This window comes from Coptis chinensis, chromosome 9 (assembly GCF_015680905.1).
Source record: "Coptis chinensis isolate HL-2020 chromosome 9, ASM1568090v1, whole genome shotgun sequence".
In the NCBI taxonomy this organism is placed as follows: Eukaryota; Viridiplantae; Streptophyta; class Magnoliopsida; order Ranunculales; family Ranunculaceae; genus Coptis; species Coptis chinensis.
In genome coordinates, this window is record NC_141464.1 from 28,839,883 (window position 1) to 28,890,707 (window position 50,825).

Genomic DNA, 50,825 nt, shown 5'->3' on the forward strand with positions numbered 1-50,825 from the left:
ACTCTTCTTTCCACTTTCACTCATTCCCTTCTCTCACTCTTCACACATTCTTCTTCACAAATTTTCAATTTCTTGAACATAATGAATAAAATAGGCGATGGGAAAAGGAGCAACTGAATGGGCTATCACATTAATTGTGATAACGGTGTTTATCATTATTCTCTTGTCACTCATGCACAACATGATCCGAACATCTAGATCTATGTACTTTTTTTTTTTTTTGATTTTCATTTTGTATATTAGTATGGTGTGTTAAATAATTCTCACACATTTTATGCGGGTTACGCATTATTAAATGGAGAAGTTCCATATTAAATATTTGTGTATATTAGTTGTCTTTTCCTCTCTAAAAAAAAAAAAAAAAATATATATATATATATATATATATATATATATATATATATATATAATAAAAAATAATAATAATAATAATAAGTAAATAAATAAACAAACCATAACAAAGAAAGGCCATCCAAAACTCACCAAAATAATTAATGGATACACATAGTGTTCAGAGAAAATCGCGCACGCTACAAGGTACACATAACACTTGTCACACATGCAGCTCGATTATTCTATCCATATTCTATTACTGAGTTATGATCATCATTTCTGAAATTACGTGTAAGTTTAACTACCCTGTGAAACTTTCCTCCGTATTTTCTAAACATTAAACCATCTCATTAATTGTATTTGGATATCGACATGACAAAGACTTATTTGTGGATCCCCTATGATCTTTGTTCATAATCACATGGGTCATTAAATACACTTGGACTCAGATTGGTATAGCCTCATAGATTGCCTATAAATCTCTTCTTTTTAAGCCATTCTTATTCATACAATTTTCACTATCCTCCCCAAGAATGTCTCACCAAGAAAAATAACGACAGAGAGAAAGACTACCTAAAACTTTTCGAAGAAGGCCGGTTTTCTCTTTATTTTTGACACCGAAATCATCGTCGCAGATGGGCGCCTCTTCTATATCATTAAAGACTAGTTATTCCGAGAATTGGTTTTGATGTTCTACCAATTTAGCGGATATGAAGATGGAAAATTCTACTTCAATGCCTATGGACAACGATTGGAATTGAATAAGGAAATGATCTCCGACATACTTCAAATCCCAATAAAAACCCAGGAGTCCCTTGTTCAAGAGTCATCATTCGATTCCGCAAAAACTTTACTGCGAGCTACCGTATCTCATGGCGACGTCGAAAATACACATCACATGGTTCTTCAACGCTCTTTGAAACAGAATCAACGTGTTGTGCTCCACTGGTTAGGACATAATGTGGTAGGTACATCACACCAATCTGAAGTCACAAAGCCTCAACTTCATCTACTTTGGATTTTGCAAACTCAAAGAGATGACTTTTGTCTGATCCAACACCTCTGGAACGTAATCACCAAGAAAACAAGAAGGTCAGCAGCTCTACCCACTTTGGTTACGCAGATTATGATGCGTTTGGGTTATTCAATAATTTCTCCAGAGACACCCCTTCAAAGAGCATATATAAAGGTACTTCAAACAGACTACTCCGTTGGGTTTTGGACCCCTGATACTCTGATAGATTAGTAGAACACCCCAAGCTCAAATTCTAACCATTTATTTGATGAAAATGCCATGCTGAATATTATTAATCCCATGGAAGGCATTAAACTTCTTCATCGGGGTTTGAGGGAACTACACGCTTCGTCCGAATATCATCATCACAACTCTTGGGATTTCCAAGATCGTCAAGCAACGATGATGTTGAACAGGAGGAGATCTTGGAAAATCATTCTCAATTCTTGCAAAATCATGCTCTCCTAATGGAAAATCAAACTATACTCTCTGCCCGACCCAAGGGGACATTGAGATCGCATTTCGGCCAACAAATAGAAGACCTAAAGCGGTTTGGTGCAAAATATGCATCTCCAAGAGCAATATAAGAATCCATGATATTACTAAGTCAATAAGTATATAATCATCTATGTTATTACGTTTTTTCGTCTTACTATGTATTTTGTCTTATCTTTTTGTCTTCTTTTGTATGCAATGCTTAATAGGATTGTCATCATTTCCATTGTGACTAATATAATTTTAACATGTGCTTTCTGGGGAGGGTCTATTTTCTTACATACTCATTTTTCCATCCAGTTTGCCTGTATCGTTACCCATTTCTTTACTTCATCCACCATGGCATCTTCATCAAACATTGCATCTTCATCATCCATGGGACCTCCCAAACTCATTCCTGAGCAATCCTTTCAGTCTATAATGGATTCCAATGCCTATGGCCATCTCTTCCATGATTACATCACAAACATTGGGTGGTCTTCCCTAATTCTTCAACCCGACCAAACTTATTCTCCGAGTTTGGCTACATACTTTTATGCTAATATGGATGACACACCAAAGATTCAACCATGCGCATGGTTTCTACTTTAGACGGGTTCACAATCCGAAGTTGGTGACACACCTCATATCTTTTCGAACAACAACTTGCCCTTCTATCTTTGGACCTTCCATACCACTAACCCCATTTGCATCTTGGCGGTACATCTATCATAATTCTTACCGTTCCTTTCAGTGGCAAGCGTTTCGCGATTCTTATGGTGATGGTCTTGAGATCAAACAAAAAGGAGATGGCCATGTGCCATGGCGCAACATCACCATTCCATTAGCAAGCATGACAATGAACATGGGGACTGCAATGTTATTTGTACTCCTAAACATTATGGGAGATTGGCATTTTTTCTACCGCCAATGAGGTCGCTTGCGTTGTATTGATTGCACTAGCTTCGGGGTCATGCATTATTTAACATTTTAGGTTGTGTTATCTCCGGCCTGAAACGAGCTCTCGCACTTTTCGGGATCAAGATATACTTTTACCGATCACGCTTGCGGATCATGAAGACACATTTCCCACGGTTTGCGCCACTTTTCATGGGGTCAAGGTAGATTCCATGTGCCCAAAGAAAGCGAGAATCATTAAGCTCATTGAGGTTTTCGTCAATGGGCGGCCCCCTTCGATACACGAGGCATGTTCGATGTTACCCAAAGGGCTAAAAAGATGAAGACCAATTTGAGGGAATCGGAGATAAAGAATGGGCAGAAATTTGGCGGACTATTATCTATTGGCGATGCTAAGGAAATGCATTTCCTTAAAGAGGGCCCTTGAACCTTCATCTTTTTGTATGGTAAACTTAAGTTTGCCATTGTACATATATCTAGCTAAACCTTATGTTTGGTGTGCTATTGTTTTTCATGTTTCGTATGCTATTGTTTTTTATTTCGTGTGCTATGTTTAGTGTGATATTGAACATTTTCTTGTTCTTTCTGAATAATATATTATGATCTTCAACCTCTCTGTTCCAGCAATCTAGCCCTAATTTTGCTCACGGTTCTCAGGTACTTTCTCACTTTCATTATTGATCCTTCGAGGACTAAGCATCATTCTGTTTGGGGGTGCTTTAAACCTGTAGCAAAAATTAGGCATCTTGTAGACTATATATAGTTTTTATTTTCATATTAATAATTGTACTTAGTGAAAAAGTCTTGTTTCCTTTTCAATGATGAAAATTGTTTAGAAATCTCACATTAGTATCCGAATTAGGAATTGTTTTTAAGAAACTTTAGATAATATGTATGCAATAGTTTATACATCTTTTCATGAATATTCATGTACTGAGTATCATCGATTGTACATAACAGTAAGTTTCTGGAACCAATGGTTAGCTACTTAAACTATAAATCCTGTGAGAATCTAACCAAAAGCCTTGATATGAGTGATTTGTGTGTGATGACACAGAGGAGTAGTTTTTCCGATTAGAGGAAATTACGCATATACTTACTTGATCACCACCCAAACCCTAGGCGAGAATTTAGGCCTTCTTTGGATCGACATAGCTAAAAATTCTTACCTGTTACAAATTTTACCGCTAGTCACTCCACTGAACCGTTCATCAAACCTTTCACTTTCACCAAAAATTCCTTACCCATTTATTAAACCAAATAAAAGAACCTACCTAAGTGATGAGTATGAGAAATAGGATGAAATGTGAAAAGAATAAAGAAAAAGACTTGTCCCAAATAAAAGTCAGTTACTTGCTTCAGGAAAGGAAAATAGAATCATGTTCTTAAGCCATATATATATATATATATATATATATATATATATATATATATTAAAAAAAATCCTTAGTATCCAGAGGCTTAAGAACAAGGTTGGAAAAACTCAGTTAGAAGAAGGAAAGGAAACAAGGATTTCTCTAGTGTAAATATATGAAGAACCTATTCTCTCATACTCGTAAATTTTGATTATCCATTTCCATTTTCTTGTACACTATCACCTAAGCCCCACAATACCTAATAAAGACCTCTAGCTCAATTAGGAGTTGGGTGGTGTGATAATAAGTAGTAGACGTGATTGATCGACATCGGCTCCTCTGACTGTCATTGAGATGTAAGGAAACGTGTGCCCACTGCACACTGGAGTTAACAAAACCTGAGTGGTAAAATTTTGAGTGGAATTGTGTTTCGACACATACCTGTGAGAACCCATTTAGGTACGCTCTCCAAGGGATCCTGAAACAACCCTGCTAGTATATTTCAATGAAAAGTTCACTGCATGAATAATCATATGTAGATGTTTTAATTATTGAATACATATTAACTTGAGTTTCAAAGAAATCAATCCTCGTTCCCTGCTAAGGAGATGTATGGATATCTTAGATTAATTTAGGAAATGAGTTTCTGTCACTGAGTAGTTGTAGTATAAATGAAGTTTGTGAGTATCTTTTCTGGAAAACTCTCACAAGGCTATAACTCGTCCACTAGGGAATTCCTAGTGATTTAAGGCCTTGTTGCATATGGTCAATGCAACCGCACTCTGCAAAACGAGAATTAGTTTAGGACTACACATTTTTTGGCCACTTATCTATTTTAGTGTCTCTTCTTTGCTTGAGGACAAGCAAAGTGCTGTTTGGGGGTAATGTGATAAGCACCCAAAAGTGTATTATGAAACCCTATTGAGACATATAAATTTGGTTAATTATGTGTTTAATAATCATGAAATAAATATGTTTTCATACTTTTGCAGGTATTTGCAGTAAACATGGAAATATCGGTTAAACCTGAAATAAAGCACGAGGAACGGTATATATCTAATTCTCCCAAATCCACACGAAGCATCAAACTTCCAAAGCTCCTACCTCTCGAACCGGGACTCGAATGCATTACGAGAGATGCTCGGATAATCAGGCGATGAACTCTACGATAGGCGGAAATTGTAAACTTGCCCAAAAATACCGGACCGCCACTGGACTGCACATGGACCCACTATGCGGGGCCACAAGATTGGATGAGTCATCAATCATGGAGCATGTTAAGACAAAGATAACAAATTATTGGTGCAAAGTTGACACCTTGCATGTAATAAATTATATTAGGTGTTAATAGTGAAAAAAAAAAAGGCAAGGTGTCACTTTGTTTTAATGTGGTGGATAAAAATTCATTAATGTGGTTTGATAATTCACGTGGGAGGAAATGAGATTTCTCTCAAATGGAGAAGAAATTAGACAAGGGTGGGAGACACTCCATTTACTCCCTTGACTTATTTTCCTCACATGGCATTATTTTAGTTCCTTAGTGAAAGAAATGTAAAGTTAGTTTTAGTTTTTATTAAAAAGCTTGTAATAGTTTTAATGGAGGAACACTTGTTTCTTCTAGAAAATAAATAGAAGTGAGTTTGATTGTTCATCTTTCTCCTCTCTCTCTCTCTCTCTTTTGTATTTTTCTTAGTTTATAAATCCTTGTCCCAAGGATCATGAGCTAACTTTCCTTTTGGGGAGGTAATCCAACTCATGTGAGGGTAAACCAATTGTTGTTGGTTTGGTAGGTTTAGGAAGAACAACTAACTCTACATCCTATCCCAAAATGGTAGTTGGTGTAGAGTTTAGTTAGGAATCAAGCAATGAGCTTAAAGATAAGTCATTGTTTGGTTTCACTTGCTAGCATGTATGAGCTCTTTAGTGAGCCATGCATGCTAAGGATCAAATCTATTTTTCCGTTAGGGACTTGTCTATGAGTCTAGGAAGAATCAAAACCTTTTTCAAATCAACACTAATGATAATTTCACATGAGGAGGATTAACTCTCCACCTTCTCTTTCAAATCTCTATTTCGGTATTAAGTGAATGTTTTCAACGTTAATGTTTTCTTAATGTTTATGTAGGAAGGAAAAATCTAGCATTTATATTATGACCTTACTCCTTTGTTTCCCTTAATTGTAAATTCCAATTTGTAGTTGTTCTAAGCTTTAGTTTAGTTCGAATCTTTATTCCAACTCTACGAAACGAAGATCGTGAGTAAGGAACCTTGAGTGCTTTTGCATCAATTCTTAGAGATCAAAACTCTAAGTAGTAGTCAAGAGCATATATCAGGTGCTTATCAAGTACCACCAAAAGGACTAACTTGGTTGCATAAACCTCGATTGTGTATTCTGATATGGCTATAGTAGTAGTAAGGTAGTAGTATTCAAATACCTTTTACTAGATATTCTCTTATTTGACATTCAATCAAGGATCTGAAGATGCAAAAAACTGTTGGTGATAATCTTAATTTTCACTCATATTTTGAATTCTGTAGAGAGGGAGGCAAGAATGCAGTACACCTGCATCCTTTAAACGGGATTTTTTAAGCTTTCTAACGGCTGCTCAAGCTTGTGGTTGTACAGTAGTTATCAAGCCCTCTGAACTTACCCCCCTGACAGCTTTAGTAGCGGCTGAGCTTTCTCTTCAAGCTGGCATACCACCGGTAAACTTTACTTCCTATATTTTACAACGACGGCCACATTGTCGTCCTTTTAGTTCCATGCTTTCTTTTTCACATGACGATTTATTTTTTTTATTTTTTTCTTTCCACTGGCCATTTATTTCTTGTAGACTTTTAGTCAATTATAAACTTGAAACTGAACCAATTGAACTTTTCGTGTATTAGAATCCTTTAATTTTACTTGATTTCATGAGTTTTGCAATTGGCATCAACTGAAGTAAACTGTTTTGGTGGCTTCAAAGAAATGCTAAGTTTGATTCTCATTACTTATGTTTTGACCAAGTTTTAGACTACTACTAGTTTTAGCTATGAAATTGGCTGACTTTTTCCAGGGTGCCTTCTTTCGACAGTTTTGTTTTTCAAATCTATACGAAGTTCGACTACCTGGCTATGCGACATGGATTCATTAGTGTGAGTTTTTGTCTACAACAAATCGTCAGATCCCTTCATTTTTGTTTTGTATTATGCTAATTTTTTATTCTTATAGGTTCATTTATCCCCTGGAAGTAAGTTCAACTTTCAAAAATATATCAAAAGGTCATTAGAAGACGATTTCAAGATAGTTGTTGGAATTAGGTATGATATTACTGGTTGTGGTTCTATCAGAAACTTTTCTAGTTGTGTTGGTTTTTGATAATGGATTTATAATTATGCATTTTAATTTCAGAATCGCTCCATGGTGTCAACAAATCCTTAGCTATGGCCTTCGGTTGTGGTATTTTTGCTCGAATGTGTTTCTTTGGTGAGCTCACGCCTTTAATCAAACATTTTTCTGGTTATTTATATTCTCAATTCAAATTCAATTTAAGATGCAGTCTTTTCATTGGATCATATTGTTATTTCCAGGATGGCAGGCGTTGTTGTGGATAGCCGTGTTTCCTCTACTTTTAAGCAATTTTATGTATTATGGTAGTAGCTTTCCTAACTAGTGCTAAAGTTCAATCTCACCCCTGAACTGCTTGCAGGCAATCTTAGGAGTGGGAACAAAGCTACAAGCTATTATAACACAGATGGCTCTTGAAATCCAAGATAGGCATGCAGTTGTTCAAGGACGCAGAGAGGGCACACAAATAGAACTTAAGGCTTTTGATTCTGTTTTGGTTAGTGTACAAACTTCGAACATTCTTCCAACACGTGTTTTTTATTCTGTTTTGATTAGCAAGTTTCTTACATTCAAACTTAAGGCTTTTAAGGCTTTTGATTCTGTTTTGATTAGCAAGTTTCTTACATTCTTCCAGCACGTGTTTTTGTTTGGGTATTTTTAGGTACTTATAGCTAGAATAGAACAGCTAGAATTATTTCTAGTTCCTAAGAGAGTACTTCATGATCTTCTTCTTCTTCTTTTTTTTGTCAGCAAAACTCATTTCAAGATCTTGGCAAATGGATTACCAACTTGGTGAGACGCTTTGGACCTTAGTGATTTTGTTGAAGGGTTGAATCAAGGTTGCAATATGAGTAATCTATTGTGTGGGATATGCAAATTTCATCTATTTTGGTTTTTTGAGTATGTTTGTTGTAAGTAATGGTACTAGAGATTACTAGGACTGGTTGCTAGACAGATGGTGTACGTGGTGCTGATTTTTGGTTTCTGAAGGAAGTAATATGTATGTCTTATTCTTGTTTTTTTTATGAACACATTGTTTCTTTTTGAATACATTGGCGTTTGTAGCATTTGAGTGGGAACTTGCAAGAATGTAATGTTGGGATACCTGAAACAATGATTATAAAAATATATTTTTTTAAATAAAGAACTAATACCCGACGGATAAAAACTGTCTAGTAGCAAACTACCCGATGGCTAGCAGCTGGCATATCCGACGGTGGTGGATTTTGGTCTAACCGATGGTTCATAACATGAGAACTATCCAACGGTTTTAAAGCCAGGAATATCCGGCCGGTTTTAGCGGCAGGAATATCCGGCCGGTTTTTACAAAGAAGAACTATCCGACATTTTTGGCGGTAGGCATATCCGACGGTTATTAAATAGGAATGTCCGTCGACAAAGATCTTCAACCCCGACGGCCTGTTTTGACCAATAAAACCGCCGGAAGCCTATGCCGACCGAAAGCATTTTCCGACGGTCATGGCGTTTTGGTCTGTCGGGTAATACCTTTCGCGACAGCCATAGTCAGTCGGGTAAAGTCGTTCTTTTAGTAGTGTAAATGCACCTCCAAACATAATGAAGTTGTATAATTGGAAGCAATCATGTAGAAAAATGGAAGAAAACTTATGCAACCCATCAAAGAACATATGCAAACCATCATGTTGTAGCTGCGTTAAAAAGTTGGAATGACCCAAAAGATGAATTAGCGATACTTTAGGTGAGAAAGGAATAAAGTATGGATCCTGATGTCTTTCATAAGGCTCAGATGAGGAAAAATAAGACAAACTTGGTGTCTCACTACACTCGGTCAAAGCTTGGTTCTCAACTGCAAGAATGGTGTACTCATGGGATTGTGTGCTAGGCAAACACTCTTCACCTTGAGGGTTGAAAAAATTATAGAGGGTCTCTGAGGTAATTTGCTCAAAGGCAAAATTGAGGTTCCTTTGAAATGGTGGGTGAATGGATGGCTTAGTTGTGGTAGATGGTTGGATTATAGGAGATGATAATTCAGGTGGATGGTGGTTGGTTGGTAGTTCATCAGTTGGTGGATCCTCACACGCTTTTAAGAAATCATAGAAGTCTTCATCTAGCTTAGTTGAATCCATAAAGTTGTGGTTCGTGGCTTTATCTTTAAGAAATTCATCTATTTCTTCCATTGTTATTTCCTCAGCTGCCAAACTAAATTGAGATTCACATTACTATAAAGAAGTTACTTCCTTTAATTCCTGCACATAACCTTGTTTATGCCTTATATTAGAATTGTTAATCTCTATTTCCTCACCCTCTTCCTCTAAAACACTATAAGTATCCTCGATGGCATCATTCGAATGTGTCAAGGAATTATCCAGCCGAGTGCGGTTAGCAAATACAAAGGCCTGGACATGCTCAACCGGAGGGTCCATATTAAGAGAATGTCAGTAGTTATCAAATTCTTCCTCCGTCACATCTTTATAAATATCTTCTAATGTGTCATCATTATATTCATCTTCAGATGGATCAGTAGGAGGTTCCTCGGAGGCATCTATCAAATTTGAGTGGTCATCCAAAACATGTCCTAAAGAGTCGTCTTCAAGAATTTCCTCATCCAAGTGGGGTGTGGAGTCAACATAATGGTTAATAGAAGGGCCATGGAAAGGTAGTGATTCATGAAATTCAGGGTAGGTCTTAACTAGGTCGAATGGTGTGGTTATGGGAATAGGTTGTTCTAGTTGTGTGTCGATCTCTGGCAAGGTTGAAAGTTCTTTGTTAGGCGAGGAGATCATGGAAATCATCTGGGCTATGTTTGGTCTTGAAAGGGTGGCGAACTAGATGGGTGGGTGATTTCTGGCATGGTGGAAATGTCTTGTTGGTATGGTGTTTGATAGTCATAGTTATTGGCATTTGAGTAACTCTAGTTGATCTCGTATTGTGATGGGATAGGTTGAGGTTGAATAAATATGGGACATGAATGGGCAGTGTGGTCTGGATCTGAACAAATTGTGCACGGAAAAGTGTTTGGCTCGTTATACACACTCATTACGGAACTAGAATTATACGACACTGGTTGACTCTCTGTATAGTTTGGATGACTAGAAAACTCTTGATTGCATGGGTCACTATAAAAATTTGAAAATTGAGGCTCATAATTATTATTATATCATATAGTAGGCTCAAACTTTTGATATGATGGGAAATGAGAAGCCCAATGGTAAGGACTACCACAGCATGAACATGGTGAAGGGTTTGCATAATAATCATATGATTGTTGGTCTACATATTGATATGCCATATTGGTTTTACAAATATATTATAGGACAATTAATATGCAACCAAAACTCTAACTATAAATTTCTAGATAGGCATGTACGTTGATATTTACAATAAACAAGCCTGATTATACTAGAATTGAAACTCCTCTGACAGAAGAGGCGAGGAGTGGAAGAAGGAGTACCTGAATGCCTCCTTGCTACGCCTATGAATAGCGTCTTGTATACGCAATCTCAGTGTATTGAAGAAGTTAGAAACACCGAATAACTTGAAGAAATGGAAGTTTGAACTGACCTGTGAAAATCGGGTTGTTTAAAAGAAGGCGCGGGGTGCGCTCAGAATTTGTCTGTGAAGGGCGCAGGTAACGCTCATTCCTAAGGAAATTTTTAGTGAGTTGAGCTTGGGGGGCGCTCAGAATTTGCCTGTGAAGGGCGCGGGTCGCGCTCAGGTGGAACTCGAGTTACAGTGTTTTGAGCGCAGGTCGCGCTCAAACTTTGCCTTGTATGGGCATGGGTCGCGCTTTCCAAAAAATTTGAAATTTTTATAGTAGGTTGTTAAGAGGTCCAGTAAGTATTCTGTAAAATTTCAGAACAATCGGAGCTATAAAATTCCTTCTACTACCCTGCAAAGTTTGCGAAACAGTTTTCGGACACAATACAAACAACCGAATGGTTAACCAATCAAAACAGAGACAAAAATCGCCAAAAGTTTACTGGAGACTTCTAACAGATCATGCGTGTTTCTTTAAAAAGTTTAGAGAAATTAGAGTTCTACAAATCCTTCTTATCGACTATTGTTCCAGAAATTAAGTGCTGCAAAACTCCAGAAACACAATGGAAACACTCCACTAGTTAGGAGGTCAAAACAAATCAAAAACTCGTCAAATTTTTACTTCAAACTCCTGACTTAGGATAGATACTCCTGTAAAAAGTTTAGAATTTTTGGAACTGCCTAAGTAACCTTACTAGTCTGTTTTTCAAAAACTTACGGTTTGAAAACTGAAATACAGCACTGTAAAGATCGTATTTGTTCACAAGGTAAAACAATTAGAAAAATTCTGAAAATAATCCAATAAATCAAAAACACCTTAGATATTATGCCTGAAATTTTTTAGAATTTTCAAAAATTTAGAAATACCTTAACCGCAATATTCGTCACTGTGATTCCGCAATCTTAAGGGAGCGCGGGCGCGCTTTGTGCAAGGCAAAAGGGAGGGTGGATTAAAACAGTGAATTTCAAGCATGAACAGTAACAAAAATATGAGAAACAAGAAAGAAAAATTAAAAGGGTGGGTGGGTAGAGAATAGGGGATTGCCCCTTGGATTCAAGCAATTGAATTCTTGTCCTGAAAGAGTTTAAGATGGCAGCGGCGCCATTTGATAACCCGTAAAAACTCAATTAGATTTACTCTAATCTTATTCTTACGGTATCAATTATTTATTTCCTACTCTCACATATAGATTTATGCAATATATAGAGTACGGAATCGTTCCACTCCTAAACTACCAAGACATAAAGAAATCAATTAATCAACACAAGGGAACAATGGTGAGAGTAATATTTATATAGGTGAATTTATACTATGAAACTAAATATATGAATTTAACTTATGCTAATTTAACTAAGCAATTGAATATGAATTGAATAAATATAGGGAAGAATATGGAGAAGAGATTAGGGGGATTTGATTTCACTTAAATAAATTCCTAATATGCTAGTGTAGATTATTGCAATCATAACCAATTAAGATTAATTGTGATCCCTAATTATTAGTTGGCAGTCTCTGCCAACTAATAATTAGCATGTGAGGAAGTTCAACCCATTCTCATGGCGAATCAACTAACCTACTAGAGTGAACTCTTAAATGCAATAATTCTAACTAACATATCAAGTCTTCATCCAAGCTTCATCAAACCCCTATAATGGAGGTTTAGCTAGAATTCATTAGACTATCATTTCTAACACAAGAATAGTAAAAACAAGTCATTATTGAATAACTAATTAAACTTTCTTAATCTAAATTAACAATAGTCTAAGATTCAAACATGTATAATTGAAATTTAAACTAATTTAGAACTAAGATTATGAATACTAATTATCAATTTAAAACAACTAAATCTTTGAATGAAAGATTGAATTCGAATTTAAATATTGAAATATAACTAAGTAATTTATTCTAAAATTCAAAATTTGTTCTTACAACTAATAAAATTGACAACTAACTAGATTAATCTATATAAACTAATTTAATCAATTAAAACTAATTCTATATTACAAAACTATATTTTATGAACTAGAACTAGGTTTAGATCTAGATAGCTTAAGAGCTAAGCTTTTGTCTCTTGATATAGAAGAGCTAGATCCCCAAATTCGTGCATGGGCTGAGGAGTCATGTTTTGGGCCGAAAAATCGAGCCCAAAACTCAATTTGTTGAATCCAAGACTTCCCATTCTGGTCGTGTTACTGTAGTGAGAGTTTTCACCAACTTATACTACTCTAATCGAGTCAAGGTCTAAACTATTGTAAAGAGCTTTCTGAGCCGGTCATTTTAATATAAAATGGGCCCAAATCTGAGGTCTGAGTCCAAAGATATGGCCTTTTGAAGTTCTGTTGACTCTTCTTCAGTTTTTTAATCCGGTTTGACTTTCACTTAACAGCTTTGACTTGGGCTTTCTGAGGGCTTTTTCTCCATGAAACTTGGGCTTTCTTCATAGAACTTTCATAGCAATCCTTTTAGCTCATTTTAGTGCCTAATTAGTAACGAATTTACATTTATTCAACTCCAAAGCCTGAAATACTCAAAAGCACGTAATTAGTGATAAACCTATATTATTAATTACATAATTGGTCTAACAGCAATATTGTTAAAGGGTTAAAACTACAGTTTTGGGCTCTTATCATATAACAATCAGAATAGAGTATTAGTTCCATTCCAATTTAACTAGAACTACAAAAACCCACTAATCAATAACCAAAGAGATCTAGTTCCAGTTACACCACTCACTAGTGTCTAATCATATAAACCATCTGAGATAATGCTAGCCGTGATGCAACAACAAACTCAAATCCTAACATCCATATATATGCAACAATATTTAATTTAAACGTACTAGTTCAAGACAAAACCAAGAAAGGTGTGTTCCAAGTCCAAGCAATCCTAAATCCTAAACAAGTAAACACAATCTGTGGAGCAACAAGTGATGAAGATGAAGTGCCTAAAACACTTTCATGAGTTACTGTCTACGGATGTAGAAAAAACCCTTCTCCAAGATCCTGTTTACGAGGATTAAGTCCTCTTTTCCATGATGTATTCCTTTCCCTTTCCCTTTCCACTCCATTTTTTTCTTAAAAAGAGTACATCATTAAAGTAATCGGACCCTCCAATTGGAGTGTGTGGTTGTAAGTGCTGGAGCCTTAATCCATGTATATCTCACATATTTTTTTACTCATCGTTTGAGTAAGTGTGACTCTATGGAGAGAGTATACATTTTTTTTTTCTTTGTTTTACATTTCTTTTTCAAAATAGTTTTTCCCCATTCTCTTAATACAAGATTCTCGATACATCCATAGTTATGTGATTTTTTCAAAAACAAAACGGGCAATAGATTCTACACAGACCAACCCCCTAAAAAAAAATGCAATCTAGGGGCGGTTTGATATCAGTTTTGTTTAGTACAAATTGCCTATATCACCGCGCTATTCACACGGGTCAGGACATTTTATGTCTTGCGCAGTAAATCCCCAAAATCACGTAGCTGAAGCTCCATCTGTCTAGATTGGGTTCGCCTCAGAGCCAACACGAAAGTTGCCTGTGATTACCTGTTATGGTTTATTTCAAAATTAGAGTTAAGAATCATTGCTTTTGAGTACGAGTATCTTATAACATCTCTACATAGTTTTCAAAAGTTAAGGATATAAAAATGAAAATTATATGCCCCAGAGTAACCAAAATGATACCGGACCAACATATAATTTTATCTTCTTGTCAAAACCTCTATATGGTTAGAGATATCTTTTGCTTGGGAAAACCAATTAAAAAAAAAAAAAAAAAAAAAAAAAACAAGGTGCTCTCAAACGCGAATTAAACAAATAGTGTAACCTAAAGTGATATTATTCTCTGTTTAATTCTATCTTTTGCCTCCACCTCTCTATATTTGTCTCCAGAATCTGACATTAAAAGACTCAAACTTGTACAAATTTTCAAAAAAAATCCCTTTCTTTCTTAAATCTTTAAAATTTTCTCTATCTCAAACTCTGTTACAAATTCTCCCAATTTCTAAAAATGTCTTCTGTTCAGAACAAGACCCCTCCACCTAGAAAGACTAGGTGGATCAATGATCATGTACAAACGCTTCCTAGAGAGCTCCAAGTGAAAATATGAACCCATATACCAAAAATTATTCATGGTTTTGGTACGAGTTCATATGCACATAAGAGACGAGCTATGAGAGAAAGCTAATGCTTGAACTATCAAACACCAACCTGCCCCAGTCTTCAACCTCATAGCAATAATTATATTTTTAAAGTCTACATGCGTCTTCCTCTAGCACATTGCACTTAGTCTCATCTAGTTATTCCACTCTCGGGTTGGGAATAACTCCAGTCTTTGAAAAGCCTTGGAGATCTTACTTAAAACGACCCACAGCCTTTTAAAATTTTAGTTCAAAATTATCCATAATACAAAAAAATTAATTAAAATTTCTTTTATGTTGTTTGTATATATTTCCCTTCAGTTCTTTTCGTTTCTTTCCTTTACCTGTTTTTCATCCACCATTAGATGTGAGTGTACCATAAATTCTTGCATAGCATTTTCGATGTTGATCGTTTTGGCACCTCACGGGTCAGAATTGGACGAGTAACGAAGCACGGATCTGATTTTGAAGTTATTGAGGCACTAAAGACATGATCAGAATTATCTGATTTTATTTGGACTTGGGCCAAAATTCTAAACAACTTAAAAAGGCACGTACCTCCAAACCCTTTATAACCCATCCGACTGCCCGACCGACCCATCTTCCCCAAATAATTTTTCTAACCCTAGCTGCACCACACTAGTACGCGCCCGCCCTATATTAACCCGTGACCACCTATCCAAGTTCACCCCCCACCACTCCAAATTTTTACAAAAATCTCCACTTTCAACCCTTATTACAACTATCCACCCCAATTTCATCAACTCCTAACCAAAATGGCACGAGTCTTAAAAATCGCGCATGAGCAAAATTTCAAAAACCTCTTCAATTCTGATCTATATAAAGTGCACTTCAAGGCTGAGATTAGGAGAAGAGGATGGGAGTCTCTTGTGTTGTTGGGGGATGTGAGTTATTCTCCCTATCTCACTCTTTCGTTTCACAACAACATTCAATGAGGGGAGGATGACCGCGTCATGGTTGTTATTGAGGGCAATTCTTTCGAGCTCACTAAGGAAGTGGTGAGTGAGGCCCTGGGGAATTCCTTTGAAGGTCTATACACAGATGGATTAATCCCCAGACAACAAGACTATCGACGTTATGATGGTAGAGACGCTTCTCGAGCCGCGTCACACTGCGTGTTTCAGAGTTCACTTCAAAGGAATCAGTTGGCAGCTAGTATCTCAATGGACAACCTACAACTTCATAGTATAGGCTCAATCAAGCCTTCTAAAATCAGTAAGGCGATGATCCACATCCTATGGATTCTTCAAGAGCAAAAGAACAGCTTCTACATCGCCACCTTCATCTAGGAGCAACTCGATCTGTAAACCCAGGAAGTCCACCGCTTCTTTACCAGTGATAGTCACTAGGATCATGCAGCACTAGGGTTTCATTGTTCTAGACATTCTAGTGGAGGTCAAGGACGCTACTAAAGGTTCTATCTATTCCCACTACGTCCATCTTTTCTGGCTTCCACCTGCTACCAAGCACGCACGCGCCATTCTTACACCTACGCCAGTGGACTACTTCGCTGAAGGTGCAACTCACCAGTTCACTCAACCCATGGACGGAATTCATTTCATCCATGAGGGCCAGAGGATTCCGCACCATCTCGTCCACCAACTCAGGCAAGGGCAGCGAGTCCTTATAGTTGCACAACAAACCCTCAGAGAGGAGCAGTAGTCTTTCCAATAGGAGCAGAGACATTTTCAGCACAGTGTCACCAAGAGACTGCACAACATTAGAGATGCGCTACCTTGTAGTGATAGACACTCTAGGACCCAACATCAGCGAGGAGAAGGATTTTCTTAACGTCGTGATGAGTCACACACAAATTCTGACTAGGCAGCTCCCTAGTATCCGTATAAATAGATGTTTATTTTCTTTTGCACTTATGTATATTTATAACTATTAGTATAACTTTAATATTATCTGCCTTTATAATTTTTATCTATTGAATTTGGTATATGAGTAGAAGGTAATACACATACATTATGCCAAAATTTTCCATTTTTCTTTCTGCATTACATATGTTTTCAAAAATAACAAAAACCCAAAAATTTCATAGTAGAATAATTACGTAACTTACTAGTTAAATAACCCATGTATTTCTCATTATGTATCCGACAACCCACACTCCAAACTTGTTTGGGGGTGGTATATTTTCAACACGAAGAACATAGTACATGTGTACTGCCATTTTTGCTCATGTTCCTATGGCAATCTTTTTTCTTATCTCTTCATACTTTGAGGACAAAACATATTTCTGTTTGGGGGTGGTATAGTAACATTTTGAAAAAACTATGTGATATAATAAAAAACAATGTTTTACTACGTACTACTATTCTTATGCTATCAATACTTAATTCTAATCTACTCTCATTAACACAATCTATAGCATAGATGAGTCACGAGGTCGTTCCACTCTTGCTTCTTAAACACTTAATGAATAAACATGGAAAATACATTAACTTATATGAGAGTAATGATGTGATGATTAAACTACTAATACTTGCTAAACTACTTGAAATAATGATTGAATTGATGAATGAGAGATTATAGAGAGGGGTTAATCCACCTATATGATTTAAACAACTATTTAACAGTGTTATCAGACCCGGCTTGGCCCGGCAGGTTGACTCGGTGAACCAGTGACCCGCTCCCTAAACCGGGTTGGGTTGATGAATAGATCGCTTAAGCAGTTGACCCAGTGCTAATCCGTCAACCCGTCTGGGTTTTTGTGAAAACCGGCAACCCGAACGGTTGTTATAAACCCGGGTGGGTTACTAAAGTCTTGAATAAGAAGTTAAGAACGTGGGCTGGTCAGTTGGACTAAAAATAAGAAGTTAATGAAGTTCTTCTGTTCTTGGCTACTTCTTGCCACTCATGGCATAAAATAATCATTCATGGAGATTTCATCAGCTATCATCACACTTCACTAGTAGATATTAATCAATGTCTTCCATTTAATTTTTTAAAACATGTAGTCATGCACTATTAAATATTTAAATATTAGCTTTAAATATTAGTTACTATTGTTCTCTTTCGTTTACGTTCTCTTTTGTTCATTTAATTTTGTTCTTGAACCATATTAATTGTATTAGTAGGGTGCTTTTGAACTTGAGTTTTGAAATCAAGCCTTCATGCTAAAACTGTTTGACAAAATTCCTATGAGAAATGTTTATTCTATTTTATTTTCCAAATTATTATTCGGAGTTTCGACATAGAGTTATAATGTCTTCTCCTGGTTCAACGCCTATTTATTCAACTTCGACCCCAAATCCAACCTCAACCCAAAGTGGAGGCCGAGGCAAGACTAATCTTGCATGGGCATATTGTCGAGAGGATTCTACCTCTTCAAAAAAGGGAAAGAATTTGATATGTATATATTGTCAGAAAATTGTTAGGGGTGGTGGTATCAATAGAATCAAATAGCACTTGGCAGGGGTTAAAGGCGAAATTGAAGCATGTTGTAAATGTCCTTCACATGTTGCATTCCAAATGAATTCACACTTGGAAGAACCTGCCAAGAAGAACCAAAAAAAGAGAAAAGTTCAGGAAGAGTATTATGGATCGGGGCTAAGGGATCATGAAGAGCAAGAGTACATGCAAGTAGATGATGATGTTCAAGAAACTCCACCATCACCTGTGCCACATATTTCTAAAGGAGGAGGCATTTCTACTAAAGGAAGTCAAAGTAAACAAATACCCATGACTGATAGGGGAAGGAAAGTTAAACCAATTGGCTCTTACTTTCCTCCGAGGACTACTCCAGGTTCCCAGCCAACCATTAGAAGTGTACTACAAAGTAAGGAGGTGAAAAAGAGATGTGACCTTGCAGTGGCAAGGTGGATGCTTGACACTTCTATTCCCTTCAATGCTGCTAATTCAATGTTTTATCAACCTATGTTCGACGCGGTTACATCTTATGGCAGTGGCTATAAGGGACCTGGTTTCCATGACCTTCGTGGCCCTTTGTTTAATGAAAATGTTAAAGAGGTTAGAGAATTTGTCGATAGTTTTCGCAGCACATGGAAGGAAACTGGTTGTACAATCATGGCTAATGGGTGGATAGATCAGCGTAGGAGAACCCTCATCAATTTTTTGGTGTATTGTCCTCGTGGTACTGTATTTTCGAAATCCGTTGATACTTATGATGCTTCTAAGACAGCACCTATGCTATACAAATTATTTCGGGAAGTGGTGTTATTTGTTGGTGCAGAAAATGTGATGCACATTGTAACTGACAATGCTGCAAATTATGTTGCTGCTGGGAGGTTGTTAGAACGAGAGTTTCGCACGCTATATTGGTCACCTTGTGCAACTCATTGCTTGAATTTGATGATGCAGGATATTGGAAAGCTAGTTGACGTATGTGAAGTGGTGTCCCACGCTTCCAAAATCAACAAGTATGTATATAATCATTGTTATCCTTTACACTTAATGAGGACACACACCGGTGGAAAGGAAATACTCCATCCCGCTCCTACATGTTTTGCAACCAATTTCATTGCTTTGCAAAGCATTTTGGCACAAAACGATGCTCTTCAGGCCATGGTGACGTCTAGAGAGTGGAGTAGCTCAGCATATGCCAAGGAGAAACAAGCAAAAGAGTTTGTGAAAAATGTATTGGCTCTAAATTTTTGGAAAGAATGTGCGATTATTGTCCAACTCACTGAGCCCCTTGTTAGAATGTTGCGGATTGTTGATAGTGATGATAGGCCAGCAATGGGCTATTTGTATGAGGCTATGCGTAAAGCTAAGGAAGAGTTGCTTAAAAGATTTAGAAGAAAGAAGAGAAGGGTAGATCCTTACATAACGATCATTGATTCTCGTTGGGACTACCAACTTCACAAAGGTCTGCATGCTACTGGTTATTGGTTGAACCCAAGTATACAATATAGTGATGGGATGGATAAAACCACTATTTTAGGGCTTTTGGATGTCATTGAGAGGTATTTCTATGGAAATTCTAATTTGAGAAGTAAATTAACAAAGGAATTGAAGACATTCAGAAATGCAGAAGGAAACTTTGGGCGGATAAGTGCTATTTGTGCTCACAATAAAGAGATACCTGGTAAGAGATTTCTTTTCAAATCTTCTAAAATACATTCTACATACTTGTAGTTTATTTGATATTAATGTTTCAATTGTGCTTGTTTATTACTTTGTTATAGATGAATGGTGGCTTTCTTATGGAACTAGTGCTCCTAATTTACAGAAATTAGTAATTCGTGTTCTAAGCCAAACTTGTAGTTCTTCGGGTTGTGAACAAAATTGGAGTGTGTTCGAGCACATCCACACCAAAAAAAAGGAATCAATTGGAGCATCAAAGGCTTAATGACCTTGTTTATGTTCGTTACAACCTAAGATTGCAGGAAAGGTACACATGAGTTTTACTTCTTTACTGCTGTTTTATTATTTTGCTGAACTTTGGTTCATTAGTTGACCTCTAAGGCTCTAATGGTGTATTGCAGAAATTACATGAAGGGTAGGAATTATGATTCAATAGAATTTGAGGATTTTGCTAAAAATTGGGTTTTAGAAAATGACCCCCCACTTTTAACTGTTGATGAATTGGAAAGTTTTCGGCAAGATTTACAGGCATGTGATATTCACCTTTGGTATATTAGAGATTTGAATCTCTTCCTTGGCCAAAATGCGAAAACAAAGTATTTCCTTACTCACGATCTTCGTGTTTGTATATTTTTGAGTAGGGATTCGAACCAACCAAAATTCTAGGACCACTTACAACTTGGGTTTACTCTTTTAGGAAACTAGAGAGTAAGTTTAGCTATGATTGTGTAAATACTAAATATTTGGTTTCTTTACTACACAAAAATTGAAAACATTAAGTTACATAAACATGCAACTAAGACACGATAAAATTTTACTTAAAACGAAAGTGGAGAGTTAATTCTCCTCATGTGAAAATAACTTTTGTTATTTGATTTTAGTAAGTGCATCTTAATCTTCCTAGAACTCTTAGACAAATCCTAATAAAAGAAAACTTGATCCCTAACATATATGACTCATCTCTAAGCTTCATACATGCTAGCATGTAGAACCAAAGCAATGACTTATCTCTAAGCTCATCACTTTGATCCCTAACTAGACTCTACACCAACTATCATTTTGGGATAGGATGTAGGTCTAGTTATTCTTCCTAAACAACTTACTAAACCAAATAACAAAGATTTTCCCTCACATGAGTATTATTAACTCCCCACAAATGGAAGGTTAGCTCATGATCCTTGGGATAAAGGATGACAAGTGTAGAATGTAAAAAGAGAGAGAGAGAACAAAAAGAAGAAACTATCTATATAAACTCACTTGCATTTAGATTTATTTTTTTAACTAGAAGAACACAAGGTTTCCTCCATTAAAACTATTACAAACTTTTTACAAAAACTAAAAACTAAATAAAAACTAAGACTAAGGAACTAAAATAATACATGGTAAAGGAAAAGAAGTCAAGGGAGTAAATGGAGTGTCTCCCCCCCTTATTTGTTTTCTTCCTTCCTTTTTCAATTCTTCCCCCTCATCCCACATGAAACACCAAACCTCATTTATTTCATTTTTATCCATTACATTAAAACAAAGTGACACCTTGCTTTTTTTTCACTATTAACACCTAATCCAATTAATTACATGCAAGGTGTCAACTTTGCACCAATAATTTGGCATTTTTGTCTTGACATGCTCCATGATTGATGACTCATCAAATTTTGCAGGCCCGCATAGTGGGTCCACGTGCAGTCCAGTGGCAGTCCGGTCTTTTGGCAATTTTACAACTTTTCGCCTATACGTAGAGTTCATCGCCCTAATTGTCTCGAGCAGCTCACTTATTGCATTCAGAGTCCTGGTTCAAGAGGTAGGAGCTCCAGAAGTTTGATGCTTCTGTGTGGATTTATTGGGCTTCACATGGCTGATTTGGAAGAATTCATATATACATCATTCCCCCGTACTTTAACGTAGGTTTAACCAATATTTTCATGTTTACTGCGAATACCGCAAAAGTAATGAAAAAATATACTTATTTCATGATTATTAAATACATAATTAACCAAATTTATATGTCTCAATGGGGTTTCATATTACAGTTTTGGGTGCTTATCACACTACCCCCAAACAGCACTTTGCTTGTCCTCAAGCAAAGAAGAGACATTAAAACAGATAAGTGGCCAAAAATGTGTAGTCCTAACTAATTCTCGTTTCGCAGAGTGCGGTTGCATTGACCATATTTTCCAGAGAAGATACTCACAAACTTCATTTATACTACAACGACTCAGTGACAAAAACTCGTTTCCTAAATTAATCTCAGATATCCATACATCTCCTTAGCAGGGAACGAGCTGAGGATTGATTTCTTTGAAACTCAAGTTAATATGTATTCAATAATTAAAACATCTACATATGATCATGCATGCAGCGAACTTTTCATTGAAATGTACTAGCAGGGTCGTTTCTGGATCCTTTGGAGAACGTACCTAAATGGGTTCTCACAGGTCTGTGTCGAAACACAAATTCACTCAAAAATTTTCCACTCAGGTTTTAGTTAACTCCGATTAATGCGGTGGGCACACGTCTCCTCACATCTCAATGACAGACAGAGGAGCTGAGGTCGATCAATCACGTCTACTACTTATTATCACACCTTCCTACTCCTAAATGAGCTAGAGGTCTTTATTAGGTATTGTGGGGCTTTAGGTGATGGTGTAGAAGAAAATGGAAATGGATAATCAAAATTTACGAGTATGAGAGAAATCCTTGTTTTCTTTCCTTCTTCAAGATATTTATACTAGAGAAATTCTTGTTTTCTTTCCTTCTTCTAACTGCGTTTTCCAACCTTGTTCTTAAGCCTCTGGATACTGATGATTTTTTTTTTTTAACTTAAGAACATGATTCTATTTTTCTTTCCTGAAGCAAGTAACTGACTTTTATTTGGGACAAGTCTTTCTCTTTATTTTTCCACATTTCATCATATTTCTCATACTCATCACTTAGGTAGGTTCTTTTATTTGGTTTAATAGATGGGTAAGGAATTTTTGGTGAAAGTGAAAGGTTTGATGAAAGGTTCAGTGGAGTGACTAGCGGTAAAATTTGTAACAGATAAGAATTTTTTTAGCTATGTCGATCCAAAGAAGGCCTAAATTCTCGCCTAGGGTTCGGGTGGTGATCAAGTAAGTAGACGCGTGATTTTCTCTAATTGGAAAAACTACTCCTCTATGTCATTACTCACATATCACACATATCGAGGCTTTTTGGTTAGATTCTCATAGAATTGATCGTTTAAGTAACTAACCGTTAGTTCCATAAACTTACTGCTATGTACACTCGATGATACTCAATTCATGAACGTTCACTAAGTACAATTATTAACAAGAAAATAAAAACTATATACAGGCTACAATTTGCCTAATTTTTGCTACAGGTTAAAAGCACCCCCAAACAGAATGATGTTTAGTCCTCGAAGTATCAATAAATTAAGAGAGAAATTACCTGAGAATCGTGAGCAAAATTAGGGCTAGATTGTTGGAATAGAAAGGTTGGAGAACATAATATATTATACAGAAAAGAACAATGAAATGTATAATAGCACACGAAATAATGAAAGACAATAGCACACGAAACATAATTTTTAGCTAGATATATGTACAATGGCAAGCTCAAATTTACCATCCAGCAGGATGTGTAGGTCTGGCGTCCTTAGCATCGCGCCAAAAGATAATAATCTGCCAAATTTCTGCCCATTCTTTGTCTCCGGATTTGTTCAAATGTTTCTTCATATTTTCATCCTTCGGGTAACAACGAACATGCCTCAGGTACCGAGCGAGACATTTCCATTGCCTAAACCTTAATGAACAAATGATTTTGTTTACTGGGCACATAGAATCTACCTTAACCCAGTCATGAAAAGTAGCTGCAAACTGTGGGAAATGTGTCTTCATGATTCGGCAAGCGGTTACAGGTAAAAGAATATCTCGATCCCGAAAAGTGCGAGCTCGTTTCAGGTTGGAAATAACACAACCTAAGATGTTAAATAATGTATGACCTTGAGCGATTGCAATGAATACTCGTGAGGCAGCCTCATTGGCGATGAGAAAAATGCCAATCTCCCATGATGTTGGGAGTATAAACAACATCGCGATCCCATGTTCATGGTCATGCTTGCTAAGGGAATGGTGATGTCGCGCCATGGTACATGGCCATCTCCTTCTCGTTTAATCTCAAGGCCATCACCGTAAGTTTTGCAAAAAACTTGCCACTAAAAGGAACCGTAAGAATTATGATAGATGTAATGCCATGATGCGGCCGGTTCGTGATATGGAAGATCCAAAGTTAGGGCAAGTTGTTGTTCAGAAAAAATTTGATGTGTGTCACCAACTAAGATTGTGAACCCGTCTAAGTAGAAGCCATGCGCATGATTGAATGCTGGTGTGTCCTCCATATTAGCATAAAAGTATGCGGCCAAACTTGGAAAATAAGTTTGGTCAGGTTGAAGAACTAGGGAAGACCACCCAATGTTAGTGATGTATTCATGGAAGAGATGGCCATAACTATTGGAATCCATCATAGACTGAAAGGATTGCTCAGGAATGAGTTTTGGAGGTGTCATGTTTTATGAAGATGCAATGTTTGATGAAGATGCCATGGTGGATGAAGTAAAGAAATGGGTACTGATAAAGGCAAACTGGATGGATAAATGAGTATGGAAGAAAATAGACCCTCTTGTAATGACATTGAAAAATCACATGTTAAAATTATTTTAGTCACAACGTAAATGATGACAATTATAGTAAGCATTTCAAAAGAATACATAAAGATAGCAACAAAATTCATAATACGACGAAAAACATAATAATATATACAATTATTTATTTATTGACTTAGTATTATTATTCTATTTTTATTTAATAAGAAAATCATAGATCATTATGATGATTCTGGAGACACAAATCGTGCACCACACTGTTTAGTTCTTCTATTTGTTGGCGGAGCTGCATCTGAATGTCCCCTTGGCTGGCAGAGAATGTAGTTTGATTCTCCATTAGGAGAGCGTGATTTTGCAAAGACTGGGAATGATTTTCCAAGATTTCCTCCTTTTCAACATCATGCATTGCTTGACGTTCTTGGAAATCCTTAAGAGTTGTAATGATGATATTCTGATGAGCATATAGTTCCCACATGCCGTGATGAAGAAATTGAATGCCTTCCATGGGATTAAAAATGTTTAGCATGGCATTTTCATCAAAGAAAAGTTCAGAGTTTGAGCTTGGGTCGTTCTGTTCATCTGTCAGAGTGTCAGGAGTCCAAAAACCAACGGAGTAGTCTGTTTGGAGTACACTAATATTTGCTCTTTGAAGGGGTGTCTCTGGAGAAATTATTGGATAACCCCAACGCATCATAATTTGCGTGACTAAAGTAGGTAGAGGTGCTTTTTGTTTTCCTAGTGATCGCGTTCCAGAGGTGTTGGATTAGACAAAAATCATCCCTTTGAGTCTGTAAAACCCAAAGTAGGTGAAGTTGAGACTTTGTGACTTCTGATTGGTGTGATGTACCTACCACATTGTGTCCCAACCAATGGAGCACAACTCGTTGATTCTGTTTCAAAAAGCGTTGAAGAACAACGTGATGTCTATTTCCGACTTCACCATGAGATACGGTAGCTCGTAGTAAAGTTTTGACGGAATCAAATGATGACTCTGGAAAAAGGAACTTCTGGGTATTCATTGGGATTTGAAGTATGTCGGAGATAATTTCCCTAGTCAATTCCAATCGTCGTCCATAGGCATTGAAATAGGATTTTCCATTTTCATTTCCGTGAAATTGGTAGAACATCATAACCAATTCTTGGGAATAACCAGCTGCTGAATGATATAGAAGAGGCGTCCATCCTCGACGTACAATTTCAGTGTCAAAATAAGGAGAAAACCAGCCATCTTCAAAAAAAATCAGGTAGTCTTTCTCAGGCATTATTTTTCTTAGTTGATCCATTTGGAAGTATTACGGAGGGAAGTATAGTGAAGAATGCTTGAAAGAGAATGGCTAAAAAGAAAAGATTTATAGGCAATCTATGAGTTTATACCAATCAGGATTCCAAGTTTAGTTAAATCCAAAATTAATATATGAAAACACAAGCGACTCATGTGTTGTTGTGACACCGACCTTTATGAACAGTAACAATGGGTATCCATAGTAAGTCTTTTCATGTCAGATTTCCACAAACAATTAATGAGATGTTAAAATGATAGAAAGTTGGGGGAAGGTTTCACATAGCAGTTAGACCTACCCATAATTTCATAATTTATGATCATACCTCAATAATAGAATATGGATAGAATAATCGAGCTGCGTGTGTGACAAGTGTTATGCGTACCGTGTAGCGTGCGCGATCTTCTCTGAACACCATGAGTAGGATAGAATTATTTTGGTGAGATTTGGATGGTAATTTATTTGTTATGGTTTTCTTAGTTGTTGATTTTTTTTTAATAGGTAAAAATACAACTTAATACACACAAATATTTAATACGAAACTTCTCCATTTAATACGTAAACCGTACAAATGTGTGAGAATTATTTAACACACCATACTAATATACAAAATGACAGAAGGAAAGAGAGTTGTCGGTTACATAGATTTAGATATTCTTGATCATGTTATGCATGATCGACAGTAGTATAATGATAAACACTGTTATCACGAATACTGTGATGGCCCATTCGCGTTGCTCCTTTCCCATCGCTCTAGATGATTCATTATGTTGAAGAAAATGAGAATTTGTGAAGAGGAGTATTTGAAGAGTGAGAGAAAGGGATGAGTGAAAGTGGAAGAGGAGAGTTGGATTTATAATTAGAAATCTTACCATTGGGCATCTGACTGTTTGGATCAGTCCGTTAGGTTTTGACCGTTGGGCTTTGAGAGTAGGCCCAGTGCATCAAGGAACAACTAATATATTACGAAGTACAATAATTTCATATCATAAACAATTTCTCATTTAAACCGTCTGGAGATACAAAATTATGAGAAATCAAACGATATATAATTTTTATCACTAGAAATATAAAAAGGCAATGCATAAGGGAAATAAATGACATAGTCATTTCTAAACCAAGGAAAATAAACAACTACTAGGAATCCCCAGGGTTAGCAGAAGATGAACCAGGGTTTCTACTTCGTCGGCTACGACGAACTCCTGGTTGAGCTGACTGGTCTGGAATGTAGCCCAAATACTGTAGCAGTTGATCTTGGAATTGCTGTTGATTTGCCATCATCATTCTCTGGAAACGGCCTTGGCGATTACGCATTTCTTGCTGGAAGTCATTTTGGGAAGTAAGCATCTCTTCCTGATGAAGAAACATCCTGCGCATGCTAGTGTTCATGTGTCTCAAAGCTTCCATGGGATTGCTGATTCGGCGCATGGTATCCTAATTAAAATAGTTGGGTGGTGAAGGAGGAGGAGGAGGTACGTTATCATGCTCAATATCATCTCTCGTTGTAGGGTCCCAATGATCCATGACACAAGTCTCGAAAATCGCAAAATTTTCAAAAGACCTTGTTGGAGTTAAAGGACTAGCGGACTGGAACCCTAAGTTAAGCATAAGCTGAGTAACAAGTACAACAAGAAGAGCTGACCTAGTTGACGCAGACGTAAGAACTATAGGAACTGTTATTTCAGAATGACTATTTCTACAAACCGTGAACACCACGCGCAGCGGAATTAATGGGTGTCCACGATTTGTGATTGGAAAACATACCTTTTAGATCCGATTTTGATAACTCTGAGAATCCAAACTTTATGAATCTGAATCAACAATCAACCCCTTGATCTTCTATTGTATTCCTTTAGAATAGATTGGTCGTTGTGTGGACAACGATCTACCAATCCCCTTCTTTCTCACAAAGCTAGATCCAATTTTGGATCTATCTTTCCTTGCCTCTTTTTCTGTTCAGATGAATAGTGAATTTCAGCCAGAAAGAGAGTATTCTATTTATAGGCTACAACAGGGACCATGAGGAGAAATTAGGGTTGGGCCTCCTGACAGGCTTGGGCTTCCCATGTTCGCCCCGAACACACGGCCCAAGTCCGTCAACAAATGGCTTATTCCACTAAAGGTCATTGTTGCACTACCGCCCTGATCCCAAATTACGTGTCAGCGTTTATGGGCTCCATATTATATGCTCGTTGATCTCCCCGTGTTTAAGATATCAAATATCCATTGATTAAGTCAAGTTACTGACAACTACATTAATCAACTTCTTATGTCCTTGAGTAGTATCACTCAACCTCATTGTCATGTCAGAATAAATCCACCTGCAGGGTTTACATGACAATCTTTTTGAGCTTCTCAAGGGGACATCATCAACCCGACTTCTTGCAGGACACGGATTCCTTCTATAATCAACAGCACGCCTTACATACAATGTCATTACCCAATCCATCGAGTTTGTTGATTCACAAATGAATCTCACTCATTGATGATTTAAAGCAATGTACAATGCATGTAAGTGCCTGTTATTATATCCAAATTAGGAGGACAAGCATCCATAATAACAGAGGCGTTTGTTCTCTTATATAGTCAGTATAAGGAGAAACAACCTCACTTGGTCCTGTTCAATACACACAAAGTGTACTAGTGTAATCTTATAGTCAAGATAGACTAATACTAGATTATACTACAACCGTACCAATGGTTTGTCCAAATCCATCTAGGTTGTGAACGATTACTTATACTTTATAAGGTACTGATGATATGATCTTCTGTGTGTTCACACCATATCATCTACAACATAAAGTATTAGACACATACATATAACTAATAGCATATATAATATGCATAACATTTGCCCATATGATTCTCATTCAAAATATAAAGAATTAGAGTTAATACAAAAGTAATGCTTTTAGTATATAACCCTATCAAGAACATGGCCCAATAAATGGACCATACAGAAGGTATCCTTCTTCTCCTAGTGTAAGAATGTCTTGTTCACGTCAGACATTTTTGAAGTTCCAATGACGTTGTAAGCCAACCACTGAGTAACGGCTAGTTGGTTACGTCTGAGCGAGTGCTGGTACACACAGTTCGAGGTAGCATTGTATTCTCCCTCGAGAAGCGTGTCAAACATCAACTCCATTGTATTCGGATACTCCGAAATCAGCAGTGCCGCACTATCAGAGTTGATTGGAATATTCATCGTTGTCGAAATTAATCAGCAGTTCACGTTCCAACCCATCCGCCGTAATCCAAAACTCATTCCCCCGAAAACCTCCATTGTTATAGAACTTCAACACTAAATATTCGGAATAATGAGCTAGAATTCGATGCAAAAGATATTCCCACTCTCTACTAACAATTTCCCCATCGAAAAATGGATGAAACATTTCAGAATTATAGAGATTTGAAAATTTTCTCTCAACTGTGATTCTCCGATTTCCAGCCATAGAAGGATCGAGTTGGATTTTTTAGGGCCTATATTGGTTGTACGGAAGGAGTGGATGTTGGTGGAAAAAAATTGGATGAATTGGTGATGTAGTGTCCACGTGCGCTGATCAAATTTAAATTTAGGGCTGTGATGCCGCGTGCGCGAAGGATTTCTATGGGGAACCAAGATCCGGATTTTGGGGGGGAAGAAAAGTGAGGTGCTGTCGCGTGGGATGCCCCACGTGTGGGTTTTTGTGACCGGAGGCGTGATTTTTGGTCAGGTCCAATTTTTGGCCCAAGCCCATAGTAAAACCGGAAATTACCCATATGTCCTAAAATGGTTCGAAATTTCAAACATAGAATTTCGATTCGTTTTAACTCCAAATTAAACGAATGAGATATCAAAACGATCGGCATTAAAAATGTCATCTACTGGAATATGACAAAATCACATTCAAACCTTTTTATTTTTATTTGGAGGGTATGAATCTTGTAAAAACATAACGCAACCCCCCATTTTTTTTTTTTTAAGTTTTTATTTATTTACAAGTTTTATATACAAATGTACAAGGGGAGATGAACGTGTTAACAACACCAGATTTCAAGAAGAAAATCATTACTGTAAAATCAGGCAACTATCATATCGGCTCTGGGGCAAACCCAATCTAGCCAGACTGTGGCTTAACCTTTATGTTTAGGGGGCCTAAGGTTCAGGATGGTACCATCCTTGACCAATGTGCAATGGTCTAATAATAATATTACCTTAGTACATATGGTATAGCCTCAAACCGCCCCGAACTGTCATCAAATAGAAAAGTATTCGGGGTTGGCCTGGTGAAATCCATTGCCCGTGCGAACAAGGGACCATCCGATGTTGCATATCATGACTCTCTTTATGCACAACACTTAGTGCAAATGTGAAAATAAAAGACACGAGTATAAACAAGTTGAGTCTTTTAACGTCAGATCCTCAAGACGAATGTGAGTCTTTTAACGTCAGATCCTCAAGACAAATCCCAACCTGTGGGAGCAACAGGACGACGATGAAGTTTATCCTGCTAAGCTGGTGTGAGACAATAATATACCTTATACCGGCTCATATCGGATTGTAGATCAAGACCTGGATAGAAAGGTGTTTGACAATTCATACACCACCCCATCCTTTTCGCCCGTCGCTTTCGAGCAAAAGTACTACGACCATTACCTATTTGAGATGGGTGAGATTTTCACCAAATGATGAGCTAAAGTTCGCGAGGAAGAGAATAGAAAAGGGCAGAGAATGAAGGAGTTGAAATTTTTGGTACCCATTGTTTACCATTAGGCATGTTTGCTCGATTAATAGAAGACATTTATACTCAGTTCTGAAGTAGAGTTTTTGTGGACTAAGGTTCCAGCGCTTGTAACCACACACTCTAGGGATTTTTAGGAAAGAAAATAAAAGAGGGCCCGGCTACCCTAATGGCGTACTTTCCCTATTTATATCACATGGAAAGAAGTACACCAATGAATCTATTAGTCTATGAAAACTGGATCTTTGAGAAGAGTCTCTTCGACATCTGGATAGCGCAACTCATGATAATATTTAACGCGTTGGCCATTTACTTGAAATTCGCTGTCATCATTTACGTTTTTCAAAGATATAGCCCCATAAGGGGTGACAGCAGAGACAATGAAAGGACCAGACCATCGAGTTTTTAATTTTCTTGGAAAAATGTGTAATCTTGAGTTGTACAACAAAACTTTTTTACCAACTTTGAAATCTTTTCTCAATATGTGCTTGTCATGCACTCTTTTCATGTTGGCTTAATAAGATTTTGAGAGATCATAGGCATCACTCCGAATTTCCTCAAGCTCATTTAACTGCAATTTTCTCTTTTGCGTCGCGTGATTATTATTATTATAATTGAGGCTTTTGATGGCCCATAGAGCACGATGCTCAAGTTCAGCCGGCAGGTGACAAGGTTTTCCAAAAACGAGGCGATAAGGAGACATCCCTATAGGTGTCTTAAAAGATGTTCTGTATGCCCACAAGGAATCAGATAATCGTAGAGACCAGTCTTTTCTAGATGGATTAACAATTTTTTCCAAAATAGATTTGATCTCTCTATTAGAGACTTCTACTTGGCCACTGGTTTAAGGATGATACGGAGTTGCCACTTTGTGCGTGACTCCTATTCTTTACTAATGATTCAAAAAATTTATTATAGAAATGTTTTCCCCCATCACTAATTATAGCTTTTGGAATGCCAAATCAAGAGAAAATATTTTCCTTTACGGAAAAAAACAACAATTTTATGATCATTAGCACGACATGCCAATGCCTCAATCCATTTTGACACGTAGTCAACTGCTACCAGTATGTAAAGGAAATCATGAGAATTTGGAAAGGGACCCATGAAGTCGATGCCCCATACATCAAAGATTTCCACAATTAAAATGGGATTTAAGGGCATCATATTGTATTGAGTAATGCGTCCTAGCTGCTGGCAGTGGTTGCATGCTTTGCAATGCTCATGTGCATCTCTAAACAGTGTTGGCCAATAAAATCTACATTGTAGAACCTTGGCTGCTGTTTTCTTACCACTAAAATTACCACCACAAGATTGTTCATGGCAAAAGGATAACACGTCATTGTGTTCCCAGTTGGGAATGCAACGACGGATTAGTTGGTCGGAACAATACTTGAAGAGGTATGGATCATCCCAGAAATAAAATTTCACAGTGGATAAGAACTTTTTTCGGTCATTACGAGACCAAGATGAAGGGACTTCCTCGGTAACTAAGTAATTTACTATGTCAGCGTACCAGAGGGACGAAAAAATGGAATATAAGTGTTCATCAAGAAAGGAATCACAGATAGGTTCGGTATCAGTATCAATATCACTGACAAGTCTTGATAAATGGTCTGCAACCACATTTTCGCAACCTTTTTTATCTCTAATTTCTAGGGTAAACTCTTGCAAAAGGAGAATCCATCGGATCAATCTTTGTTTTGCATCTTTTTTCGCTAATAGGTAACGAAGCGCCGCATGGTTAGTGTAGACAATTGTGGAAGAACCCACTAGGTAAGGACGAAACTTATCCAAGGCATATATAATAGTGAGAAACTCTTTCTCAGTGGTGGTATAGTTACGTTGAGCTTCATTAAAAGTTTTACTCGCGTAGTAAATGACAATTGGCTTATCTTCTCGGTGTTGCCCTAGTACAGCTCCAATAGCATAGTCACTCACGTCACACATTAATTCAAAAGGTTTAGACCAATCAGGTGGTTGAATTATGGGAGCGGTAGTTAAGGCGGATTTTAAAGTCTCAAAAGCTAGTTTGCAATTGAAACTGAAGTCAAAAGCGGCATCTTTAAGCAAGAGGTTAGTTAAAGGTCGAGCAACCTTTGAGAAATCTTGAATAAATCTCCTATAGAAACCTGCGTGTCTAAAAATCTTGTAAAATGTCATGAACTGTTTTTTGTTATAGGAAGTGAAGCAATTTTTTTTCTATATTAGCTTTGTCGACTTCGATTCCGTCTTTTGAAATGATATGTCCTAAAACTATTCCTTTTTTAACCATGAAATGGCATTTTTCCCAATTAAGAACAAGGTTTTTCTCTTCACAACGTGTAAAGACTTTTCAAGATTTGATAGACGACTATCGAAAGAATCTCCATATATTGAGAAGTCATCCATGAATACTTCCATAAAAGCGTTCAACCATATCTGAAAAATGTGAAGCATGCAACATTGGAAAGTACAGTGCATTGCAAAGGCGAAAGGCACTCGTTTATATGCAAATGTACCAAAAGGACAGTGAGCGTAGTCTTTTCTTGATCGGCCAGGATCTATGACTATCTGAAAATATCTTGAATAACCATCAAAAAAGTAATATGCATGACCGGCTAACCGTTCAAGCATCTGATCGATGAAGGGCAGTGGAAAGTGATCCTTACGAGTGACTGCATTAAGTTTGCGATAGTCAATGCATATTCACTATTTCATTGGAATACGAGCAGAGATGCATTCATCTTTATCATTGCGCACAACTGTAATGCCAGATTTCTTTGAAACAACGTGTACTGGACTCACCCAAACACTATGGGATATAGGGTAAATAATACTTGCATCGAGTAATCTTACAACTTCCTCCCGTACCACATCTTTCATGGTTGGGTTTAGATGACGTTGCGGTTCACGCGACGTCTTAGCATTTTCTTCAAGATGTATGCGATGGGTGCATACATTAGGGTCAATTCCCTTAATGTCATCGAGGGACCATCTAATAGCATAACGGTGTTGTTGAATGACATCTATTAAACGGGATTCTTGATCATCAGTCAATTGAGATGATATAATAATTGGATGACTACCATCTGGATCAAGATGTACGTATTTTAAATCTGAAGGAAAAGGTTTCAAGTCAGGGGCGGGTGGAGTAGGTATTAAAGATTCTTGAGGAAAGTCATCGTCCATAGAGTAAACAGATTGATGTTCATCCAAATCGCTAGACATCACGGTCGTAGGGTCAAATAATGGTATTGACTTTAATAACTCGTTTACTTCTTGTGTATAATCATCGTCCTCAAATTCAGAATCGCTAAAGGAAAGAAATTGGTATACTTCATCTTCAGGAAAAGTGTTTGTTAAATACTCTTGCACAATGCTATCAACCCTATTCACCTCACCATCAATGTCAGGCTCTGGAATTTATTTCATCATCTTGAACACATTTACCTCGAACGAAAGATTTCCGAAGGACATGGTCATGGAACCATCCCTACAGTTAATAAAAGCATTAGTAGTTGCTAGGAACGGACGTCCTAAGATGATAGGAATGGAATCACATGCAATTTCTGTATCCAAAATAACTAAGTCTACAAGATAGAAAAAGTCTTGGACTTTTACAAGGACGTTTTCCACAATTCCTTTTGGATACTTAATGGAACGATCGGCTAACTATAGAGTCATGGTGGTAGGTTTCAGCTCATGAAGACCTAGTTGTTTAAATAAGTAATATGGAAGTAAGTTCACACTAGGTCCTAGGTCTAGTAGCGCAGTAGCCGTATATTTGTCACCTAAGGTGCATGGAACCGTTGGTCTACCAGGGTCCTTGTATTTGACTATACCATTGTGTTCAGTGATGGATGAAAATTGTTCGGTGAGGAACGCTTGTTGAGGAACATTAGTTCTCTTTTTTGTGGTGCACATATCTTTCAGAAATTTTGCATGTTTTGGCAATAGCTTTAAGGCATCGAGAAAAGGTAAGTTGATTGTCAAATTCTGAAAAGTCTCTCGAATTTCATCAAAATTCTCATCAGGTTTATTCTTTGCCAAGCGTGCAGGAAACGGTGCCTTAAGGCAGAATTTGGCAAAGGGGTCCACTTGCTTGTTTCCTAAATTCTGAGATGTTAACTTTGTTATATTTGGTGAATCCTCCATAGGTTCATTATTAGAAATAGATTCATTGGAACCGTCGGATTCCTTTGGTTGATCATCTGGCATACGCATTTGATTGTCTACAGTTTTTCCAGATCGAAGAGTAGTGATGGCATGCACCTCACCTTAGTTGGGAGTACTTGTACCGGGTGCATTGGTGAGTTCAAAGGCAGTGCTTGCTGGCTTAGGGTTTGGAACTGCTTGTCTAGGAAACACGCCTTTCTGACTCTTTTCTTGTGCCAATTGTTGAAGTGATTGTTGGATAGACGTTAAAATTTGATATTGTTGGTTCATGTAAGATAAGAAAGTCTCACTTGTCCTATCCGTAACGAGTGGCACAGGTTGTGCAACAGGTACTGGATCACGATTATTGCTGAGAAGTTGTTAATTATAGTTGGGATTTGGATTGGCTGGAACAAGGCTGCGGTTGGTTTGATAGTTAGCATCAGAAGTATTTTGAAATTGATTTTGACTTTGTTAGTGTTGCTGATTATTTCCTTGGCGGTAAGGAATAAAGTTGTTAGTTGGTCGAACTGGTAGATTAGCGAAACCTGGAGGAGCCCCCAGCTGTTGGTTATTTTGGCGCCAAGCAAAATTCGGATGTTGTCTCCAAGGTGCATTAGGAATGTTGAATGCACATGCCTCCTTCGATGGTTGAGTAGAGGAAGCATATAACAAGGGACAATATGCATCAAGATGGTCAGGACTAAAACAAAGAACACATGGGGAGGTGTCAACGTTCATAACCTGTTTTGGTAGTTGATCGTTTACTTGAATTGCAAGGGCATCTACTTTTTTAGTTAGGGATTCTATCAAATTTTTTAATTCAAGATCTGGTTTTACCTCAAAAATAGATGTAGCTTTTGTAACAATATCCTTTGATGACCTAGACAATTCAGTGTTACCCCAGTGTGTACCTTTTTTTGCTTGTTTTTTAAGGAAAGTATATGCTTCAGTAGCTCCTTTGTCCATGAAGCAACTGTCGTTCATTATATCAAGAGTTTCTTTTTGATGATCAGAAAGTCCATTAAAGAAGGAACGAACAAAGACGGCTTTATCTAGTTGGTGATGAGGACATTCTAAAAGAAGATCAGTAAAGTAACTCCATGTTTCCGTAAAGGATTCATGAGGATTTTGACGAAAGAATTGAATTTTCTGAAGCATTTCAGTAGTTTTCTTTTGAGTGTAAAATTGAAGGATGAAAGCTTGAACAAGTTTATTCCATGTGTCTATGGATTGTGGTTGTTGTCCTGCAAGCCAAATTAACGCTTTTTCTGCTAAAGTGAATGGAAATAGACGAAGCAAGAGTTGTTCCTTAGAGACAGCTGGATGGTGAAATGTTGTGGCCACTTGTTGAAGCCTACGAAGATGATTGTACAATTTTTCGTGATCCAAACCATGATACACAGGTAACAAACTAAAAACGTTTGGTGGGATACGAAAATCACCAACAATGTCCTCAAGTTTGATGCAGGAAGAAGGTCCTTCCTATAATGCAGTATAGAAGTCCGACAGGGGATTCTCATCTGGTAGAGGATCGTCGGCCATAACTGCAGAAGTTAATGGCAACGAAGGAACTTGATGAAAGTAATTAATAGAAGAAGAACAATTTTTAGGTGAGAACTTACGTAGTTTCTTATCGTATTTTTTCCGACGATAAGTATGTTCAAATTCTTTAGTGGAACCAGACCTTAATCTCATGCAAGCATAAAATAGATCTAATTGATAGAAGGAACTTATTATTACTTGAATTTTATGATTCTCTTAAAGATTTTGGAGTAGAACAACGTAGGCCTAAGCTGCTGCTAATATAGCAGTGAAGCGAGAAATACGTGTGTATAAACCAACGGCCAGGTTACAAGAGAGATATGAGGGAGGCTTTCCGTGCAAGCACGGTTCTAATTAAGTAACCTCAATCTTTCAAGTTTCCTAGACACCGTTGAAATATGATTAAGATTTATGGAATTAAAATTTATACAAGGTCATTCTTAATTTTTTTTGTTTTTTTTTTTTTTTTAGATTTATGCAAGGGTGAAATTACAAGCATGTAAATACGATATACTCATACAATACTAGATGCAGTAGCATGTAAAGATACTCTACTCATACGTATAGCTATACGAATAGGCAAGGTTGTATCATCGATAAATACTTCCATACGTACAGGCAAATATACATCAGTAATACGTATATGTACGATAATTTGTAGATCAATATTACGTAGACGTATATCAACAGTAATAGACATATTTGAATCACTCATATGTATCTAAATACAATAGCATGCGAATATAGTATACGTACGCACATAAATACGACAATGCTAAAAACTAAACATGCAATGTATTATACATAAACTAAAATACGACTCTTGTATTGCATAATAAATCGATTTCGGCAATACTCATTGAGATTGCGATTGTCATATAGAGAGCAGCTTCACCCCATAGGGTTTAGAAACAACTTACCCAACTCAGATTTTAACCCTCGTTGGAATGTTCTCCTTTTTCTTAACAAAATCGAAGTATTATACAAGACGTGTACTTATACATAGAGAAATACTAAACATGCAACAATAGACACTTATACGTAGAAAGACATATAACCATGCAAAACAGTACCATTTATATGTATATATACATTGATATGCAATTCATGCCCAGTTAATCGTATATAAATATTTACAAGTATATGAACATGATTCATACATATTTCTAGGCTAATACGTAAATAATAATCCATAAACTAGTACATAATAACTACGTACATGGCATTCATACAAAAACAGTAAAAATTTGGAACTTGTAGCGTCACGCTAGTCGCCAAAGAAATGAAACACACGTTTCAATCCGTCGACGTAATTAATCCTAGAAGATATTTGAATTTTTTGTTACCATTCCAGAGAATTAGGCCTAGATATGGATCAAGATAGATCAGTGGATGCTGGAGCTAGAACATGAGCAGAAAAAGAGTTACGACACTCGCAGACGCGGGTTACACCTATGGACGCGAGTCCAGTACCGCGCACGCAGAGGATTCTCCCACAGTGAGCTGAAATTTTGACAACAACATTAGATACTTGTGTAGTTTACTTTCCCGGTCCTAACTTTTTGTTCCTGGAAGTACAGCAAAAAATCCAATGATCGTCAGGTCGTTTGCGAGGCAAAAATTTGAGAATAAAACAAAAACGTAGAAAACAGCAAAAACGGGAGGAAAGATGAGGGTAGGGGTTCCCCTTGGAGCAATTTCCAATCTGTAGCACATGTCCTTGGTCTTTAGAATGGCAGCGACGCCATTTTGATATTCACCTTTGGTATATTAGAGATTTGAATCTCTTCCTTGGCCAAAATGCGAAAACAAAGTATTTCCTTACTCACGATCTTCGTGTTCATATATTTTTTAGTAGGGATTCGAACCAACCTAAATTCTAGGACCACTTACAACTTGGGTTTACTCTTTTAGGAAACTAGTGAGTAAGTTTAGCTATGATTGTGTAAATACTAAATATTTGGTTTCTTTACTACACAAAAATTGAAAACATTAAGTTACGTAAATATGCAATTAAGACACGATAAAATTTTACTTAAAACGAAAGTGGAGAGTTAATTCTCCTCACATGAAAATAACTTTTGTTATTTGATTTTAGTAAGTGCATCTTAAGCTTCCTAGAACTCTTAGACAAGTCCTAATAAAAGAAAACTTGATCCCTAACATATATGACTTATCTCTAAGCTTCATACATGCTAGCATGTAGAACCAAAGCAATGACTTATCTCTAAGCTCATCACCTTGATCCCTAACTAGACTCTACACCAACTATCATTTTGGGATAGGATGTAGGTCTAGTTGTCCTTCCTAAACAACTTACTAAACCAAATAACAAAGATTTTCCCTCACATGAGTATTATTAACTCCCCACAAAGGGAAGGTTAGCTCATGATCCTTGGGATAAAGGATGACAAGTGTAGAATGTAAAAAGAGAGAGAGAGAACAAAAAGAAGAAACTATCTATATAAACTCACTTGCATTTAGATTTGTTTTTCTAACTAGAAGAACACAAGGTTTCCTCCATTAAAACTATTACAAGCTTTCTACAAAAACGAAAAACTAAATAAAAACTAAGACTAAGAAACTAAAATAATGCATGATAAAGGAAAAGAAGTCAAAGGAGTAAATGGAGTGTCTCCCCCCTTGTTTGTTTTCTTCATTCCTTTTTTCAATTCTTCCCCCTCATCCCATGTGAAACACCAAACCTTATTTATTTCATTTTTATCCACCACATTAAAGCAAAGTGACACCTTGCTTTTTTTTCACTATTAACACCTAATCCAATTAATTACATGCAATGTGTCAACTTTGCACCAATAATTTGGCATTTTTGTCTTGACATGCTTCATGATTAATGACTTATCAAATCTTGCGGGCCCATATAGTGGGTCCACGTGCAGTCCAGTAAAGGTCCGATCTTTTAGCAATTTTACAACTTTCCGCCTATGCGTAGAGTTAATCGCTCTGATTGTCTGAGCAGCTCACTTGTTGCATTCGGAGTCCTAGTTCAAGAGGTAGGAGCTCCGAAAGTTTGATGCTTCTGTGCGGATTTGTTGGGCTTCACATGGCTGATTTGGAAGAATTCATATATACATCGTTCCCCGTGCTTTAACGCAAGTTTAACCAATATTTTTATGTTTACTGCGAATACCTGCAAAAGTACAAAAATATACTTATTTCATGATTATTAAACACATAATTAACCAAATTTATATGTCTCAATGAGGTTTCATATTACAGTTTTGGGTGCTTATCAGCATGCACTCTTCAAGCTAACTTAAGCAATGGTAATTCACTCATTCCAATGCAATGTTTAGTACTTTAGTCTTTTTTATTATGAGAAATACAAAACTTAATAGTCTATCTTTGTCTATTCTATTTGAACCTCTGTAGTTGAGATTTTAAACTTAGATGACTTGGGTGGCATTGATAGCGATGATGATGATGGAGATGAAGCTAGATTTGAAGAGGAGAATAGAGATGCAGTTACTGATCTTAATACTAATGCTCAAGACTGGGTTGTTGGAGATGATGGAATTACTGATCTCACAACAAATGTTCAAGACTGGGTTGGTCAAGGTGGAGGTGTTAATGGAGTTGCTAATCCATCTTTTGGTACCACAGAATGGAACAATTTTAATCATGCATAGATTCATAGTACACTTGGCAGTATCCTTACTGTTTGAGCTTTCTTTTAAAATGATTATACTACAACGAGCATTTGTGTTTTTGTCACATTTCAAATAGTTTCATAACTATTATTATTTATTAAAAATTTAATTAACAACCCGCTGGTGAACACTGCTATTTAATCTAATCATTGATTAACACTGCTATTTAATCAATCATTGATTTAGTTTTCTTGATCCCTAGTGAACACCAAGTTATCTCTAATCATGGCTTCACTAGCATAAGAGATTAGCACTCCCATAAATCTCTTTGATGGGAATTCTAGTCTCTAGTTTATTATTAGGAATTTTATCTCTAAAACTCATAACAATGAACTTGAAACACTTGTTACAACAACAATAAAGATTAACTAGCCATACTCCTCACATAGGCTTCATAAACCGCCTCTATTTGAGGGTTTAGCCTTGTTTCATCAGATTTTCTATACTAAAACAATATAAGAAAAACATAAAGTAAAGAAGATGAATTGAATATGATAATAAAGCTTTTATTGAAAAGGGTTTAATGGAGGCTACACTACAAACTAATTAACTAGACCTAAACTATCTTATTCTAAAGTAGGGTATATGGAGGCTAACCCTAATCTTCTTTATATAAGAGAATATTAGGTTGCATTTTCGTGTACAGGCCTAGAAAGGGGACTTTAGGCCTCTAAGGTGAGCCCAAGGTTCATTAGGTTAGGTCTAAAGGAGCTAATGTTGCTAGAAATTACTTTAGTGTTATTTTATTTTGTTTTTACAACTCTGATTGGAGCAAGGCTGGGTCCATTGGAAAGAGTCTTCCGAGCTGGTCGTTTTGACATAAAGTAGACCCAATTCCGATGCCCGAGTCCAAAGATATGTCCTTTTGAAGTTCTAATGGTTTTTTATCATTTTTCTTTCCGAATTGACTTTGACTTCCCAGCTTTGACTGGGCTTGAAAATGTTTTTTCTTCTTGATTTTGGGGCTTTAAACATAGAACTCTTCTAGCAATCATCTTAACTCGTTTTCCATGCAAACTAGCGTCTTTAAGCACATAAACAGCTTCAAGACCTGAAATACACAAAATCACGTAAATAGTACTAACTCTTATTTATTATAAACATAATTAGCCTAAGTAGAGTACTATTAAGGGGTTTAAATTACACTTTTAGGTGTTTATCACTAGGCATTTCTTATATTAAATATATTAGTATATTTCTTTCTTTCTTAAAATATTTGTATGTTTAGTACTAAAAGTCTTGTTTCCTTTTCCTATAATGAATAAATAGTCTACAAGTCATATTATAGCAATAGAGTAAGAATTCGTTCTTCGAACTTAGACTAATATACGTACAATAGTTTCTGCATCTTTTCATGAATGGCATGCATAAGCATTTGATTGTATATAGCAGTGAGTTTCTGAGACCAAGGTTAAAACAATTAAGTTTCATATCCTGTGAAAATCTAGCCAAAAGCCTCATCTAAATGATTATTGAGTGATGACACAAAGGATGTCCAGATAGAAAGACCACACCTCCACTTGCTTGATCACCATGCCATATCCTAGGAGATAATTTAGGCCCTTTTTGGATCGATATAGTTAAATAAACGTTAAAAACCCCAAAAAGATAGTTTTTCCTCTAATTTACCCCTTTTTTAGCCTTCAAAATTTTCTAAAAGCCTTTTTATTTTTCGCCATCAATCCCTCACCCGTTACAACACACAATAAAAAAATTTACCCAGCTGACGAGTTGAGAATTGGATGAGTATTAGAAAAAGAGAAAAGATGACCTTGTACAAACACATAACAGTTAGTTGCTTCGAAAAGAAAGAAAAGAAAATAAAGAGCCATCAAAAACCAAAACTACAAAAAAATCAAAAGAGTCAAAAATCGAATCTCCCAAAAGTTCAAAATCAAAAGGAGTCGATATCAAAAACAAAAGCAAAAAGAAACAAAAGCAAAGTTAGAACTCCTAAAAATCACAATCATATAGAGTCACAAAGCCAAGGGCTAAAGAATGAATCACAATTCGGAAATAAAGAACAAAACGAGGTTCTTCTCTAGTACAAGTATCACGAAGACCTAATTTCTCAACTTATCAAATTTTGTTTTCCCCTTCCATTTTTCTTTCTAAATCATCACCCTTGCCCTGTAATTCCTAATAAAAAACCTCTAGCTCGATTTGGAATAGGTCGGTGTGATAGTAAGTGGAAATTGTGATCAATCGACCTCGGTTTTCTTTGGACGTCATTTGTGTATGTGAGGAATATAAATGCCCGCTGCATTTTAGAAAACAAAACTTGATTGAATCTATCAAAGAGTTTGTGTTTTAACACATCCCTGTGAGATCCCACCTTAAGGATGCTCTCCAAAAGTTTTGGAAACGACTCTGCTTTTACATTTCATTGCTCATGTTTGCACATTTATCTTTGATGATTTAATTATTATACATATGTTATCCTAAGTTCAAAGGAGCTTGTCCTTATTCCTGACTAATGAGATGTATAGACTTCTGATAATAAATAAGGAAACAAAACCTTTTGGACTGGATAGAAGAAGTTTGTGAGTACCTCATCTGGAAAACTCTCACGAGGCTTAAGCTCATCCACTAGGGAATTCCTAGTGGTTTAAGGTTTTGTTGCATATGGTCAATGCAATCACACTCCACGAAATGAGATTAGTATAATAAATCACACATTTGTGGTCTTAGTTTTTATCTCTCTCATCTTTACTTGAGGACAAGCAAAATATTGTTCAGTGGTTGTTAATCAAACCCCAAATGTGCATTTTATTACCCTTACAATGCTTCAAATATGTCCTTCTTATGTTTTATAAACAGACAACTCATAGCTTTTACTGTCATTTGCAGGTTATAGGCCTTTTCATACCACTTATTGTAAAAGATGTATTTTAGCGCCAAAAAGAGCTCTATTAATGCTTGTTACGAGGACTCTAGCTTACAGGAGAAAATGTTGAAACGTCAAAGTCAAAGTCAACGGCTAGCGGCCAAAGACCCAAACCCAGAAGACTTTGCTTATGGCCTCAACTCAAAAGTAGCCTTGTATAACCAAGCTTGCTCAAGAAGAAAACCAAACCCAAAAGTAAAAAACATAAAACATAAAGGAAAAAAACAACTCATGAGGTGTCTTGCATCTAGAGAAAGCATAAAACAAACTCATGAGGTGGTTTAAATCCAAGGGTGAAGGGCAAATCTGTAACTTGGAAAAGGTGTAATATATAAACCAAAAACTGAGAGGAGAGAGATAACCTAGACTTAATCTATGGTCATATAAGAGTAGTGTAGATTTTCATTTCAAGTCCTTTACTTTCAAGTTTTTATTGCTTTATTTCCTTTTGTTCTTCAATACAAGTTTTCATTCAAGTTCTTGTGTTTTTGCAATCTCTACTCAATGATTTTCATTCAAAACCAAGTTTCATTTCATTAGTTTCCTTCAATCATCAATTCAATACAAGTCATTTCCTTTTTACAAACAAACCAAGTTATGATGAACTTTAAAGTATCACTGCCTTTCCCCCTACATTAAACTCCCATGCATCCATCTTCAACTCTCTATGGTGAACCTCACAACCCACTAACACTCAATATAATATTAGTTTGCACTCCTAACACATGACCCGAATATGACATGACACGAACCTGACCCATTGCCACCCCTATGAAATTCATTAGTGCTGGAGGCACAACAAAGAAATTAAATACTTCATCCACTTGTCTAACCAGTCTCCTTGAATTTTCCAAAGACGCCATAGCCATAGTCATGGGCGGTCTTGAGACTTTGGGGGCCCAAGTGATAAGTGCTCAAAATGTATATTTTAACCCTCAGTTATACCTCTTGTTTAGCCATCTTATTGGACTAATAGTACTTGTAAGTTGTGTTTTATGACTTTACAGGTGAAAATGAGAGTTTTGACAAATATTAAAGTTAAAGGGGTAAAACGGAGCAATTTGAAGCATTAAGGATCACATGGGAGCTCATGGATAATTATGAAGAAGGCCCAAGGTTTTGAAGCTATGAGAAAATAGAACTTGGACCTATTTTAGAGCTCACTTGGAAGCCCAAGGCAAGAGGACTCGTTACTTGAACCAAAGCTCGCAAAAGAGAAACGAAGGATGGAACAAAAGAGGAAAACAAACTCATGCGTCTGGGACGCATGGATTTGTACTGTCCCGTGCATCTAAACGCATGGACCCGATATAGCAGAGTTATGAGAATAGACTCATGCATCTGGGACGCATGGATTTGTTCTATCCCATGTGTCCAGACGCATGGAACCGACTCAGCAATTCCACCTCTTTACGCATATAGAAATGAAGATGGAAGCGCAAGGAGGTAGAGATGTAATAGGAAACTAGGTCCAAAAGCCCATGCTTTGAGATGTTTCTAGAATTCATTGTAACCCCTATAAATAGAGCATTTCAGTGGAAGTTGTAATTGTCAATTCACATTCATTAATTATTGTTTCCGAAAGAGAGAGTTTAACAATAAGATATTCGATTTTCACTAGCTAAGTCTCAATAAATTAATCTCCCTAGTCTTATGTTAATCTTCTTTTCTTCTTCGTGTTCTTCCTTCTTGAGGGAATGTTAATCTTCTCCTTCAAGAGAGGAAATGAAACCGGTGCTTAGGATTCAGTGATTCTTTTGGTTCATGGTGTTCTCCAATCAGGTTAGTTCTTTATGTTTTAATTTATTAGTTCAATTGCCCATACCAGGGGATGAAAGTATAGAATAGGGTTTATATTTTGCAATATTAATATCATGCTAATGTTCTTTATTTTTCTTCTAGTAATGTAGTTCTTTAGAGTTAGAAAATTATTCTCTGTGTTGCCCTAGAAGGGGTAGCTTAGGGAGTGGCTGCCTAAGGGAAGTATTCTTTGTGTTTGTCTTAAGTACGTGGTGATTCATTGAATGGCTGCCTAATTAGGAAATACTCCTTGATGTTTCTTTCGGTAATACATATTGAATGGTTGTCCGAGCATACATAAAAGGAAAGAAGATATTAATATTATAAACATAGGAACAGCCTTAAGTAGAAATAAGTGTTAATGAGGTTTCATCAAAAAAGGCATCAACACTCGCTTGATAGCCTAATTGTAGTCTACTTGTGAGAACAACTATGAAACAAAAGGTCGCGGATCAAAGGTATCGATGGATTCAAATCTCTTGAATTCCCTCTCATAAAATAAATCATTAGGCTCTGTTTGGCCGCGGAAGATTTTGTATTACTTAACATTAATTAGGTGTTCCAATTCTGCAGATGTATTACATAAAGATGATTAATCTGGAAGTTGTTTGGTCCTTAGTTGTTCTGTCACGGTTTTAGCATGTCCTGTGTTTGGTTGACACTGTAATTTGCTTATCATGAACAAAATATTAGCAGTGAATTATTCTTTCTTGATTTTACATGTATACCTCAAATAAATATGAAATGAAATGCACAGGATATATAAGAAAAAGTCCAATAAATATAAATCTAAACAAACAAAAACACTTCACGATATAAGTCATTTAAAATAAGTATCACTATTACATTTTTCATATATATGAAGCAAATAAATTAAAAGAAAACTCAATAAGTAGTACACATCATTTTGAACTTTCATAGTCACTCCACATTGCATCAGCAATTGATTTTCTAAACTTTGTTGCCATTTCTTGTTGTCTTTGTCTACTAATATTTTCCACACCCCCATCGTTATGTATTGCTTCAGATTCTTGTTGGCCTTCAAAATCTTCCAAGTTAAAAAATTAAATCATGTGTTTTTTCTCTTCGTATGTGATTGTCTAGAACGTAACATGTTATCACTATCTTGACTTGTGTTTCAAATGGATATGGAGGAGCAAAGGTCAAAATAGGAAAACGCTTCTTTAAGATACCAATGATACGCTCGACAGCATTCCTCAACGATGAATGTCGCAGATTGAACAATTCTTTGCTATTTGTAGGTTCCAAGACACCATATTCTTTCAAGTGATAGCGAGTGCCACGAAATGGAGCAATAAAACTTGGTGTATTGGCATACCCGGTATCCACAATATAATATTTACCTACATTAGGAAAGCAAATAAACTATTTGTTAGCTTTGAAAGAAAATCTAGATTCAATGATAAACAAATATAAGTGTAATATACCTTCTAGAACATGTAATTTGTCTGCTCTTGTTAATGCCGAAGTCAAAATACATGAATCTGTGGTTGAACCTTCCCAACCAGCAAGTACATACTGAAATTGCAAGTCAAATGAGCATGCCACCAAAACATTTTGAGTAACAATGTTTTTCCTATTTATAAAAGGACCTCATCTCTCCTTTGAACCAACCAATGCGGGGATATGTGTTCCATCAATGGCTCCAACACAATCCTATTGAAAAAATTTCGAGCTATTGTTAGACCTTATTCAGACTAATTTAAATAATAAAACAATCATACATAAATAATACCTTAAAATATATATGGATAAGACCTGTCATCTTCAAGAATTTCAAGAGGTGTATTGGACCCAGCAGGTTGGAAAAAATCTCCAAATAATGCCACAATTGCATTTAAAACATTGTTGAAGTGACGACTAACTGTTTCCCTAGAATGTTGAAAACGTTATTGAATGATTCGATTCCTTTCGTTATGACCAACTGTAAGCATAAACATTGCTAGTTGATCCTCAAGCCTTACCCCATCAATGTCAGTAAGTATACCTTTCGTATGTAGAATATCACATAAATGCAAGAAAACATGTTTTTCCATGCGAAAGTTCTCTTAGAAACGCTTATCGTGACCATTAAGCACTTCCTCCACATATGTTGCACCACTAAGTGCTGAATCATGGCAAGAATTTTTACTTATATGGTATAGATAATACTGAGACGCGAATGTGGCAATAACACCTGCAGTTGCTATTATAATATCCTCTTCGTCTGAATCCGACATGACTTTCCCTATATCAACACATTTGTAAGTTATGACACTCTGACACTTGAGAAATCTCAAATGGAATACATTGGAAATAAATAAAAAATTGCATTTAGTTACATAAAACAACAGTCATCACATCCAAAATAAATTATAACTTCATTAAGTCATGAGTATCAAGTACCCACAAGCACCTAATGAGTAATGATCCTGAACAAAATTTACATTTTTAGCAACATACAAAAAATGGATCATCACTTTCGTCCCCACATTCTAAATCATACTCATAAAAAACTAAAGCACCTAATGATCCCCAATAAGATATACATTTTCAGCAACAAACACAAAAATGGATAACCACTTTAGTTCCCATATCCTAAATCAGCTTTTCTGAAGATGTAATAGCAACCATTCCCTTTGCCTCTCCACTCTTAATCCCATGAACACCCTTACTTTTTTCTCATCCTCAAGGAGCTCTAAAGCTTGCATGAAAGCAAAGCTATCAAGGTCTGGCACATTTTCTAATTCAGCAATCAACTTTGCTTCTTGTGTAAGTTCAACGAAATCAAGAACTTCTTTCTTCTTATTACGAGCCATTTCAGTAATTGCAGTTGTCATGCCATGAATTGCTTCTACCATACCCTCTCTAGTGGTTTTTCTTGGTTTTTTAGCATTATGAGAGTTTGATGGCGATGTTGATCTACTGCTTTTGGGCGGTTTAGGAGTTTCAACTTCATTATCTAAGTTTATAGGATCTTCAGTATCAAAACCTAGACCACCACCAGCAAGAATTGGACTTTGAGACCCTTCTCCATTCAAATTTTTCACATTCGTCACACTAGATTTTCCACTGGTCACATCTTTCTCTTCAAGTGCACGACTATACTTTCTAGTGGCACCCCCATCACCAAAAACAATGCATAAGTCCTCTAACCAGTCATAGATTTAGTTCTCCACATATTAAATTATGGGTGGGCCTGCATAAAAATAAGTATAAGGGTATCTAATTATTTTTTTGCTAAGAAAAAAATAGTAGGTTCTTGAATTAAAGGACCATGAAAGTACCTTGATATAATCATCTCAAACATGATCATGATCAGCATAAACCATTTCTCTCTCATTATCCCAACCAAATCCACTCTCACTTATAAGAGTCTTTATACAATTATAGTTCTTCTTCAACGCTCGATAATGATTCTTTAGAAGTTTAGTTGTAAAAGAAGGCCCAAATTTAGCTTTAACTTCTCCTCCATTTGCCTCCAAGCATGTTTGCTAAATTGACTATCAAGGTATTGCTCGTCGTGCACTTGATCCACCATCAGCTTAACAAAATATCGATCCATTGGTGATGTCCAATTGGTCCTCTTACTTGAAGGGACTTTAACATTCTTCATCTCCTTTTCCATTTGTTCTAAATGAAAAAAATATTTATCATAGTCATGACTTCATAAACCAAAATCAATTTGAGTACAAGATGCACGATGCGCCGATAAATGAGCGAACCGCCAATAAGTTATAATAGAATCAATAACTAATTAAACTATACATGAAGCAATAACACACACAAAAGTCAAGTGATAAGATTCTAAACAACCTGCTAAAAAATAAGAATAATACTAGCTAACTTCATGTGAGACTAAGATAATATGCAATCACCAAAAGTCCACAGCAATGTGACACACTACCAAAATATCAATTTTCTTTGTCAATACAAAATGAGATAGCAGAGTGGCAATTTTAATTACATGCTGTCTTTAGTGAGTATTCTACACCATTCACCTTTGCGTCCAACAGGAAGATTTCAGTGCCTTCTGAACTCTCTTGTACACCATTTTGATATAATAAATTCTAACTTAATGGAAGAAAAGACAAAACAGAGAAAAGCTATAACATCAAGCTAGGGTTTTCTTTTAGCATTTCTCTTTGTACTGCGGTACTGCCCTTTAGTTTAGGAGATTCAAGGGTTCGTACTTATGTTGGTTTTACAACTGATAATCCCTCCAACCCATTGCATGGATATACTGAGAGACGAAGACCACAACCGATATAACTATAAGCACGTCAAGTGGACTAGAAGATTTCCCTCTCCAAACAAATTATGTCAGTCTAACAACTCGCTCGACTCACTTCCTTGGCCTACTCACCACTAACAATAATGTCCCAACCCCACTCGGCTTATTCAAAGATTCAGATTATGGTTCTGAAGTCGTAATTGGAGTTCTCGACACAGGCGTTTGGACAATGGTCTCGCTCCTATCCCCATAAAAACAATTGCTCGCACCATAAACTAAACTATGACCAAACCAAAAAAATCACATGAACACACACTCATATATATATTATATGAGGAAAATATGGAAAGTGTAGAAACAAAGGTTTACCTGAGAGGATAGAGTTGCAAAAAATAAGCAGCTACTCATCTCCATTCCACTCCAAAACTAAGGCTGTCACCAAGCTGAAATGCAACTAGGGGGGCTAATTAAAATGTGAATCCCAGACTTTTTAAGAAAAAAAAAATAAAATTAAAAAAAAATAAATAAATAAAACAAAAATTGACCCTGAGTAGGCTTGAACTCATGAACAAGAAGTTGAACTTGTGTCTTACTGCCAACTTAGCTACTTCATGTTTAACTCTATTGTTTACTAAGCTATATATAGTATATTGTTATGGAGGATGGGGCCCTAATTTTAAGCCAATTTTTGGGGGCTCTATCTGCTCGCCTGTCCTCAAGGCCACCCCTAGCCATAGTTTTAGGCAAAAAGAGAAACAAAGGTCCTTCCTTTTTAACATGGTATCTTAGGAATGTCATAGTTGAGGCCAGACCCGTGCCACTTTCAATTGGTTAGGGAGGAAATCATACATATGGACTTTGAATTGACTTTATAAGATACCATGACAAGCTAAGTACTTGGAACTTACAACAAAATGAACAGATTCTCCTATTTGCCACTGTTTTGCCACCTTTTGGATTTGTCACCATTTTCATTGCCACATTTTATCAAAATTTGCCATATTTTTTGATTTGCCACCATTTTTATGCCCACAATTTTTTTTGGGGGAGCTATACAAATTTGCCACCTAATTCCTTGTATTGTTAAACTAGCTAGCAGTAGTTTTTCAAGGGCGATAGTATATTAATTTTTTATTTTTATTTATTTATTTTTAAATACTTAAGTAACAAAGAAAATCTCATAAAAGAAAATACTACTACAAATCAAACAAATGGCAAATGACATTTGCCATTATGCAGTTAAACAACGACAAAGAAGAATTTGCCACATTTTATTTGCCTTTGCCAGTGTTGAATTTTTTTGCCTTGCCACAGTTGGTACCAAACACGCTCAAGTCTCGAGAAAGGACAAAATTAGAGGAAAACTCAAGATCTGTTTGTAATTACGACAAAATTGCTTGATCAATCGGTGAGAATCAAGTGAATCAGTCTAAATCCTGGTGGCGAAAGTGGTGGTGTGTATATCAACATTATCAATAACAATTCCTCTAACTCTTAACTACTCTTAGGAAGGGCCTCCTTACCCTTAAAAAACAAGTGTACATATCATATTAGTTAATTATTATTATTATTATTATTTTTTCTTCAAAGAGTATTGGAGGCACGCAGGGGCTTTTACCCCAAATTGGACTGACCCTTGCCACCAATAAAATGCATATCACAAGTCACAAGTCACAAACAACATTTTAAAACAGATAGCTACATAGATTTACTTTAGTTAAAGTAGTTAATTGCATTGGGCATCATTTTGACTT

The 50,825-nt window shown here is 36.5% G+C and overlaps 1 pseudogene; it reads left to right on the top strand.

Moving 5' to 3' along the window:
• The first annotated feature begins 18,315 nt into the window (after window positions 1–18,315).
• Window positions 18,316–40,129, top strand: LOC147475435 (uncharacterized; annotated as a pseudogene).
• Window positions 40,130–50,825: the final 10,696 nt, after the last annotated feature.